The 72,089-nt window shown below is 32.0% G+C and overlaps 1 protein-coding gene across 1 annotated transcript; it reads left to right on the top strand.

The window, feature by feature from the left end:
* Nucleotides 1-42,853: 42,853 nt before the first annotated feature.
* Nucleotides 42,854-70,330, top strand: LOC126741670 (protein obstructor-E). Its single transcript, XM_050448210.1, has 5 exons — nucleotides 42,854-43,012; nucleotides 61,264-61,461; nucleotides 67,297-67,500; nucleotides 69,532-69,745; nucleotides 69,869-70,330. Exons 1-5 carry the CDS (start codon nucleotides 42,964-42,966, stop codon nucleotides 69,927-69,929), a joined length of 726 nt encoding a protein of 241 aa, XP_050304167.1. The 5' UTR covers nucleotides 42,854-42,963; the 3' UTR covers nucleotides 69,930-70,330.
* Nucleotides 70,331-72,089: the final 1,759 nt, after the last annotated feature.

Raw genomic sequence — 72,089 nt, 5'->3', positions numbered from 1 at the left:
TTTTAATTTGTTTCTCGCTTAACTAGCAGCGGTGCAAAATTCAAAAATAGTGCTGGAAAATGGTGCAAAATTCATAGAATAAAATGACATAGTAAAAAATACACCTATTTTGGCACGAATGTAAATAGTCAAGGGTATCACTCCTTGGAAATAAAACAACGTAAAGTCAAAGTCTGAGCAGCATTTATAAAAAGAAAGAAAGAAAGAAAATGTGCTATATTACGTAACACAACAAAATCTTGTGTACAAGCATCCTAAAAACTAAAAATTTGCAAAATCACTTTAAATTTCAAATTTCAAACAAACATAATATCTAAAACACTTTACCATAAAATTTACACACATTACCAAAATTAATCATAACAAAACAGATTGAGAAAAAAAAAGCATCTTTTTGATAAATTTCATTAAAAAATAAGTAAAGCTGTCAATAAAACAGAATTTAGAGGAAGTAAATTAAATTATTTAATAGGAAATAAAACTAAAACACTAAAATGATGTCAGAGCACAGGTTAAAAGGTATCATTAAAAAAATCGTCAAGGCTATAATATGCCCTGGATAATAAAAGTGATTTTAATTCCTTTTTAAATTTCTTAACTTCTAAAATTTGTCTGATACATAGAGGAACATGGTTGTAAATTTTTTTGCTAAGGTATATAAGTGAGTTCTTGGTGAGGGAGGATGTAGGGATTGGTAAGGGAAAGTCGTTAACCTGGCGAGTCATATGACCAGTGTTAGAGGGAGGTTTAGGACATTTATGAATAAGAGTAGCTGTTTCTAAGATAAAAAGAGAAAAAAGAGTTAGGATTTTTTGAGATATAAAGAGACATTTACAGAATCTTTTAACCCAGCGGAACATAGGTATCTATCTAACTGCCTTTTTTTGAATCACAAAAATTATGTTTAATAATCCCTTGTAGCTTAAACCCCAAAAAGGCACGCCATAACGAAGATGGGATTCAATAAGAAAAAAGTACACTAAAGGTGCAACTACCCCTCCCAGCTCATGCCCCGCCATTCTTACTGCAAAGCATCCAGAGGATAATTTTGATGCAAGATTTAGGATATGATCTTCGAAGCGAAGGCGACCATCAATGGTAATACCAAGGAACTTACAGCTCTCTTTGTTTTGCAAGGGGGAGTTTTCACTAAACATAAGGCCCTGAACGTCACACTTAAATCCCACAATAAAGGTTTTGCCCACATTAAATACAAGCCTGTTTGCACCACTCCGATGATAAAATCTTAAGATCCTTAAAAACCTGGGCTCTAACATTATCAGAATCTCTATGATTCCATAAAATGGTGGTATCATCAGCAAACTGAACTACTTTGCCCTGCAGTTTTAATGAACCTAAATAATTTACATAGAGCAAAAATAATAGTGGTCCTAACACTGAACCCTGAGGTACTCCAGTTTTAAGGGATCTGATGGCAAGGTTACATCAGTGAAGTTAATATTAAAGTCACCAGCCAACATAATTATGGAGTCTAGAGACAATTGGGATAATAGAGAATCAAGTTTGTCCAGGAACATACCAATATCTCCCGTGGGTGGTCTATAAACACAAAGAACATATAAATTAAATCGCTTACAAAAACAAAGGGAGAATTCAAAAACCTTCTCCAACAGAAAGCTATCATACTTATTAATTTTACAGCTTCAATTGTTTGTTCTAAAATTGCTGTTCCTCCATGTATGGAGTGTTGCCGACAAAAAATTGATAATGGAATATAATCAGATATTAAGAAACATTCGTTAGGCTTTAACCAGTGCTCAGTTAGTAATACAATATCAGAAAAATCACATGAATCAAGTAAAAGATGAAGCTCGTCCATTTTATTTCTTAGAGACTCTATATTTAAAATAAAACTACTGAAACTTTTCGCATGCTTATTTTCAATGTTATTTATAGAATGTGAGTGAGCTTCATCTTCTGTGTATTTATCTATAAAAAAAGAATCCCTATCACAGTCAGTATCTAGAAGTCCAGGTTGATTACTTGGTTTTATTGTAGACACATTTTTTGATGAAATGCTACTTTTGAAATGTTTTAAAATATGGGTATACAGTAATGATGCCAAATCTAATCCAAAGTTTCTGGCATGATTAGACTCTAAAATTCTATTTAGATTAATATTATTTGCGTGAAATATTCTATAGAGAGCCTTATTGCTATTATAAATTACATTATGGTTTGGATACATGTAAGGGCTTGTCATCACTAAACTATTGCTGTGTAAATGTATAATTTTTTTTTAAATATCGAATGATGAGCAAATACCATTTAACATTAAAATTTGACATTTTTCTGAGCATAAAATTTTGTAGCCTCCCATTTTTATGGCATCAGAATTTCTAGCCAAACAACTTGGGTGGAATATAGACATACAAAAGATGCAGCAATAATTTGAAAACTCCTTTTTTTGACAGCATTTGAAATTACGATTCATTTTAATAAATTAAGGAATATATAAATACGGTTAGACAGGAATTGCTAGCCAAACAGGAACTTGAGCCTGAGCGTCACCAGGAACACGCGTAAAACAAACACACTAGCACGTCCTAAGGTTGAAGTTCTATGGTTTCAAGTTAAGGTTTTCAAGCCAGTAAAACAAGTCTAGTTAGTTAAAACAGAAAATATTTATAAAACAAAAAATTATTGACCTGTTAATTAGGAACACTTGTACAGAAATATAGCACGTCGATGTGGTTGTAAAAAAAATCAAAACAAATCAAATAAAACTGAGTACCGGCGTAGCCTCCTACGAACTTAAACACGACCGTCACGTATGACTGCTGAGTAATAGTTTAACTGAAATGAGTACCAACCTCAAAAGCCGTGACCGGCAGCTGAATTGAACGAACTCCAATGGTATATTTTTTCAATTCTGCTATACTGAGGCTTGAACGCTCTCGGAAGCAGCTACGAAAAAACTGGAAGCGTTCGAGATGTTGTATTACAGACGGATCCTAAGAATTCCCTGGGTCGACCGAATCAGAAATAATGAAGACAGGCCATATTATGAGGAACGAACAATGATATGGCCTCCTCCAATTAATTTTATGAGCAAAAGTGTACAGTAAGAGGGGACCGGGACAAAGGCGATTCTCCTGGCTTCAAAACCTATGAAAATGGTTCAAAATTATCACGACTGGATTGTTACGCATAGCCTCCAGCAAAATAAAAATTGCCATGAATGAACATTGGAAACAAATAGGTAAAAAACAAACCGCAAGAAGAAGTGAACTGCATATAAGTATCTAAAATATAGTCGCAAACCACCCAGAAATCTTTTTCCCATGTAGAGTAGGAAGTAACTATAAGCCAACTGCGACAGCCGACTGTAAAAAAATAAAACATTTGTAGAGCCGCCATTAAATTAAATTATTAAGCTATTATGACCGTTAAGATTACCTCCAAAATAGTACTAGAGTGTCTAAAGGTCCCAAAGGAGTTGGTAAAGGAGGACTGCAGAGTACATCTTGTCTGAGTGCGTATGGTTGGAATGCGGAAAAAAAAAACGCAAGCTCTTCCAGCAGAATCACATTTCTGGGCTTTAGTTTAGAGGTATTTCCATCCGATTGGTCTTCGGTTCCAAATAGGATAGGTTTCAATCAGGCAACCTATGTGTACTAAAGCCTCTGCTACCCACTATCCATAAATTCAATTATAATTCATACTGCTTGTGACACGTAGACTTTCATAGGCGCGCAAAGAAGAAAAGTGATGAACATGGAGAAAGATCCACTCATCAGCTGATTTGGTAAGTTTGATAACATTTTTCTAACTTAAAAAAAACTATTTTTTTAATTAATAGGAGTATCTATAGAGAAGTCACCAATATATCAAGAGATCCTAATTCAATAATTTTGTAAATTGTAATTTATAGTTTTGAAAAACTTATATTTCTTTATGCATTTATAAATTAATTTCAAAGGGAAAAAGCAATCTTTACTAAATGGTTAATTAAGTAACTTGATCGTAATCAAGATTAGACTAAAGATTAACAAAATACTCTAAATTAATAAAAAATTTAAATTTACTCCACACAACGCATTAGCAGATTTGATAGACACATATCATTGATATAAATATAATTGAAAAACTAATTAACATGTTTGCCCTTCTCTTTCGAATATTATAGCTTAATAGCCTTAATTATTCATCCAAACATCAAAGGCGCTATTAAAAAGAAAAATGATATTTAATAAATAATGAGCTTTTAAAGAATTTGCGTTTGACAACTTTGAGAAGCATATTTTCTTAAAAAAGAATTTTTGTACAAAAAAGTAAATTAAGTTTTAATTTGATATTACACTTTTTAATTCTAATTAAGAAACTCCTTGTTAAAAAAATAAATTTGCAATAAATTCTAATAATGATTACGATTATCAAAAATTTAATCAATTAAAAAGAGAAATAAAGTTAAAGATAAAAATAAAAAGTTACAGATAAAAATGATTGAGTATATGGAGTATATCATAGCTCATAATTCGTCGAACTTCTGGCAACTTATCATCTCGAAAAGAAACAAAAATCTACCTGAGGCCGTGACTTGCTACGGTCATAAATCTAAAAATCAGATAGTCATTAATCGTATAAATATGTCACCAGCTCAGATTCCATATAAAGCAGAAAATATTGGGGGTGGGGTACGTTTTTTAATACCTTTCAATTTCCCTATATTTGGAAAATTTGGGAGAAGGGGATAAACCCAACATGAAAAGCTATCTTTGATAGTTCAGATAATGAAATTTTTTACATGACATGAAAAACTATCGTTCTCTTATTATAGTAAAAAATTTTTCTATATTTGGCGATAATATATGCTTATTTTTAAGATTCTCCTCATCATGCGTTTACACACTTTGTGGCGGATACTTAAGATCAATGATTTCAAATAGATGCAGCATCAAAGGATTTTTCTAAAGCGTTCGACCGTTTGAAGCATAGTATTTCACGTGTAAACCTTCATTCTTTTGGATTGTTAGACAAGCTGATCTTACTTCTAAAATCATATCTCGGCAGTAGATAGCAGCTTGTCAGGGTTAGTCATGTACACCTTTTGTCGCAATTTTGGAGGTCTCTCGAGGATCTATACGTGGCCCTTTGCTCTTTATTCTTGTATTAACAATCGTCTTATCGTCTTATACTTTAAAAATAATGGCCACCTACATTATAGTTTGGAATCTGTAAACTTGAATTTATATACTTAAACTTCTGCACATTGTTCTCTAATGAAATTAAGATTTCCTTTGACGATACAAGCCGGTAATAATAGAAACCGGGACGGATCTAAAGAATATTTTTGTGAAGAGTCCATTTAAATAATCCAAGATAAGTCCCTCACGAAACCATTTTGTATCACGAAGCAATAATACACGGTAAATAAAAGAGATGAGCAGTTCAAATACTCTATAGACTATAGAGTATTTCGATTCCTTATTTCTTACCTTAACTTTTTATATTTTCAGTAACATAGAGAAAAGTGGTATGTGTTGCCTATTTTAAAACTTTATGTGGAATCCTGGCTACTATTTAAGCCCAACAGTACTTATTTCGTTCCTCAAGCATTCAAAATGTTCTCTAAATCGTGTTATTCTGCGGCTACTCAAAAGTATAGGGATTTTTGTAACTAATTTTTTCTGTGTGCTGACGTGTCATTTTCTATCATTTTCTATCGACTATTGAATCAATCTAGTTTTATGCTATGTGCCTAGACCAAGATGAGGTAAAAAACGAGAATCAAAATACATCAGAGTCATAGTTTTGTACGATGCTCTATTTATTGCAATGCATAATTTTCAGTACAAATCAGTTCTTGTGATAAATGATTTATTGGCTTTATGACAGAAGAGTAAATATCCTAAGTGTACTTCAAAATCGAAGATAAAACCTACGGCAACTCAATAGCCCCAATACAATTCAACGATCACCTGGATGAACCTGTCATCCAGCAATGATTACTGAAAATGTATAGTTAATAAAAGCAGTTGAGAGTGGCATTTACAAAGTAATGTCTATGTTCTGTTTTTTCTTCGCAAGAATATCCAGTATTTGTTCACTAGTCACTGCAATATCACGCTAAATATTGAGTAACGCTAGCCCATTGGGTCATTCTTCTCCAGTCTTCTTATGCAGATACGTCTTCAATATTCAAATTAGGTTAAAATGACCGTTATTCATTAGAAACTACTGTGACTGCTAGATATATTTCCATAGATCGAGAAATGTTTTTGGTCGCTCCCTGGGAGGAGGTTTTATCTAACACGTTTCCACATTTTAAGTAATATTTCTTCAGTAGTTTTAGTAAATTCTTTTGGCCATACTTCTTTGAATACAGAGATGGTCTTGTCTAATTCAACTTCAGTAATTTCTGCACATTTTGCTGGAATAATATATTTTGTATTTTGGAAAGCAGATCTCATTAAATTTTTACAGAAATTTAATTCATGCTCTTCAGAGTACTTGTCTAAGAATAGATTGTAGATCGATCTATAGCCTATAGTACCCTTTAGGATTTCTAGCATAGTCGTCCCTACTTTTCTGACGTTCTGCTCTTCAAAGAACAGTCATCAGGGTATCAATCGATTCAGCAATGTATGTCGCTCCGAATTTGTCGGAATGTGTCGTCTGCTTTGGTACGTATGTCCTTTATGTCATCATGGACATCATTCGCATTGTAAATTAAGACTCAAACTATTAGTTAGTCCGAAAATTGGTTTGAGCACTGTCAATGAAATAATATTCATTCGTTTGAATTGCAAGCTCACCCTGAAAGACTGGGTTAAGAATTATTCGGGAGGTCGATATTTCGGGTGGAGAGACCCCCTGGATCCTCCCTTTAGATCTGTCCCTGAATACAAACGCTAAAGCAGAGAAATTATAATTATACAGGGTGGTCCGGTTTCGATGGCGGAAAATTAAATGGCCGACGGAGAACGAAAAAATAATAAGTTTGCTGTTATAAATAATATTCGAAAAATGATTCGTTAAGAAATTACAGGGTGTCAAAATTCTAATTAAAAAAATCAAGTTTTTTTATTTTTCTTAAACCACTTTAGATATTTTAATGAAATTTGGCACGTTTAGAGAGTTAATCAAGACGCACCTTTTTGTGTAAAAATTATTAATTTTATTCACCAGTGGCGTGTGTGCGGGCCGATCTTCATACAATCTTAATTAATTTTAATTAAAAAAATGACGCGCCACTGTTTTTTTTAATTTCTTTTTTTTTATGAAATCCTTGTTTAATTTAAAATAAAAAACATTTCTTTACTTTTTGTCGTATGACACACCGTTTGCGAGTAAAAATGCTGATTTATAAAAACACATAAGAAGATAACACATTTAATTCGTTTAAAAACAATAACAAAATAAAAACAATTAATAATTAAAGAAGTTGTTTAAAATGCAGCCCACCGACCTCAATACATATTCTACACAGAGTTATTAAAGAGTTTATTGCAGCCAGTACCACAAAATTTTGATTTTGCATGTCATTACATGCTTCCTGAATTCTTAAGATTAATTCCTCTCTGTTAAATACGGGATTAGCGTAAACTTTATCCTTAATGTTTCCCCAAACGTAAAAATCTAGTGGATTAAGATGCGGTGACTTGGGTGGCCAGGGTATTGGTCCAATACCATTTTGATCATTAATATCATTCCTTCCTAGCCGGCCAATCCACCTTATTCCAAAATGTGGGGGGGCTCCATCCAGTTGTATCCAACTTTCATGTCTCAAATTAATGGGTAAATCCTTAATGTAGTAAGGCAGACTATTAAAAAACTCCAGAAATAGTTGTGAGTTTAGCCTTGGAAGTAGGAAATGCGGACCACAAACATTATGACGAATAACGCCCAAACAAACATTAACGGAAAATTCATTTTGAAACGATCTTGGCCGAATTGCATAAGGATTCTGTTGTGCCCAAACATGAATGTTATGAAAATTTATCACTCCGCGTCTTGTAAAACAAGACTCATCCGTCCAAAGTATCTTGTGTAAAAAGTCGGGATTTTCCTCTGTTGAGTTTAAAAGCCACTGACAAAATCTTACTCTCTTTTCAGCATCACCCTGAACAGGCTGTAGGTGATATGCATGCCTGTGGTCAGCGTGTAAGGTTCGCAATATTTGAGATTTAGGAATTTGTAGTTGTTGAGCTACCTTGCGAGAGCTCAGCCTTGGATTATTATCAAAAGTGCGCAGTACACGATTTTCATTATTATTTCTCTGGTTTCGGTATTGTTCATTATTACCACGTAGACCAAAGTTCCTAAAATTTTGATGTGTTCTAATGAACACGCGAGCATCTGGAATTCTTCTATTTGGATACCGTCTTCGATATTCAAGAACTGCCGCTTCCGCATTTCCATCACAAAATCCATAACAAAAATGAATATCAGCGTATTCATTACTTGAAAAACGCATTTTTCACAATACTTCTAACAACAGTGTTAACAATAGCAAAATTAATTAGTTAACCAATGCAATAATTTGACTTACTTAAATTATTAACTGTCATAATAAAATACAAACAAAACGTCTTTTGTTTTATGCATGCATTGCCTTCTTGCCGGCATTATTATATTCATTATTTATTTGAATTTCGGAATCCAGATTCTTGCGTCTTTTTTAGAATCCAACAGAATAATTTAGTCTTTAATTAAATTTAGTATTTTCATATTTTTTGTTTAATAAAAAAAAAATCAGCATTTATAAAATTTTATTTTTTTACTCGCAAACAGTGTGTCGTACGACAAAAAGTAAAGAGATGTTTTTTATTTTAAATTAAACAGGGATTTCTTAAAAAAAAGGAATTAAAAAAAAAACAGCGGCGCGTCATTTTTTTAATTAAAATTAATTAAAATTGTATGAAGATCGGCCCGCACACACGCCACTGGTGAATAAAATTAATAATTTTTACACAAAAAGATGCGTCCTGATTAACTCTCTAAACGTGCTAAATTTCATTAAAATATCTAAAGTGGTTTAAGAAAAATAAAAAAAATTGATTTTTTTAATTAGAATTTTGACACCCTGTAATTTTTTAATGAATCATTTTTCGAATATTATTTATAACAGCAAACTTATTATTTTTTCGTTCTTCGTCGGCCATTTAATATTCCGCTATCGAAACCGGACCACCCTGTATAAGTTGTTTTCTAGTATCGTTCTACACAAGGCAAATTCTTAATTTGCAATTCCTACGACAAAATTATTAAGTTTCCTTCATTATTAAAGATTCTTTTCTGTTTAACTGACACCAAGCTTGCTAAAATTAGTCATCTGCAAAATAAAGTTTTTGGAAAGTTAAATATATATTTTCCTTTATTTTCTACCCCTTTAACACAACGCTAATGCAGCGGTGTGCATTTACAAAGATTTTGTTCTTGCCATATTTTATTATTTTCATAAGCTGATATTAGCTACTAAGGTGGTTAACTAAGACTGGATTCTGGTAGTGTAAGAGATTGTATAAGCCCATCAGCTTTGGAAAAAAAGCTGATAATAAATCTGTCAAATAGAAATTGCTGAAAATTATTTTCTTAATTCACCAATAGAGAGCTTACTTTCGTATCAATATGGAAAAGAGTACTTTTAAAACATGAAAAATGTCCCCATAAAAATGAACACGAAATATTATAATAATAATATCACCATATTCTTCAATCGACGACTATACGATTTCCTATTTGATATATTTCTGATAGAAAAACTTTCCAAACTATTTATCAGCTTCTTTCTAAAACAGAAAGAACCAAAAAGGCCAATAACATTAAGAATAGTAGAACTTCAGAGGACTAAAATATGTAATAAGATGGCAAATTCTTTGAATGTAGAAAATGAGACCATTTGGAACATTCTTAGGGACTATCTATTTTTGTAGTCACAGCACATACAGTGTGCAGTAGCGGCTACTTCATTAGGTCATTTGGTCAATGACCTCCCAATAAATATTTCTAGGAACGCAATAATGATATACATAAATAAACTATATGAAAAACAAAAGTTTTAGTGATAAGTCTCGCAAAAATATTCAACAAGGTGATATGTGTTTCAATGACTTACAAGGTATGCTCTGTATACTGTTTAACCTAAATAGGTTAAAAAATATAAAAACAAAAATCACCTATTTAACCCTTTAAGGCGCAGTACTTTTTTTCTTTTTAATTTCTTTTTTTTTGTAAAATTCGTATTTAATGCGCTAAAATAAAGGTATAATAAATCTTTTTTTTCTCAAAATTCTACAGTTATTAAAAGGGTGGTCGATTATTTAACCAGTGCACCTTATGGGCCTCAAACCCCATATATATCTTATAGGCAATTTTTCAACCACTTATTTTTAGTAATAAATAAAACAACTTTGCTCTGAATCTTAAAACATTTATTTCATAAAAATATAGGTTAACCTTAAGAAAATGTGATGAAAAAGCTAGTTTTGATGATAAGGAGCAAAACATTCCAAGCATAAGGCAACATCACACCGCATACATATTATCTGGGAACGTCTTGGTTTAGTTTTGGTGCTACAATAAGCGCAACGACGAGAACTGCCCTTGATAGGAAGATGAGAGCCAACATTTGTAACTCTGATTCTTCAACCGAGATTACTCTTGCCCCAATTTTTTTTAGCTTTCTATCACCAGACACTATGGGCCTCTTTCTCTTTCTGCTACAGTACTCTCCTATGAGTGAGTCCGCTAAAATACTCCTATATTTCAATTGAGACATATGTTTTTGCTGGGGCTTTAGTGAATCCTTATAGATAATATAAGAATTGATAACGACAGAGTCAATGAGGTAATAAAAAAGTTTTATCCACCATTTACGAGATTTGCATGCTATGGAATAGGCAGACATCAGCTGGTCAAACTTATCGACACCGCCCTTTTAACAACATGTAAATCTTGAGGATTATGTATAGATGTAACTACAATTACACATTTTTTCCTCTATCTCTCCATTTTACGACGGAAATGTCCTTTGATTGAGCAAAATCATGGTCTCCAATCCCCAATCCAACCCAATCCAATACCCTTATCTAATTTTAGTAGGGACTTGGGATAGTGTTTACGATTAATTCTGAATATGCCACATGCAAATGTTTCCTGTTGTAATAATTTATTTACAAGGTTAAATGTTGTAAAATAATTGTCGAAATATAGGCAATATCCCTTATGCCAGAAAAATTCGGAAAGATCCATTAAAACTCGTTCACCTAAAGTGTTTTCAGTCTGTGTTTCTTGTTTTCCCTGGTAGACTTGAAAGGAAATCATATTCCCAGTAGTAGAGCACGCGATTACCCAGACTTTAAAACCCCGCTTTATCGGTTTCATTGGCATATATATTGTTTCAGTGTTGTGCGCCCTTTGAAAGCAACCATACTTTCATCAATTGCAATTGCACAATGTCTTTTTGGAATGTAGGATCTTTTAAAATTGTCACACAAAATATCGAGTAAAGGTCTAATTTTATACAATTTATCGTAATTCGGTTCTCCTCTTCTTGGCATTTGGGTGTTCGTTCAAATGACAAAATCTTAATATTTGAAGAAATCTTTTTTGCGTCATCAAATCTATAATTCTATCAACTTTAAAATTTTTGTCAGTGGACCAATAAAGTTTCAAGCTAGGTAGGCTGTGAAAACCCAAAATTATAAAAATTCCCAAAAAGGCTTTTAGTTCTTCTACATTCAAGTCAAGCTTTTTACCGCACTGTGTTGCGTATAAATTTGATTGCTCTACAATCATTTCTAGGGTGTCACGCCCCAACAATTGCAAAAAAAAATTTAGAGAAGATTTCAGAGTAGCACTATTTAAAGTTGATCCAGTTTTCTCTCTAAAATCATATCTAAAAAACTTATCGGGATTAGTGGCTGTTTTCCCAAAGTCAAAATCATTATCTAACAAATTAGCCTCAGACTCACTCATGTCACTATCGCTATCACTAATAATTTCTCTTTGCGCTCGCGCTCTTACCTCTGTCTCCGGATCGACGTAGTCTGGATCCTTGACCGATCGTCAGAATCAAAATCTAAAAAAATAAATAAAAATTTATAAGATCACATAACCTATAGCAGCTAGGTTTACCAAAATTTGAGTCATGATCCAAGTTGGTAGGTTGATTAGTATCCGCAAGCTCAGTTGAATCAGTTTGAATTTGCACAGCATCTATTCTTCTGTCTTTAGATAGTTCTAAAAATAATTTATTTTTGAGAATATTTCGGTATTATTGTATATGCAGTAATGAAAGTACCAACTGATTGAGATTTTGGAGGAGAATTATGAGTAGAGTATCTGCTAGGTCTGCTGTTTCTGCTAATAGCAAAGATCATCTGCATCGCTATCACCTCCAATATCCGAATCCTTTGCTTGCTCCTCTGTTATATCATCCAGCCAATCGAAGAGTGTTTCAGGTTGCATATCGTCCAAATCGCTAATATTTATTTCGGACATGATGAACCTTCAAATATAAATCTTCAGTAAGTCAAAACTTCAGTATAAACAAAAAATTTAAATATTCCTTTCTTAGGATGGTTATGAATATACCTATGTATAGGTATTTGAAAATTATCTACATATGAAAGTTAAAAAAAGCATACTTGATCTAATAGCATTTCCCAGTGGTGATCATAAGCTAACAGAGATGAACATTTTTCTCTAAACTGTTATTTAGAACCAAAAAATTTGTTCAATATATTGCTATAAATTCAAGGTTCAAAATTACATTTGCCGAGTGTATTTTCTTAGCGCAAGGCCATACCCCAATAAATAGTATACAAAATGTTCGAAAAGTAATAAAATTTAAAAAAAAACTATATTTTTTTTAAATAAGTATAAATTGTTTTGTTATTTGTTAAATTTTATCAACTAATAAACCAAAATGCTTTGTGCGTTAACAGCAATATGTAAGCTATCCATAACTTACCTTTTCTCAGTTTATTTTTCTCTAAAACAAATGAAAAACACCAACACACGTGCACCATATCAACATTTGATGTCAAGTAAACATTTTAAGGATGCATTGTCTAAAATTCGACCACTTATGCGATGCTCCGCGCGCCACATGACTTTTGGTTGATATATTGACTGCACGCATTAAGGAACCTATAATAAATAACCTATTATAATAATATGGTCGTATGTGGTCGAATATCAGCCTCCGCGGCAAATTCAACGGTATAGAAATTTAAGTGGTTGATTTTTCAACCAGTACGCCTTAAAGGGTTAAAACATCTGAAACAGCCAATAAAACAACAAGATTGATTTTAAAATAAAAAAACGGAAGAAAAATTACCATTCCTGGATTTACTTTTGACCCGTAATAACGAGAAAATTGAATTTGAAGTTTATAGGAAAGACTCAGCAAAAGACCACATTATGCAATTTTCCTCCAACTCCCCTTTCTCACATAAATTTTTGACCTCCAACTAATTTTTCTTCAGGCTATTTAAATCACCCCTTACTAAAAGGTGTCTTTAAAGAGTTAAATACAATCAGGCAGATAGGCGTTAGCAACGGTTTTGCTGAATGCCTATCATTTTTTTCAGATATTTCACAAGGATTGGTCTAGTTTTTTAAGGATCTAAATATCTCAATTGTCTAAAAAAATGTCATGAAAATAAACGACAAATGTCGTATCCTTTCGAACTCAAGCTTATATGCATTGAATTATAACGAATGCCCGATTTACGTAGGCCAAAAAGCCTCCGAAAGGAGGGTTAAACTTGACCTCTTAGAAAAAATGGAAGTCACTAGAGCATATAAAAGCTCTGTTTTGATTTGCGTGAATGATATAATTCATTTTGAATCTATGATTCAGAAGTTCACCTAACATTGTTTATCTTTCATCAAACACACGCAATTAGTTCAGTGGTATTTGGGTTAAAACTGGCTTTTTTATTTAGATCGAAGAATTCCGTGTAAGACGGCGAAATACTTGTTTGGCGCAAGACTTATCACTAAAAGTTTTGTTTTTTTATTTAAATTAAGTCTCTTTCAGAATTATGGGTATCCAGCTGAGCTGGCACACAGTACAGTGGACAAAATTCAAAATTTACAGTACAGAGTTTTTAAAAGTTTTATAGCGTTACGTTAAGGAAAATACCTATTACCTATTTTTTTTTCATATATGTATGCCACAAGAAAAAAAATACGAAAAAACCAAAAATATGTTTGTTTATATTAAGGCTTTTAGTTTTGAATTATTTTTTTAATTATTATAAGTAATTGTTCTTTTAAGGTGATTTTTTTTAGTTATTAATAGAACTATAAACAACATTTTAAAATATAAATAAAAATTTAATTAGTGGTAGTATGGAAAAAAATATATAAAAACTGGCAATTTTTTTAATTCTTTTTAGCTAAACATTACAAAAAAACTATGAAAAACTGTTTTGTATTTTTTTTCTTATAAACTCTTCAAATGTTTACAATCAAAAGGTATATATCGAATTTTGCGGAAATTTGCGTTTTTTTGTATATTTCCAAAAACTTTATTAATTGCAAATAGAATTATTTAAATAAATGGTGTTATTATGGTAGCTAGCAAAAAAGTCTTGGCCTACTTCTACTTCTCTCAACCCAAAGAAAACAATAAAAGTTACTATGTTTTGAAGAATTTATGCCTTACATATATAAAAAAGCCACCCTCCCCCGTTTCTTAGTACCAAGTACCAAGACTACAATATTTATTTTAAAGGCTTTTTTACTTTAAGGCAGGCACCTATGTCGTAAGTATATACATTTAACAGCAGCCTTAAAAATTTGGTAAAATATTATTATTGCATGTAATTAAATTTAATACAGGGTGAATTAAGAAATATACATATACAGGGCCATTCACGATATACGACACGGAATATTAAGGCTAAACTACAGGGTAAAAAAAAATTAGGAATATAAGAGGCGTTCCAGAAGTATCTTTTAAAATAAGTTGCCTAATATACAGGGTGTTTCAAAGTGCAAAAACATATCAAATGTTTATGTTTTTTAAATGGAACACCCTGTATATTATTTGATTTTTAGATTCTATGCAAAAATTAAAAACGTTTGAGGTATCATACGTCATATTTTGTTTAACTGTTTTTTAAAACAAAAATAGTTGAAAATCGACTTTTTTTGAATTTAAGAGGCTGTAATTCTGAATCTATTAAACTTAGAAAAAAACGGTTTTCAGTTTCTATCTTATCTTTTTAAGACCTTTACGATAATGTATATTTCATTATTTTCAGCGCATTCTATTACGTAGTGTTCTATTAAATGGTATAATCGTTTTTGTAAATACCAGAAAATAGTAATATTACTTATTTCTATTCATATAGCTTTGCTACCGCAAAATTTGTACAAGACAAAAGTTTTTTAAAAACCGATTTTCTGAATTTGAGAATTTAATTTTTGTTATTAAGTTTTTTCGAAAAGTAAAATAACTAAATGAAATATTTGATTAAAAGTTAAAAATTTCAATAGCGTGCTAGATTTTTTTGAACATCCTTTATAAGAAATTATTTTTTTCGTTGGATTATTACAGATACCTACATACTTACATTGTTAATATTATAGTATTTTTACTGTTATAAATATTTTACATTATTTGCAAATATAAAAAGGCATAATTAAGTTATTTATATTTTGTATTTCACCCCATATAATGTTTACATATACATATAATTTTAACTTTTGTGTATTTGATTTATTTAAAAATATTTTACACCAGTTTCACAATATATAGCACATCATATTAAAATTAAATAATTACACTTTGAATTGCATCCTGTATAATGTTTACATATATATTTAATTATTAATTTTGCACTTTTGATAATTATAACACTATAATTATTTTTAAGTTACGATAAAAATCATTTTTAAATTAAAATAAATACAGTCTTAATGCAATGAATTTTATCCTCATTTCCCTATAAGACAAAACACAGTATGGCCACAGTCTAACACAGTCAAGTCACTCGACCCTTTTCGACTAACCATCCGCACCTGCCGACGCTGCGCCTCTCGCCTATCGGAGTTTATCGATCCCCCGCATGCGGGAGATTTATACCGGTTCGTCGACGAAATGTGGTTATAGGGTTGACTCGGTTCAGTTTATTTTCGACGTTTACCGAGTGTGTCAATATTTTTTGTTTTTGTGAATTTAATATTCTGTCAGTTAGTGCTAGTTTTACGGACTTTTACTTTAATATAATTTATATTAATAGTAGTTGTTTGGTAATGGCTTCTCACGGACAATACTGCTGTGTTGAATTTTGGATTAGAATAAGACCTAAAATTATACTCGTACATAGTTCCTCTAAATAAATATGTATTGTTTATAATTTAATATTTTTTACTGTGTAATAGAATAGTAAGTGTGCATTGTAATGCAATTACGATTATTAACAAATAAGAAATATATGCATATACCTACATATAAATCAAGTGTTTTTTTTAATTATTTTCCTTTTTGCAGTTTCCCACTTGTGTTTTGATCAGCCAACTGTGATTCAACAAATTAATATTCCATTTAATAATAAATGGTAGTAAACATCCAGGTAGAAATAAACGTCATTCTAATAAACGCCCAGGTAGAATAAACGTCCAGGCTTCTACATACCTACATAGTAGGTAAAGTTGATTTTGGGAAAATCCCCAAACAAGTAAAGGATTAAATAAAGGGTGTCTATATTAAGTGTCCGAACCAAATGATTCCTCTACCAGGTCAATCAAAAAAATAATGATAATCGGTACAACCCTACGTTTTTATTATTGAGAATAATAATGCTGGATTGAATAAAATAAGAAATAAAATAAGACTAAAATAAGAGTTCAATTTACACAAACCCCTATAAGGCATTTATACAGCAAAATAAAATAAGAAGTTGACCAAAATTCAATTAATATTCAACTTTTATTTGAAAACGAAAGTACGCACGGCGTTTTGGTCAGAAAACCCATTGAAAGACAAAAAAATAAAATTTAACTGGTATGTAATTGGTCAATTTCTTCAAATATACCTGGCATGTGATTGGTAATTCCTTATTTCTTATTTTATTTTATTTTGCTGTTTAAATGCATACATGTCAAATAAGGCCTTATTTTATTCTATTTGTCTGTATAAATTCAGCTTAACTAGTCGGCAATTAAGGTATACATTTAGGTTTACACCCTTTATATTAGGTACACCTTTATTAAGATTAAAGGGTTTTTAGGGGATTCTAGTTTTCTTATTAGTTAACAACATTCCTAAGGTTTTGACTCAAATTTAAGCGTTTTATTAGTATTATAAAAAGAAATAAAAGCAAAGAAAAAATATCGACTGGATGCATACATAAATATATTACCTATTACCTAGTTGCTGTTTATTTAATGTGTCACAATGAATAAGCGTCAAAACTCATCAAAATATTTTAAAATAAAAAAACCTTGATTTTACCCAATAATATTATTAAACTTAATACTTTCCTTATTGCCCCCCGTAAACGCATTTCTAATGTGAACTTTGTGGACGGACTTGTATCCTGTCATGCGAGGGGTGCCGGCGTAGTTTACAAGTGATTTACGACCGCTTATAAAAAAAGGCGGCATTTTGAGGCGATCAAAGAAGTGATTCTACTTGTTGAAATCTATATACTTTGGTATGGCAGCCAGAAATGACCATATGGCGTTAAACGGCGACGAATTTGCCCGGTGTCATTAGCATAAGACAATTTTACAGGCAGTAAGGATTAGGTTAATAGCCCTTCAGACTATATTTATAATTTTTTGCCGCCTTTTTGCTTCTTATCAGCTTTTTGTAAATCGGGTAAAACATAATATGAATGCCAATTTTTTTGGTTGATGTCTCGGTTTTTGTAGTGTAAAAACGGCATGAACAGTGGTTGATGTCCCGAATTGCAGTGTCTAAACTTTACCAGCAAACATGTTTTTAAGTAAAAAAATTAAAAACCATCTCCTGCAGGTTCTATACCAGTACACATGGAAATGAAAAGTTTTCTTGCAAAAGATCCGCACTACCTAAAAAAATATTACTGGAGATGAGATCAATCGTATAAATGATCCTCAAACAGAAACTCATAATTCGTAGTCAAAAACGGTTGATTTATTGATGAATTCCATCCATTGGAAGAGTGCAACAAAGCAAAAATAATTGAATATCCGAATGATTATTAAAATAATTTTACTGAAGCCAGCTGAATTATGAATAATTCCTGGATATCTTGTATATATTGGAATTTTCAGCTTTATTTAAACGGTTTAATCATTTGTAAGAAAAAGAAACTTAAAGGGAAAGCACTCTTAAGACCAAAATGTGAAAGATCTTACATAAGACTCTTGATGGATCACTACAATTTTACTGAAAGTTGCGAGAGTTTAGATGCTGTAAAGCATTAATAGATTCTGAGATATTGGCATAAGCCATAAGTTCACATAAGGATCCTGATAAATATCTGGAGCCTCGCCTAGAGTTATTAAAGGCCAAACACTTTGTGGAAATGGCAGTCATCATGGTTTTATGTATCGGATTAGGTCTAAAGAAATTGAGGTCATATCATCCTTCTCGGAATTAAATAAAGAATATTCTTATAGGATATTCAAACTTCTCGAAGAAAATTCTAACTGGAGCTGATAGTTGTGAGCATGGATCTTGGCAAATCAATTCATCAGTTATCGATTCCATCGATTGGAACTACTAACACGGCCAGAATTTGACTTAAAAATTTTGATCGATTTCTGGAACCTTACCAAGAGTTATCAGAAGCGAAAGAACTTGGAAATATCACCTTAGAAAATAAGTAACCTTAGTTTTAAGTTTGTAGAATTATCTCATCTTCCTCAACTTCTCAAGGGAAATTCTAACTGGAGCTGATATCCGTGACCATGGAAATCTTGAGAGGCAATCTGGAAAACTCAGAGTTCACTCTCGAAAGAGGCTGATTATTGAATGAATTCTGTGCATTGGAGATACTGACAAGGATCAGAGTTTTACATAAAGACATTGATGGATTTCTAGAGCCTCGCTCAGAATTCTCAGAGGCTAAACAAACTTGGAAATGGTCATCTTAGTTTTACGTCTTGCACTAAGGGTAATCGTGATCTGAGGAAAATAAAGAGTTTTCTTGCAGGACACACGTGGTTTTTACTTGAAAACCGTCCATCGTACGAACAAAGGGTAAGGAGTCAAATTTATTTCAAACTAAAAAAAAAATTTATAAATAATTTTTGTTTTTGAAAAAAGCGGTGGCGTATAATTTTTCTTCAAGAATATTAAATTAAAAGTCTGTACGGGACATTACTGATAATTTTTTTTCAAAATCTTATATAAATTCTATATTGGTAAAGCTCGAACAATCTTTGTTTTGATATAAAAGAAGATGTGTGTGACCAACCAATAGCATATCACAATACATTGAGAAGTTTTTCACTCTGAGATACACTTATGCCTACTCTACAGTATGTTAGATAGTGCTTATTCTTTTTTTTTTTGGGTTATAATCTGCTCAATGAGTGCTTCTTTTTTTTTTCTTTTAAATAAAATCAGTTAATATAAAGGCTTGATAAATTGACCTTCCTAAAAAATTTACTAGTAGCCGCCACTGATTCGGGATGGATCCTACTTTTAGATCGCTAGACTTAATTGAGCTGCCACGAGCATATTACAATGTCATGTACATTGGCGAGTTTTCCACTGTGAGTATTATACCAGCCTTACACTAGGTTAGATAGTGCCTTCTCTCTATCTTGGCTTCAAATTTTGTTAAATTTTTGAGTATTTCTTGTTTCTTTTAATTAAAATCAGTTAATACAAAGACTTGACAAATTGATCATTCCAAAAAATTGACCATGACCTGCCACTGACAACATGTGTTTAATCCAGTTTTTTATGGATCGTATTTATTATCAGATATCTAAATTAATCAAGGTGAATCCTACTTATGGATCGCTGAACTTAATTAAGCTCATTGGATAATTGTAGACCTGTAGTGCCTTGGGTAGCCGTAGGCTGTTATGCACATAGGTCTCCTAATTGACCAGTAGTGCCCCACCGAAGGTTACCAGAGGCTAATATCCTTAGAAAAACTAATGAGGCTCTATGGTTTGAAGAACTGAAAGTTGCTCGGTATAATACACTGTTGGTGTTACCCAAGTATTTAATCTAGTGCGCATGAGTGATGGGCATTCTCCGATAAAGTGGTCTGCAGTTACGTCCTCCTTCGGCATTCTGGGTTGTTCGCAATGTTGATGGCGTGGAGATGACGCCTTAAATGTCAGTGCTTAAAAGAGCCGTCACTAGCCGAATTAAGCGTCTTTTTAGAGCTCAGTAGATTTCTAATGAGACAAGCAGAGGCTTGTCTATGTGTGCCTTAGCCTATCTCATGCCAGGTGCTTCCCTCTTTATTGATGCAGAGATTTCATTTAGCTATACCGATTGTGGATTCAGGCACCACCGATCGTTAAGGAGATCCCAATATAACAAAGGCTCCTGCTTCCTCTTTCATAGCCTGAGTGGTCGGATACCACAAGGAGTTGAAGCTGCTGCTCACCGTTACTAGTTCGTTCAGGATCTTTATGCACTCCAATGCGAACTTGGAGGTCACCTTTTCGGTAGTAATAGCCTTCCCACTGGATGTTTTTTTACCCTTACTAGCTAAGGAAGTCTGCTACTCCCTTGCAAAATACGGAAAATTTAAGAATATTGATGTGTATACGGTTTAACACAATAAGAAACGATCATGGTGTTTTTAAAAGAGTTTTGCTTTAAACCTTGCCCACATTGCAGTTTTTAAACTAGGCTTTTGATACATATTTGTAGAAACTTGATTTCTTATTTGTGTATCCGTTACATCATAATAAGAACTGTGCCAATGATATTTTGTTAATTTGGAATGAAAACTAAATCAAAAATGATTATTTTTGATAAAGGTGAAATAACTATTAATTTGTATTTTTTAAATAATAACTATCTTCGTTAAATTTTCTTCAACTTTAATTTTTCTTTTATAATTAAAAAATGTATTTTAAAAATTTAGGATTTTTTAGTTTCATGTATATTTCATAAATTCAAACTACAGAAAAATTAATTAATAACATAATATGAAATTTATTTTTTTAATAATTAAATATTATCTATTTTTTGCTAAGGTCTTCAGTAAATTTTAATTTAAAGAAAAAATCTAAGAACTCAAAGTCAAAATTAAAATTTATATTAAAAAAATCGCAAAAAAATAGGCCTAATTATTAAATGTAAATATATTTTAAATAAACAATCCATTCCCATTAACAGCAATTATTAAGCTAAAAATAAATTACTTTTGTAAATAATTTTTGATTCACATATCCCAGTAATGTATATTGAAAAAAGAAATTAATAATGCACCGTAAACAGAAACATAATATATAAAATTTTCGGTAAATAAATAATTAGTGTATAAAATATTTTAACTTTTTGGCTAAGTGAATATAGATTTTCTATTTTATAGAGAGTATTATGTATTTCTATTAAAACATACAAGGAAACATATAAATTACAAGTTTTTGAAGTAGTGAGCCTTTATAGATCAAATACGAGTAGTTTTGTTATATTTTGACATATTGAAGTTTGACAGATTTTTTAAAAAGCTGTACACTACAGTAGGTTAATTTATTTTAGTAAAGTAGACGAAATATACGTCCGCCGCTATTTAGTAAGAGGGAAAATTTTAATTTCAATCTCTCTCCCTGATTTTGCATCTGGTCCCTACTTGACAAGTTTATCCCAATCTTGATAAATTACTAGTTGCCTTTCTAAGCCATATCACCTGGTATCGAGATAATAATGATCACCTTACTAGGATAAAGTAATCAGGTTTATCCAAAGTTTGTATTGAAATTGGGTCGGGAAAAAGGTCCAGATTCATATGCCCCTGTCTACGACATGCCCTAGTATCATCTTTTTTGCATACGTTTTAATGTATTTTATTCGTATCCATTTCAAGTACCCTGTTCTCTTCTCATTTTTCTCCAGAGTTCGTTAAAGCACTTCCCTAAGTGAGAGTCTTTGGTAATTCTATCGTAAGGTAAAAGTAGATGTTGGATGATTGTATATCCAATAGCTCTCCCTGTACACTTAATATATCCAAGTTATCCTGATTGGGTGTGGCAGTCCAAAGATTTCCCTTAAAGTCACAACCTGTATATGTTTCAAAACTTTTTTAAGGTTTCTGTCAAATATTTTCATCATATGAATGCTGCGTTGAGTGGGCCTTAGTTTCAGTATAGATTGATATCACCTTAAAGCATTTTGGGGTTCAAGCCCCCAACCTATAACAATTGCTGCTCTCCTGCATAAATTTATTTATCACCTTCCTGCTTCGTATCTTCAGATGCTCTTTTGAGTTCATTTGTTTTATTTAGTTACCCTTCTAGATATTTTACCTATTCTGTGTACGATATTTATAGTTTCTTTGCTTACAGAAGATAACATATATGTCAATCATCCCTTGTGAATTTGATCTCTGTTTATTTTAGTTAATTACCAGAAATTGTTCCTTTAATCCTTCTCCTTCCCAATTTATCCTTGTTTAAAATGTGGTACTATTTCTTCATACTGCACTTAAATGAAAAATATACCAAAGTCATTTCCATATTCTACTATATAGACTCCTGGTTTTCAAATTTGCATTCAACATAAACTATAAAATTCTAGATTGGAGCAAATAACATGAGATAGACTCAAGGAAAAGTAAAATGTTACAAACACTATTCAGACCATCTTCAAGGATATTTCTGCTTAAAAAAACAATTTGTATCTAATGATAAAATAAGAAAACATTCATAGGTACACACAGCAGTCGCCGCTGTATGTGTAGTGTGTACTTACCTAATATACATATAATAAATAAAACCCTATATCTAATATAATAAATACCGTGCCATGAATTCTCGCGGCGTTTTTGTTTTAAGATTTTTGCTATGAATAAGCAGCTTCATAATTTTTTCTAAAAAAATGCCGACAAGTCGGAATGTTCATATTTATATTCTTATTCATATTAAATATTCTTATTCATAAAAAATTTAATTGCCTATTCATAATAATAACTACAATAGTATTTATCAGGGTGTCCCATTTTGGGTACTTTTGCGGGATATCTCCGTTATTTTTAACGTTAGCGTGATGCGGTTTTCGCGACAGTGTGCTACTTTTTCGTGAAAATAACGATGCCGTTAACAAAAATTCCAAAGCCCTCTTAGTTTTTAAGATATAGGCCATTTTTGAAAATTCGACATTTTGGGACCCCCTTATATTTCGGTTATTCTTTAACTTATCGAATATGTAAAAAAACAGTTTTATAGATTTTTTTCCGTAGAATGCAGTGGCGTAGATTATTTTTTTAATATTTACTGTTCTTGAGTTTGAAGCCAAACTTATGTTTTTTTAATGGAACACTTTGTATATTTATGCACTAATAAATTTGTCTTCTTTTTACCTTTTCAAAAAGATATAATGGTATGCACTTTTTTAAGAAACATAAAAATAAATGACAATTTTCTAAAATTAAGGACATAAATTTATTAGTAGGCCATGTTGGGCTCTCTCTTGTTGATAACAAAACAAAAGTCAACTAAATGTCAAATATTTATATTTTACGGTTTCTTAAGTCAAATATTTGTTTTTTTCTTTATTTAATAAATTCTTTGAAAAATGGCAGCGTATGAAAATTACGAAAAATATGATATGTTGGTATGTTTTATACAAAGTAACGAAAATTCTGAAGAATCTTCGGCGTTATATTTTCAAAGGTAAGTAAGCGATAATGGGTACTAAAATTTAAATTACGATTATAAGTTTGTGTTTGTTAGATATCCAGAGAGGCGACGACCCTTTATTGAGATATTTGCTCGCTTAAAAGCAAATTTAGTTGAACACGGAACCTTTGTTCGCCCGCGTCCGAAAACCTATAACAAGGAGAATAGGGAAAAAAAGAAATAGATGTTTTGGGATATATTAAAGCAACACCTTCGTCCTCATGCAGAAAAATTGAAAAAGATATTGGTGTGTCAAAAACTAATGCTCAAAGGATCCTAAAAAAATACAAGTATCATCCGTATAAATTTAGTATTGTGCAATAGTTGCATCCTGGCGATGCTGAGCGCCGAGCACTGTTTTGCCAGTGGTATGTACAGGGTGGCCAAATAAGAATGCGAGGTACTGTATCTGGGAAACTATTCATCGTAGAAGCTTGCGAAAAGAAAATGTATTACTAAAATGGCCAAGAGAATGACCTGGAAAATATTTTCAAGTTTCTAAAATGGCCGCTAGGGGTCGCAACTGCAATCTTGAATCTAGAAAACTGATGTTTCTGTAAATTTTGCTGAATTAACCTAACAAAAAAATAGCTGATTATTAAAGTAAAGACTAATCCGAACCTTTTTTTATTTGAATAGTTTTGCTGTATCTCTAAAAATAAAGTGGTGGGGGTGTTCAAAAGTTGGCTTAAAACACACCCTGTATAGTAAAAACGCCTTAGCCGATTTTATCAAACTTGGGCTAGTTGAAAAGAGCTATTATTAAGCTACGAATATTATTATATTTTATGTTTTTTTAGTTTTACATCTCGCCGCTAGAGAGCTTTTTTCGGCTTTCTGACACAAATTACTAATTTTCTCAAAAACTTAAATGCAATGGTATAAATTTTTTTATACAAAAAAATAGCTTAATGACCCCTAAATATGCTTGCGAAAACCGCATCTTAATATCTTCATCCTAACCTAAAATTTAGGCCAAAGAAAATTTTATATGGAAATCCCTTAATATTTATAAAAACTACAAAATAATTTATTTCGAATTTCTTTTATAATGTAAGTTGTAGCCCTATAAAGGACCGAGTTTAAAAAGAAAGTGTTTTAATGCCCCCGTAAATGCTCGAAATGCTGACCATCACGCTCTATGCATTGCTGAAGCCTCTCATGGGTAGATAGAACTGCAGCTTCAATTTCGGCTCTCGGTATGGTATGTATTGCATTACGAATGCGGTTTTTCATATCTTCTCTAGTCTTAGACTGAGTCTGAAATACAATGTCCTTTAACCGCCCCCCATAAATAGAAATCAAGACAGGTTAAGTCTGGGGATCGCGGAGGCCATGGAAACAGGCTTCCTCTTCCAATCCACCGCTGTTGAAAAATGTTATTAATATGCTCTCGCACATTCCTAGCAAAATGTGCGGGACAACCATCCAACTGCAAAAACAAATTTTGCCGGACTTCCAGTGGCACATCTTCCAGTAACAACGGTAATTGATTTACCAAAAAGTCGAAAAAAACATTGCCATTTAGAGATTGCTCAAAAAAATATGGTCCAATAATGTTGCCTCCAAGTATACCACACCACACATTTAAACTCCAGCGCCCTTGGTGCTGAACTTCACGCAACCAATGCGGATTTTCTGCAGACCAATAATGCATGTTATGCAGGTTGACTCTACCGTCACTATTAAATGTGGCTTCATCGGTCCAAAGAATTTTAAATAAAAAATCTCTATCCTCGCGTATCATGCCTAATATCCAATGGCAATAGTCCAACCTACGGTCAAAGTCTGCTTCTTCCAATGCCTGATGTAAATTAACATAATATGGGTGCATTCTATAAATATATTAAAAAAAAAGCTGAACTTAAATAAATCCATATATGGCGATGGCTATTAGAATTTACCTATTGTCCTTCAAAATATTTTGAATCGTTGTTCTTGATATGCCTAATTTAAGGGATAATGCTCTTGTGCTAACATGAGGATTTTCTTCAATATATCCCAGTACGCTGTTAATATTGTCCACATTTCTTCTAATTCTTGGCCGTTGAAACCTAGGCCGAAAACTACCATTGGCTCGTAAGTTCGCCACTAATCGGGGAAAAAATCTAACATCGCAAGGACTTCGATTTGGATATCGAGCAGTATAAACTCTTTTTGCTACTGCAGCATTTTGAAGACATTCAAAATAAACCGCAAGCATATCAACAGCTTCATCGTTCGTAAAACGCATTTTGCAAAAACAAAAAATGCTCAAGTAACGTAAAACTTTTGACAACTTACTATTGACAATTTGAGAAATGTTTATAATTTGAGTAGACATTTGTTTTGTTGCATTCCATGGCCTGCTTTCTAATAATTATTTTTTTCGTATTATATCCATAGTGAATATATAACATAAAATAGGTCTGATTTTTGATATAAGCATTATTAATACTTACCTTTTAGTGATATTAGGTAATATTTTCAAAAATGGTAAATTTTGTTTTCAAAAGTAGTGAATTTTAAAAAATTCCAAAATAATTAGTATAAAAAAATTAAAATTTAAGGGTATAAAATATTCTTTTGCGTATATTTTAGGTTAGGAACAAGATATCGAGTCGCGGTTTTCGCAAGATTATTTAGACATCATTTAGCTATTTTTCTATGAAAAAAAAATTATATCAACGCATTTAAGTTTTTTGATAAAATTAGGCGTTTTTAGTATACAGGGTGTATTTTAAGCCAACTTTTGAACACCCCCCACCACTTTATTTTTAGAGATACAGCAAAACTATTCAAATAAAAGAGGTTCGGATTAGTCTCTACTTTAATAATTAGCTATTTTTTTGTTAGGTTAATTCAGCAAAATTTACAGAAACATCAGTTTTCTAGATTCAAGATTGCAGTTGCGCCCCCTAGCGGCCATTTTAGAAACTTGAAAATATTTTCCAGGTCATTCTCTTGGCCATTTTAGTAATAAATTTTTTTTATCGCAAGCTTCTACGATGAATATTTTCCCAGAGACAGTACCTCGCATTCTTATTTGGCCACCCTGTACAACAAATCAAAGCTAATGATTTGTTCGGCAGACTTGTTATTTGGTCAGATGAATGTTTTTTTTCAAGTGCGGGCATTTTGAACCGTCACAATACCAGGAATTGGAAAACAGAAAATCAGTATTTATTGTTCGAAAGGGCACAACAGGGACGTTTTGGAGTTGGGGTGTCTTGTTTTATTTTGGGCAGAAAAATAGTTTATCGGATTTTTGAAGGAGGTCTTACAGCACGTAGATACCTAGAAATCCTTGAGGAAGTTATTCCTGAACTGCTAGAAAATATTCCGCTAGCACAATAAAACGCAGTTTACTTACAACAAAATGGTGGTCCTAGTCATAATTCAAGGCTAGTAAAGGAATTTCTTGAGAATAATTTTCCGCAAAGATGGATAGGTACCAACGGACCTGTAAGATGGCCCCCACGATCTCCAGATCTTTCAATTTTGGATTTTTTTTATGGGGGTATCTACAAAATGAAGTGTATAAAACACGTTATGATGGAATTGCCAAACTTCGAGAGGCAATTAATTTAGCCTTTCAAAATCTGCGAAGGAGACCAATGGTTCTACTTAATGCCATTGAAAGAATCACAAAAATGTGCCAATTTTGCATTCATCAGCAGAGAATGGTCATCACTTTGAACATTACCTTTAATTTTTTGTTTCTTTTTGTTAAATACAGTTGAGTTTCTTGTTTTGTATGTTTTGTTGCTTTATGCTACAAAACAAGCTTATGTTGTAAAAATTGGAGCTATACTGTTGTAGTGTATTTTTTTTAATAATATGCTTTTGTCTCAATAGGTATATTTTGATTGCATCCAATGTATTTGTAATGAATCCAATTCTTTGTTAGTGATTTGTGTAAGTTTTATCTTTGTTATTGTTATTCATGGCCTACTAATAAATTTATGTCCTTAATTTTAGAAAATTGTCATTTATTTGTATGTTTCTTAAAAAAAAGTGCATACCATTATATATTTTTGAAAAGATAAAAAGAAAAAAATTTATTAGTGCATATATATACAGGGTGTTCCATTAAAAAAAACATAAGTTTGGCTTATAACTCAAAAACAGTAAATATTAAAAAAAAAAATCTACGCCACTGCATTCTACGGAAAAAAATCTATAAAACGTTTTTTTACATATTCGATAAGTTAAAGAATAACCGAAATACAAGGGGGGTCCCAAAATGTCGAATTTCCAAAAATGGCCTATATCTTAAAAACTAAGAGGGCTTTGGAATTTTTGTTAACGACATCGTTATTTTCACGAAAAAGTAACACACTGTCGCAAAAACCGCATCACGCTAACGTTAAAAATAACGGAGATACCCCGCAAAAGTACCCAAAATGGGACACCCTGTACATATATCAAAAATTTATTACAAAAATCAGTTAAACCTTAGAAACATGTCTGCTATAATGAAAAACAGAAAATGTCAAAGTTACACATATTACACTGTTACACTTTAAAATAAGTACACTTGCTACCCACACACATACACCCTAGGCACTGAACAATTAATATAAAATATAAAAGTTTAAAACATATTTTGGGTACAACATATTTCAAAATATTCCTAATTTGAATAACATACATTATTTTTTTAAAAGCGTTTTATTTTTTTCTTAAACCTATTTCCTTCTAAAAAGAAACAGAAACCTGGACCATTCTTCACACACGCCCCTTTTCACACGCCAGAAAACCAGCATCAAGTTATTTTTATTTCTGGCTGGTGATTATGTAATTCACCATGAGAGGCAAATTTATTTAAGTTGTTTCTAACATACAGCAGGCATTCCAAGATATAGAGGTATGGGAACGTTTCCCAATCTTTGGAATGCAGCTCTACAATCTTCTCCGAACCGCAGTCCACTCAAGATCCTTTCTCTGGAGACAAAAAGACGTTTTGCACAGGGAGCATGACTCCAAATTAACACAGCATATGATATTTGCGCATGAAAACTTGCAAAATAGGCATTTTTTCTGCCAGACGACGAAGGAGATAAAGATTTTTGTTAAGTTTACAGACTACTCACTCAATGTGCAGATCACATTGTACTTTTGAATCCATAATAACACCAAGGAATTTAATCTGAGATACATAATCATTAAGGCGATCAACGCTCCTCGGAGAAAAAACCATTCTCTCAGTCTTTCTCACGTTCAACATCAGCCTATTAGAAATGAACCACTTTTCTGCCACCTCCTGAGCTTCCAGGGAACCCAATAGAGACGCCTCGAATATTCCTCCAGTAATCGAGATTATACTGTCTGGCTATTCTTTCTGCGGCTAAGGGGCATCGGTAAGGGGAACGCCGCCGAAAATAAAACATGGCTGATTTCATTCATCAAATGCCCAGTGGCGTGCGAAATTTTATAAAGTATTGAAAGTTAAAAAAATAATTCCGTAAAATGTTAATATTTTTGTTGTATTTGATGTATGTATTTTACAATACATATAGGTATTTTGAGATCATAATATACAGGGTGATCCAATGCGAAATAGCCACCCCCGTTTTTTTCGCTAATGTTGTCTATGGAGCAAATTAATTTGATATTATGAACCCCTCAACTTCATTTTTCTTTCGTTTCAATGAGTTGAAACGAAAAAAAAACTAAGAAAAAATACACTGTTTATGATTCAATTTTATTAATTCTCAAAATCATCTTCCTCTTCACTTATATCATCGTCACTGTCGTCGGTATCGTCATCACTAGCGGACAAAGTAATTATAATGGGTTCAATTTCCTCCATAATCTCATCTGTTTCCCAAAATTTATCTTCAACACCTCTAACATGTTGGGAAAATGTTTGCCAATCTTCCCTGGAAATTAATAAAATTGCTTAGTAATTTGTTTTAAGGTTGTTAAGGAAAAATTTCCCGTGATATTTCTGCTTCTTATGATATATTTAACCTTTGCCCATGCCAATTCTATAGGATTTAGTTCACACATATAAGGTGGTGTCCTAAGTGGGGTATGTCCATGTGACTTGATAATCCTATCAATCACATATTTTTTTTGATCAGTGGGGGGTCTATGGAGGACAACAAGATCAAAGAGATCGACTTTCCTGGCTTTTGGGTCATGATTTATGCCTGTAAGAAATATTTATATCGTTAAGTTGTTACATAAAATGTCTAAAATATAGTATTTTTTTCTTAGGACCCATACCTCAATATTTAAATTAAAGTTAGACTTATTTGACTACAAATTAAGACTTATTTTATTATATTTTGTACAAAACATGCTGCATATACCAAAATATCAATTTAATTAATAACCTTTCTTTGTAAGCCAATTCACTATATCTTGTTTTAGAGCTGATTTGGTTGGAGTCTTATCTTCCTGAACAGAATGATAGGGAGCATTATCCAAGACAATAACCGAGTTGGCAGGAATGTTAGGAAGAAGTTTTTCAGTAAGCCATCGAGTAAAATTTTCCCTATTCATCTATCCATGATAATCACCCGTAGCAAGTCCAGCTTTGAATATTAAACAGGCATTTTTAATAAAGCCATTTTCAGAACCTGCATGTACAACTATGAGTCGACCTAAAATTTTGTTTCAAATTCAGTGATATAAAACATCATTATAAATATTACAAATTATATTCCACGACCACATAATATAGCAAAATATTTACTTTAATTAATTAGATTATTCCTTACCTGTAGATGATATATTACTAATGACTCCGGAAACGGTATTACTCTGCCAACATTTCTTAAAAGTCAGGTCATTGTCTATCCATGTTTCGTCCAAATAAATAATATTTCGTCCTTCTTGCCGATGTTTTCGAATTTCCCGAAGGTACTTATATCTCAGAGTTAAGATATTAGGCCGCTCCATCAAAATTTTTCTTTTTTTTTTTGGCATTTACGCCAATAAAATCCATTAGATTTTAGTAATCTCCTTATTGTCTCTTGGCAATAAGGAAAGTTGCCATCTTCCCGCAATTTTTGAAGTAATTTTCTTGTGCTTGGCACAACCTTAAACTCTAAATAAAACCTATTAATAAGATGTCTTATTATTTGGAAGTCGAAATTTTCGTCCTTTTCCACTAAGGTCTGGCTGGATCTTTTTTTTCCTGGAGTCGAAAGCATTTTATTGGGGTCCGTTTCCATCCTTTCTACATCTTCTTTGTGAATTTTTTTAACACTGGAAATGCCGACACCAGTGTATAGCGACACTCTTTCCAATTTTTGCTTTACTGCCAATTTATAACAGTTATTTGTTGCTTCTTCATCGCAAATCCTATAAACACAAAAAAGGGTGGGCTGTTTAAAAAAACTAATTATTATTATTATTATTATTTTTAAGTAGAATTAATTTTTAAAAAATCTTTCGCGACCTATAAAAGTATTTTTATTTTTTCGCGACTGGAATGATGGTTGAATGCATATTTTATTAAAATGAAACAGATACATAGTTTAAATGAAAATTTCTTACCTATAAACATTTGCCACAACCTCTCTTGCTTGACTATTTAGTGTCTTTCCACGTGTAAATTTGTTCATTTTAACAAAAATCTCAATGTCAACGATAAAATAAGCACAAAACTATTAACAAAAGTACCATACAACAAATATTAAGATAACAAAACAACGAATAATACAACTTGAACGAAACGTAAATAAACACACTGCTAAGCTATCACTAAAGGCAAGAAAGGAAAAAAGCTCCGCCACTGAATAAATCCATAAAAATCGAGACAGACAAAAAAGCACGTGGCAGCACGCGACTCTTTGCTCAATCGCAACCGGAACGTCTCCATAGCAACGAAACGTTAACCAATTGCAACGTGCCATACTGCATTCCTTTCGTAGCCGCAGAAAGAATAGCCAGACTGTAGTGTCATTGGCAAGGAGTCTGTATTTTACATTTGGATCCACTAGTAGCAAATCATTAATATAAACTAAAAATAAAACTGGACCTAAATTTGAGCCCTGTGGGACACCAATTTTTATTTTCTGCTTTGTGAACAGTACACCTCTGTACCGGACTTTTTGGTACCTGCCTGTCAAGTATGATCCTAAAAATTTAATACTATATTGTTATTAAAGTTATACGACCGAAGTTTCCCTAAAAGTTTTCGATGGTCGACACAGTCGAAGGCCTTGCTGAGATCACATAAGAAGAATGTATCAAAGCATTGCTCATTAAAAGCACAGTAACAGCAACCATCATATTTAGTATACCCAGTGTTGTGCTTTAGTCCTTCCTGAACCCATATTGACTCTCATTATTTTCCTCAAAATACTGTATCACCTGATCTAACCGGCATTTTTCAAAAACTTTGGACATGATCGGAAGAAGAGCAATGGTTCTGTAATTTCCAGCATCATCTGAATTTCTCTTCTCAAACAGGGGAACCACGAGCGCCTCTTTTATGCAATCTCGAAAACAGTTTTTATTAATATAGGCATTTATTTTTGAAAGGAATGGCAATTAAATCTTTAACAGATTTAAATATTTATAAATTAAAGCCATATATGCCCCTACTGTTTTTATTTTTAAGCTGACTTATGACATTCCTAACTGTGTTAAAACTAACTTCCTTAAACCTAAAATTTTCTAAAATGTTTAGAATACTAAGAGGCATGCTTTGGACAACAGTATCCGCAGCATTCTTCAATTAAATTCATCTGAAGTAAGGTTATATGCTTCAATACGTTTATTTTTAGAATTTCCTATGTTTTTATTTATGATTTGCCACATGCTTCTCATGATTACCAGAGGAAGCTATAATAGCATTATTTGCAGCAATTTTTAATTGACTCATGGCTTTTTTATAATGTTTTCTATATTGGAGATAGTGATTTTGTTTGCAACTGTATTGTATTGTTTACTAATACTACCCAACAACCTTAAGAGCTCCCTCATGGAGCGAACTTCTGGATCAAACCAGTCTGTGTTATTTTCAGATCTCATAATGTACTGTTTTACAGAAAAACATTCAACATAACATTTATTTAAGACACTCACAAACCTCTCACATATTTCATTTGCTGTAACCGCAAAAAATCCCATGTTACTTCAGAAACAGCATCATAAAACTCATGCACTCTCTTTTGGTAATTGGTTGAAATATCCTCCTTATCGGTGAACCTGACTTAGACAAGAGTGAAACCCCAAGAATTTGTGCTAGATGATCTGACATATCAGAGCATTTTAGTCAACATCTGAAATGTCAATTTTCATATTTGACCCTACAAACATATTATCCGAGCATGCCTCGTCTCTCCGTACCATTATTGTCCTGTACATGCCATAACCACTCATGATGTCAAGCATATTGAGTGGAGTGTGCTCTTTTGTGTCAAAGTGCACATTGCACACAAACCTGCTAAGATCCAACTCCTACCGGCCTCAAGATGATCAAGCATTGAATCCAAGTTTTCTTAAAAGGTGTCAAAATGACCTGAAGGAGACCTATATGTTGCTTAAATATACAGATGTACGTTACTTATAAAAACACATGAAAACTCTATCCATTTTTCTACAATATCTATATTACAATTCTTTGCAGAAGCTATCAAACCATTTCTAACAAGTATTGCAGTTCCACCTCCTATTGTTTCTTTTCTGGCTGAGACATTTACAATATTATAGCCACTTACGCAAAGTTTACTAGCTTCAAACTCTGTTAACCAATGTTCTGTCACACAGATGACATCCAAGTCCTTATCAATGATACATGATTCTAGTTGTACAATTTTGCCCCTGAGTCACCGAACATTGACATTGAAAATTCTTAAATACCTTTTATTATTTGATGAGCGATGCAGTCCATCTAAATGTTGTTGCCCTCCAGGCGCTTCCTTTGATTTTCTTAAGGTTTAAAAATGTATTTACTAGTACTCCTTTTGGCCAGAAATCTGCATCAAGGATATAAGTTTCTGCATCTGCTGAGACCCTCAGCTTGAATGACCCATAGCGGAGATTTTTCTTGCTTTTAAGCTTCTTACAGTCATAGTCAAGGATCCCATTTTCAGATAGATAAGTTTTTATATTATCTGAGTTTGTTTCCATCGATAGTCGAGACAGGAACAACCAGGAATAAGTTTTAAACATAACAACTTTTTTAAACAAAAGTTCCCAAAGTTTTCTCTTTTGCCTTCAATGGCCCCACGCCTAGTTTTAGGGTCCATTTTTGCGACCCTCTTTCGGTACGTCACAGTTTTCCATCCTTGAGTGCCTTGCCCATCGGCATCTCTTCTTGATTTTGGCACCGCTTTTGCGTTTTTGTGGCCAGATAATTGCGGGTGGTCGCAGTCTACGAAAACTGGCTGTATGATTGGTCGGGAACGCGGGGTCAGCTGACAATGGTACATTTGTTTGAACATCGCTGTCACTCCAGGTTTCGGTTCCTGTCGTCATAGAAATATGATAAAGGTAGAATGTGCATAGACTACTACGCATCCAATTTTAGGCGAATACATAGGGCGCCCCCATTTGTATGGTCTCCTTCTGTTATAGCTGATCAGCTGTTTTTGGCAATTCATTTTGTTTTGAATTAGAGCACGTTATTTATTTTGGTTTTTCTGTTTACAAATCGAAATTTCAATATTTGTTTGGTATTTAGTGCATGTTTTTTTATATTTATATGGTACAGAATTGATACTCCAAGTGAAGTTTCATATATATTGTCATATAAATTATTATGGGTTTAATTGTTAAAACTAGAATGGATTTAATAAGTAACAGTTACTATTTTAAGTTTTAAATGAACAACTGTAGGTGTCTTCATTTCATCTACGAGCCCCATCCCATTTCAGTCAGCACAATAGACATTTTTTTTAATAATTGCAGTAATTACCAAAAACAGACAAATTATGTAGCTTTTGTGTGTGTAATTTTTATAATTTTTGAGTAGATTAATTATGATTAATCGAACTTTCCCATCAATAACTTTAAATCTACTCATTTTTACAGATTACACTAACGTCAAGGTTCCAAACATGCATCTGTCATTAAAAAAAATTCTGCTTTACTATATGCCGCTATCGCATGATTTTCCAGGGGCAGGGCCTACTTGGATTTGAATCCTTGGCCTAACCAATTAAACCAATTGGCTTAATTGCCTTTTTGTTATGCTCAAGAAAAGCCTATGACTGCGACCTGGGTCTGTTATTTCATTTATTGTAGGGAAACAAATCTGATCCCAATCTAGGATCAAATTGACATATTAGAGCTAAATTGCAAGAGAGTAGTGTCACACAAAAAGTTTCAAGATCTCACCTGCAGCACCCACTATTATTGGAATGATTTTAACCGACTTTGCATTCCACGTATTTTTTATATCCTCGGTTCGGCAAGCAGTAAGCACTATTTGATCTTTTCCTGTTTTTTTTTCTTTTCTGTGTTAAGAGGAGAGGGAACTGCAATATTTACTAGGGTCATAGTTTGTTCGTCTTTGTTGTGTATCAAATTATCTGGCTTATTATATTGTACTTCTCTATCTGTTTATATTTGACTGTCCCAGTAGATTCTACAGTGTGCATCTTCTAGGATAGTCTACGGCATTAGTTAGAGTGCCGTAATAATAATAATAATAAGCTTTATTTCCAACAGGTTACATATACCCAGTTACAGGAAATTCAACTAAATATACAAATGTACAAGTACGAATGCTTGAAATGTATTAGATTCATGCAACTAAACTATAAAAAAATTGCTATATAATAAAAGAGTAGTGAGTTTAAGAAAATAATTAATAAAAAATGAACACTAAATTAGGATAAGAATCAAGAATTAATTTAAATCAAAAGAGCAGAAAAAAAAGAGTAAATAAATGTATTCAAACTAATCCTAGGCGTGGTATATGAAAGCAAATCCTTTGCAAAAGGGATGGGCAGTCAATTTTATGGTTAAGTAAATTAAACAAGAATTTCACCGAATGCATTTCTCTCCTCTTCGCAAGTGACCGTTCAGTATATCTAAAGAGCAGCAGGTTATGGTCAAAACCCCTTGGAGGATAGACTCCATCATCCTTAAATGCCAAACATTTAAGGAATCGCCGTTGGACTGATTCAAATAGGTGAATATGCTGGTTGTAAATGGGAGACCAAATAAGGGAGCTGTAGTTCAGCCTGGATCTAACAAATGCATAGTAGAGAGTTTTGGCAGTGGCAGTGTTCGAAAAAAGTTTGCAATTTCTAATAATAAAGCTCAGCATGCGAGTACCTCTAGAAACAGTATCTTCGATGTGAGGGATAAAAGAAAATTTTTGGTCAAAGGTGACTCCAAGATCTTTAAAACAGGTAGACCTTGCCAGAGACTCTCCATTAACTGAGTAATTAAAGACAACTGGACTTTTGATTCGAAAGTAGCTGGCCACATTACACTTGGAAACATTAAGGTTAAGCCGGTTCAATGGTGTACAGTATTGATGTTCTCTTGCAGTTGACCACAATCTGCTATAGAGTCAATTCTATGGAAAAGTTTTAGGTCATCCGCATATGCTAACTGAGAGCAATTGAGGGTGGAAATCAAGTCATTAGCGAAAACGTTAAAGAAAAGGGGGCCCAAGTTAGAGCCCTGAGGTACTCCAGATGGGTAAAAAACAAGCAGATCTAAAGCCTTCGACCACTACAAACTGAGAGCGGTCAACTAAATAGGAGTTAAGGAACTTTATCAAACGATCGGAGAATCCAAACTGGCGTTCAAGCTTATTTAATAGGATGAAGTGGTCAATCTGGTCAAAAGCCTTTTGAAAGTCTGTGTAGATAACATCGATTTGACCTCTATCATTAAGTGCTTCGCACACAAACTGAGAGAAGAATGCTAGGTTTGTAGTACATGAGCGGCCAGAAACAAAGCCATGTTGATCGTTGGCCAGCATGGACTTAACTTAGTGAATGGCCATCACGAGCTTAACCTTGGTAAAAATTAATTTATAAAGAGCCAACTCGAACGTCATCTGCCATCCATTTTTTCTTGTCCTATTTCTTTTTAACGTGTTTATAATGACTTACTACTTGTCATGCAGCCTTAGCTCTGTTTTGTGGATATTTTCAGAACCCTAAAATTTTTATAAAGTCATTTAAAAAATCAAGTATTTCCTTCATATTCATCATGTTGAAATTCCACTCTACGGTATTTTTGAACAAGATTTTGACTATTTTAATGGAAAACTAATATTAAAAAGGGTGTTACAGAATAAGATTTGATCCTTAATCCTTAGGTGACTTTAAGAAGAAAAGTTTAAATGAAGCTATGTCCTAAACCCCTTAACTTTTGAGCTATAGGGTGTTAAAATCTTAAGAAAAAAATAGTTTCTTCATTATACCAGTATTACCAGTAAGAACTTCCTAGATATGTTTATAAAATTTAGCAGACACACGCTGGGTATCAACAGCTGTTTTTTAATGTAGGACATTTTTTTAAGATTTAACCAGTGGCGTCCGTACAGGAACGTAGACTAAATATTTTTGAAAAATATTATATACGCCTCTTTTTTTCCGTAAAATATAAATTCTTTCTATAATCCCCATTCAATTTAGGGCAAATTTGGTTTTTTGTTTCTTTTTCGTTCGACATGCGGTAACCGCGGAAAAAATAAAAAACATTTGTATGCATATGTACAGCCTTCCATACCATACAATAGTACTGTCCATACGTAATATTTTGTAATTTTTTTTCTGGTTTCTCTAAGTTTAAGAGGCGATAAGCTTCTATCTAAGCGAACGACTTTTTTATGAAATTCACTGGCATAAAGGGGCAAATTCATAGTACTCAAATATAGTGCCAGTGCTACGAAGGTGCTTGTGTATATTTTTTAAGTTCCGTAAGTTGTTATGTTCGGAAAAGGCGTGCTTGAGAGATTTCACAGACTCGCACTTCTCCATAAAAAGGACTTCCGATATAGCGACGTTCTAGACATCTGCAGATATACTTGATATTCAGGAGTCTCATCTGCCTGTCGAGTACATCTTGCCTGTATACCTCTGGGTGGAATGATATGGGCCAGTTCGAAAGAACATGTAATGTGATGGTATTGATAAAACAGAGTCAGGTTCACCACATTCTCCCTTTGCACCAAACTGTCCAAGGTTCTAGTTATCTCTGGACTTCCTATAGGACGGCCCTCTTTTGGAAGGAATCTATGAGCAATATTTAAGAAATCACTGAATCTGAGCCTTGTAAAGTGTTAAAACTTGTTGCTGTGTATACAGGGTGTCCCAGATAAAATGATATATATGAGGATTTTGTAAAAGGTAAGAGATATGGTTTTGATTGAATGGGGAAATAGTTGTGCTGTTCCAAGCCTGATCAGATACGATATTAAGATCCACGATATCTACAGGGGTTTTCAAAAGAAAGAAAGAAAGAAAGAAAGAAAAAAGGAAAGAAAGAAAGAAAGAAAGAAAGAAAATGTGCTATATTACGTAAGAATAATCTTGTGTACAAGCATCCTACAAGCTAAAAAAAACAAAACAAAAATACAATTTCAAAAATTGACAAAATATTGAACAAAATTAAACACAAGAAGACAAAACTTTTTGAACATACTTAAATTAAAGATAACTAAATAAAACAATCAATTACTAAATAAAGGTAAACTTGTTGACAAAACTAGAGAAGAAAAAAGGAAAAAAAAACTTTCCAACATGTCCAAGGTTAAAATCTATCATTAAAAAAGTCATCTAGGTTATAATATGCCTTAGCCAATAAAAGCGTCTTTAATTCTCTTTTAAATTTCTTAACATCCGATATATGTCTAACACATAGAGGAACATGATTGTAAATTTTTTTACTTATGTAAATTAATGAGTTTTTGGTAAGGGAAGACGTAGGAATAGGTAGGGGAACATCATTTACACGACGAGTCAAATGGCCAATGTCAGAGGGTAGTTTGGGAATTTTGCGAATAAGAGCAGCTGTTTCTAAGATAAAGAGTGAAAAAAGAGTTAGGATTTTTTCAGAAATGAAGAAGGGTTTGCAAGAATTTCAACTTAGCAGAACACAGATATCTAACTGCTTTTTTTTAATAACAAAGACAATGTTAAGTAGCCCCTTATTGGTTAAACCCCAAAAAGGCAAGCCATACCGAATATGAGATTCAATAAGTGAAAAGTACACTGAACGTGCAACCACCCCTCCCAGCTCTTGTTTTGCCATTCTTACTGCAAAACATCCAGAAGATAATTTCCCAGCTAAAAATAAAATATGATCTTCAAACTGAATGCGACCATCAATGGTAATTCCTAAGAACTTGCAGGACTCTTTATTCTGCAAGAGGGAATTTTCGTCAAACATCAGACCCTGAACATCGCACTTAAACACCATAATAGACGTCTTTCTTACATTAAATACGAGCCTGTTGGAAGCACACCACCCTGATAAAATCTGAAGGTCTTCAAGGATACAAGTCTTAATATAATCAGAATTTTTATGGCTCCATAGTATGGTGGTATCATCAGCAAACTGAACCACCTTGCCCTGCAGTTTTAATGAACTCAAGTCATCCACATACAGTAAAAATAACAGTGGTCCCAACACTGAACCCTGGGGAACGCCGCATTTTAGGGATCTAGAAGCAGACAAACGCCCACACACTGTAACCTTCTGAGTACGATTTGATAGATAGGACTCAAGCCATCACAACGCTACGCCCCTAAAACCATATTTATCGAGCTTAGATAACAGTATTCCATGATCCACACAGTTAAATGCTTTGGATAGATCACAAAAAACTGCCGCCGATGACTCTCCAGAATTCAAGGACACATAGACGCTCTCCAAAAAGCTAAAAACAGCATCATAAGTCCCTTTACCGGCTTGAAATCCAAACTGATTTGCAGACAAAATGCCATTATGATGTAAAAAGGACAAAATTCTGCTTTTTGCAAGTTTTTCAACTATCTTAGAGGGGGTAGACAAAATAGAAATGGGACGGAAATTACAAGGCTGATCCAAATATCCACCCTTATGAAGAAGGATAACCACTGCCTCTTTTAAACATGAAGGAAAAATGTCAATATGTAAAGAATTGTTTATGGCAGAAACTAAAGCATTTAAGGCTGAATCAGGCAAGAAAAGTAACAACCTCGAAGATATCCCATCAGCTCCAGATGATTTATGTTTTTTTAGGCGTTTGATTTCATTTTTTACTTCGGTAAGATCGACAGGATGAAAGAAAAATGAATGCTCAACCGACACTTGTTGAAGATAGTCTAAGGGATCAATGTTACTACGAAAACAAAAGTAAGGACACAAAGTCACGGTCTCATCCAATCTATATAATTTCTTAAATAAACTTAAAAGCTACACGTGTTTCGCTCCTGTCGGAGCATCGGATGAGCATGTCGGAGCATGATGCTCCGACAGGAGCGAAACACGTGTAGCTTTTAAGTTTATTTAAGAAATTATATAGATTGGATGAGACCGTGACTTTGTGTCCTTACTTTTGTTTTTGTTTTCGTTTGGTCTCTTAGAGAAAAATGGATGATACGTTTCTAATTAAATGTTACTACGAATGCCCTTGAGCAAGATATTAGGTATATCACAATAATAGTCATTTAAAATGTCAGGTCTTAACTCCGGTTCAGATAATTTTCTATGGCAATGTCTAAAATCATTAATAATCGACCAACACTCTCTTTGCCTATTTGATAACATATTTAAGCGATCCCTATAATAATTAGATTTTGCTGCTTTAATTGTCTTTCTGTACAGACTACAGTATTTTTGATGATATACAAGGATATTTTCATTTGTGGTATATTTGCACAATTTAGTCAAAAAACGGAGGTTTTTAGCTGAAATTCTAAGGCTACAAGAGGCCTTAGAATTTTAGTGGTTTTCGTTTCTTAGTTTTAAGCCTCATTTTAGGAAAGCACTGATTGATCTTATCACACAGTACTTGAAAAAATAAAGTAAGTGGGTCAGAAACCGTTTCAAGTGCAATCCAATTTACCGAAACTGTAGCAGCAGAAAAAGCATTGAAATTTCTCCTGCTGAACATTCTTCCCATATAATGAGATGAAGATAATGCAGTATTATATGGCATTTTAGCAAAAATAGCTTCATGGTCGGAAATACCAGATGGGAGTACTGTGCATAAAACGTCATCAAAATTTGTACAGAAATAGTCAATTGTAGTTGCAGATGAAGAAGTTATTCGTGTGGAAGAAAGAACGTGCATTTTCAGGTCGTAAGAATTTAAAATACTTAAAAGAGAAGTACGTGGCAAGGTTTCATCAGTGTAGTTGATATTAAAGTCACCAGCCAATATAACCTTAGAGTGTAGGTACAACTGGGATAAAAGAGAATCAAGTTTGTCCAAAAATATAGCAATATCTCCTGTAGGTGGCCTATAAACACAAAGAATATATAAATTAAAACGCTTACAAAAAGAAAGAGAGAATTCAAAAACATTCTCTAACAGAAGATGATCATACTTATCAATATTACAAAAAATCGTTTCAATTGTTTGCCCAGCCAAGATCATGGTTCCTCCATGTATAGATTGTTGACGACAAAAATTTGATATAGGAAGATAATCAGATATTAAAAAACATTCACTAGGCCTCAACCAGTGCTCAGTCAGAAGTACAATATCAGAAAAATTACATATCGGGCTAAATCTAAAAATTAGGTTTTTAGAAAACCTGCGATATCGTTGCTATCTTGAATCCAATTTTAATAAAATTTGGTAGTTTTGGGTTATCTACTGGCTTACCTATGACTCATCAATTGACGTTAACGATATTTTTCTAGCCGTTCTAGATTTTTTGCAATCATAGTCAATTTTGTTATTTCTTGTGAACGCCTTATTGGATTTATACGTCATTGAATAGCACGTAAAAGGACCTTTTTAACCATGTATAACAACTTTATTTTGATATGGCGGAAAACATAAATTTATTCCAAAAAAACATTTTTTCACTTAGTTGGCTGTGAAAACAAATGTCGGCATTGTTGTCATGACTATGCCATCGCTCTGTCAACTTTTTAAAATAATTGTTATAGTTTAAAAGTTATTGATCATTATAATAGGTTTGACATTTTGAATAATTGTTTTTTGGTTTATTTTATTAAGATTTATGTTAATAAAGTATTTTAAAATACGTAAACAATTTGTTTTTGTGATAAGCTCTCTTTATTCAACAATAAGTTTAAGATGTAGAGATTTATAAATAGAGAAAAGGTAAATTTACATGACTGCTTCATATTATGCCGCATAAATGCTGAACGAGCAAGGGAAATGTACAATGAGCGCTTTTTAGAAGTAGAAATTCATGCAAATTACTAAAACAAGAGTATTTTGCAAAGTCATATATTCGTTTCATCTGCCTCGGTTCTTATATTTTCTTCTTTTTTTAAACATTATTAGTATTTTGTTTGTAATCTATTTTTTCGTTTTCTGTTTCTACTACTTGTCATGCAGCCTTAGCTCTGTTATCAGAATTTTGTGCATATTTTTAGAATTTATAAGAATTTTAACCAATATATTTTTTTCATTTTTCTGCCTTTTAGAGTAAGCGTCACTCATAGGTGCCGAAAGGTGGGTTTTGGGCAAACAAAATTGTAAATGAATCATCTAAGAAAGCTCTTTTGCATTCTTATTATTGGATGGAAAATTATTATATTTCCAAAATATTACTTTTTTATTAACTTATACTTTACTATACTTCTTTTGTATGCTTGATTTTAAAAAATCTTTAGTAAACAAGATCTAAACTGAATTAATTAACTCAGGTTAATTTTAAATTTCTAAGATCTTCATTTCACTAAAATCCAATTATTTCTGGAACTAGTTAATTTCCAATTAGGAGAACTAAGGACACGTTTTAAATGCAAATATTTCTAACGTGATTAATCCACATTCTAGACGGATTATGCATTTATGCAAGGCACTATTTGTCCCCTAATTGTCTAGAAGCATTAATGCATTATCAATCGACCCTTTATTACTACAAATTAATTTTCAATAATCCTTTATGGAAATTATGAGCAGATATTAATCAAGAGTGTTGTCGTGCTGTGATTGGCTACCACGTGGGGCAAGGTAAACGTTAAATAAAGAAAAGTTCTCGGTTCTTTCATAGTACCAAGAGCTCCTTCTTAGCAGACGGAACTCTTCGATTTTACTTTCACTTACAATTTATATAATATACTTTAAGAATGAAAATATTTGTGTTGGCTGTGATTGCCGCTGTTGCAGTGGGAGCAAGTAAGTAAAATATTTTTTTTAATTATTAAATAATTTAATATTTGAAATTTGTTATGCTAGTTTTTATAACAAAAAAAAACAAATTATTTAGACTCACGTTCTTGAAATACCCGCAAAAATGTACTTTTCTTATATAATATCTAGTACATTATGTGCCCAATCACTAGTTATTTAAACGTTAGTGAAAAATACCATATGGGTTAAACTTATTTTAACCCCAAATAAATTTTAAATGTTTAACAAGTTGAATTGTCCTAAACCAAAATTTAATGGCATACATAATGTTGAGAGTTTGGTAAGATGGACAAAAGAATCCTGTTTTATTCTATGTTTAAGAATTTTGGCTCTATAACCTTTAAAAAAAAACAATTTTGAACTTTATATCTCGGAAATGTCTGCTTCCGGTATACCCCGAGTTGCGACTAATCTTAACATGATTCTGACGGATGATTTCTAGAGGCCTTAATTAGTGACCAAATATTTAATATTTTTTAATACTCGTTTAACGAAGTTAGTAGAGCTCCACTATATCTTTGATTTTTGATATTTTTTTCTAAGTGAAACTAAACTTTTTGAATAATACTAATTGAAAAAACTAATTGAATAATAAAAATAATAAATATAGTAAATTAAATCTACTAGCCTCGATGGCGAAACTCTAGGTTTCGTGATCGAGAAATTTATTTGCTTGAATACCTTTAAAGAATATGGTCTTCGAGCAAAGAAGCAAAAAGAAAAAATCCATTTTATGCCAAGCTCACATGACTGGAGGCTATATTTTTATATCAAAATTTTTATCCTTTAGAATACCTATCCTCAAGTTGTGATATGAACTAGTTATATTATAGGTTCAACATTTCATGGTGGTAGCTTACGTAGATCAAAAGTTATCAGATGAAAACTCCAAACTTTATCCATCAAAGGTTTTCTGAAGTTAGGTTGTCTCAAGCAAAATAGACTGTTAATCGATTAACAAAATTATAATTAAACATTGAAGATAATCCCTTGGTATTCAGCTTTCCTTGTGATACTCTTCTATGTAGGTCAACTGCCAAAAAAATAAATGTGTAATTGTGAATTTTTTTTATTAAATTAGATATTGAGAAAGTTTTTTCAAATTTTTGAGCAGGTCATTTTAATTTGATAATATTTGTAAAAATTGACAAGAAATTTTTAGCTTTAAGCAAGGATTTGACATCGTAAAGCAAAATTCAACAGCACATCTTCAACACTCAACTTGCTCTTGGTTCTAATATTTCTTCTTACATGGCTTTTACTTTTACGATGTTATTTGTCTTTTAAATTTAAAACTTTAAAGTATCTAGTCACTTCACTCATTGCTCTTTGATACATATCTGCTTGGAGTGATTTGACCAAAATAATTTTCTTTTAGTTTTTTATCTTTCTTCCACTTAATAGGAACTACTGACAGTATTTTGAAATCTTGAGGTTTCCCAAATCTCACTGGTCAACCACAAGTCAACATCGTATATTAAGAACCTTAAGCACGGTCATAAATTGGCATTATTATAATAATGGATCACTGGTTGCAGTTGTTTTTTTTTCTATGAAATTGCTTTATCTAGTTTAGTTATTATCTCGACACAGGCGAGATCCCTGTAGCACTAAGTAGACTACTTTTGAGAAAGATATGAAGTTGGTGATCTGAACAATTTTAGTTCTATCATGGATGTAGCTCATCAATCAGTTTAACAGTAAAGTGATAATTACAGTGTTAAAAGAATGAATTTCTTTGCTCCTGTCAAAGGCACCAATACGTACATAAGTTCAGTTATGTTGATAAATTTTTCCTTAGTATTTAATCCCATTCGAGTTAGCCTAAAGTTATAATGAGACAATGAGTGGTTCAATTTCTTACTATTACTTCAGAAATCTACTTCTATTTTTACCCGGTACATATTCTCGTTTGATTCAGGTAATCTTTTTTTGCTATCTACTCTCTCTATCTTACCTCAATATCTTCTACTTTTCATGTATGGCATCCTGATTGCCATGCCTCTTTTCATATTCGCATAGAATCCGCCGCTAGTTCTTTCTCTTTTAAATTTTTTGCCAAATCAATCTTATTCATGAGGTATCCCAAAACAAATTGGTTTCAAATGGTCTTTAGACTTATATTGCATTAAGACGTTTATTTCTTAAAATTTTGAACCTAAAATAAAATCTTTCAAATTTGCCTTCAAAAACTACTTTATTTCCAATACTCGTTACTTTCATTGCTAACCCTCTTAAGCAAAAATCAAACAAGTGCAATCGTGAATCTGAACCTACATCTCATCTTAACTGTTTCATTCTTTTGGGATTAGGTTACTTATCAAATTTTGTTTTGTTCTCTATTAAAAAATAAACATTCATTTGGAGTAGTTATCATAGGCGCACATAGCGGTTTTTTTGTGGGTCTACGTGCGCAGACGATCAATATCTATGTACCGTTTTTTTAATAATATATGATGTCTGCATTATAATTAATTACTGTTATTGAGTACCCGATATAACATCGTAGGCATCATAATTAAGTACCAAGTTATATAAGTGTTACGCAAGATATTGTAAAGATGAACCCAAATATTCTCTCATGAATACATACTGTTAAATAATCAGTGCATTTCTTTATTTCGAAAGTTGCTTGCCTTTTTGGGTGTAATTAAAATAAAATTATACTTAAATTTCAAACCGGTTATTGCAAACTTATGGATTAGCTATAAGTAACCAAATTCCAAGGAAATGTATTTAAAATTCGCTGGCATTTAACAAAGTAATTAACATTCCGCATTAAGCAATACTAGATAAACAACAATGTTTAATAATTTAGTATCGTTTTATAATATGCCACGACAGATATTTCTATATAAATATACAGTATGTGAAATACTTTCTATTGATTTACTAATTCGTTATAAGATCTTATGGTAATAAAACTGATTAAAATTAAATAAAAGGTTGGGGAGTTTTACGTAACCAGTGGAAAATTAATTTAGGACAGTTATTAGTGCTGCTATACCACCGACTATGTATTACATATACACAGTCACATTTAAAGAGAAAGATATTTTATTTATTTCTTAGCAGCATTATAATATAAATAAAAACATAAAAGTAGTAATATTATACAATAAAATAAAGATTAAACCAATATTTCCTAATACAGGATGGGTCATTTGAGATTTGAAATTTAAACCGGTTGTAAAAAAAAATCTTGTAAATATTTTTTTTAAATTCCGGTTTTATTGGAACAATAGGAATTTTTTATTTAGGGCTGAAAAATGATATCGTTCATCTGGCTGCCACAACAAATATTACAAGCCCATTCGATTAACCCACTTTCCAGTACTTTTTCGATTGTTTCGACTTGAATCTCATCACTAGCAATTCTGATTTCGCGTTTCAAGTCTTCAAGTACCTCGGGACGGTTGGCCGTAACATTCAGAGACATAATCAGGCTCAAATTCAGGCGGCGAAACTACTTTGGAATTGCGGCTAATTATTTAATTTTCAAAGAGGGAGCGCAATAGTTCAACTGTTACGTTGGCTATGTTGCAAGTTGCGCCATCCTGTTGATACCAAACATCGTCCATGTCATCTTCAATTTTTAAAAACGATAATTTATTGAATAACACTCGCCATTGATGGTAACGGCATTTTCGAAGAAAATGAGCCGATGATGATGCCAGACCAAAAACCACGCCAAACAGTGACTCATTGTGAACGCATTGGCTTTCAGTGGTCACGTCTGGATTTTGTAATTACTGATGAGTATCGATTGCATCCGCAGACTACTACAACGTCGCCATATTAAATCTCCTTTTCATGGAGAAGTGCAGCAAGTAAGTCAAATCAATTCCCAAAGCACGTCTTTTCCGAACACACCTCCAAGCATTGGCGTGATACTCGAATATTCTTTATGCCAGTGTATTCCACAAAAAAAAATTTTAAGGCTTAACAAAAAGTTAAGAATTAAAGATGTTAGAAGCCATTGAAAGCGTTTTGCCAATGGAGTACAAAAAAGTATTTACTTGAATATAATTTGACTACATCTTTTATTACTTCAGACAAAACGAAATAAGTTTTTATTTTTGATGAAGGCGAATATCGTAATAGTGGCATAAATCAAAGTCTCTGAGCCGAAAATGTTAAGATCATTTCCACTAAAGTTTTGCTTTAATGAACAATCGTACAATGCTGCATCATAATCATAGTTTAGTTAATTTTTGTATTGGTTTGATGTTAAATTGAATTATTTCCGACGTAAATTTAACTAAAAATATACCAAAAAAGGCACATATTTCAAAAACTTGTAGCCCTTATTTAACTGAAGATGCTACGGGGTTTTAAGAATTAATACCACTTAAAATTGAGTTCGATCGTTCGTAAGGTGTATTAAAATGCATAATTTTCTGTTTTTAGAGTGACTATATCTTTTGACTGCTATAGACTCATACCCATTTCAAGACATTCTTGCACTCTCGTTAAAGTCAGTTGACTGAAATTAGTAGGACTACATCTTCTCATTTTCTATTAGATATAGAGTCAACCACGAACAATGTCACTATTTATAATATTTATTACAGCCTAAAACAACCCAAAAGTATTAGGAACTTGCATTTCTATTAAACCCAGTAGCAGGAGCATACCTTACTAGACAACCACGACATAGTTAATGACATTATTTGCTAAATGAATAAATCCAACCTCCTTTTGTTGATTTTCTTCATTCCTTTATAAATCTATTCTTTAACATGTTTCTTGTACTAAGTACCCTAACAATAAAATGCTCGTAAAACATTTTATCCAAATTTATATGGTAACTGGCTTGTCTTTCCTCTATTTGTGGGACATGGTAATTGATTTAAATCGACTTAGTAAATTTCGTGTGCATTAATTTAAGGGTTTTTCTTCAAGTTAGTGTCCGATTTCATAAACAAATAATATAATAAATATATGTAGAAATAAATAAATAATATATGTAGAACTTTTGACTATATTTTTGATGTACACTTCTGATATTTGAATGGCCATATTTAAAATAACAGCTTGTTTAAATTCGAAACGCTAGATGGCCCACCCGTTTAATACTTTAATGAACAAACAAAAAAAATATTACTAATATTCCAATTATTTCAGACATAACTATAAAATAATTTTTCTATTTTATACTGTTTGCCAGATTGTTAAATATTTTTGGATCTAGGCAATAAATATGATTTCTACATGGAAGATTTTTTAATTCTTTATTTCTTCATCCTATTTAAAACATGTGTTACATCTTCACTTAGTATTTAATTATAAGGATAATCTTATTACTGATTTAATAAGTAATAAAATTTAAGAACAGAATAAAAACTACGTCAAAACTGCACTCAACAGAACTTACCTCTATCAATAAGTTTCCGTACACTGTATGACTCAGTCTTTATTAACGTTTTTTTTAAATGTTTTTTCATTTAGATTTATTTTCTATATACTCTACAGCATTTGACACTTTATTGTAAAACTTAAAACATACATAATAATATAAATTTTTGTCTGTAATGGCTAATCTATGTCTAAGATACAATAAGTCTCCTCATCTTGTATTGACATTACGGTTTCAATTATTTCTCTATTCTTAAACAAAAACATATACAGTCAGTATATTCAGTTTTTTTAAATACCCGTCTACACGAATACAAATATGCATTTTATTTATTGTTCTTATAATGCGTCTTTGTACAATGAATATTCTCTGTAGATCACTGCTGCTTTCCCAAAACACCATACCATATTTTAAAGCTGACTGAAAATTCGCATAGTCAAGAATTTTTAAGGTACTTTGATAAAAATTCTTCTATTTTGGTGCCTAGAAATTTGGTACCTTTATCTAAAGTATTATTTCGAAAAATTGTCTCACGTGTTTGGATCTTACCTTATTGTGTTCCAAATAAAAGTATTTTGGTCTTTTTATCAACAAAGCAGTCACTAGCTAAGTTGAGTCACAAATATAGTAGTATATAAGTCAAGTAGTATCTTGAAATTTTAAGCCTCTCAAGAAGAGAGTAAGAGAACTTATATCATCGGCATAATTTGTAATTATTGAACTTTGATGTACGATATTACTAAGATCATTCAAAATTATAACAAACAATAATGGACTCCAAATACTTTCCTGAGATATACAAATTTCACATTTCTTTTATCTTAGATTGTATTTCGTTTGTTTAATTTTAAACTATCGCCCTCGTAACATAATCAAGTACATTGTCTCTAACTCCATATTTATTTAGTTTATACAATAACAAATTTCTGTCTATAAGATCATATGCTTTGCTTAAATGTACACAAATCCCCAAAGTGTTTACTCTGTAGCTGTCCCAAGATGGCTAAAATATCGCAGTTGTTGATTTGGCTTTTAGATAATTATGCTGAAATTGTGACAATAAATAACATTAACTAAAAAAATCAAATAGTCTAGAGAACATTACTAGTTCAAAAATCTTGGAAGCAGACTTATAGGTATCAAGGTCTTTCTGGCACACACTTCTGGTTACTTTCCCCAAAAAGTAGATCTTTAGAATATATTCTATTTTTGAAAAGCATTATCTCTACGAAAATGACTAATACAAGCAGTATCTCAGATTGATATACCCAAAATCAAAATTTAAGATATTCGTAAGCTAAAATTATTTTCCTTATTTTAGTCGTGACATAATTTACTTGCTCTGGCTAATGTTCTTATCAATAATTACTCCTTTAAAGTTACTTTAAAGAAAGTTTTCTAGCAATGAATTTGTTACAATATCAATGCATCTAAAATCAAACCAAAAATGTAATGAAGACATTGTCCGACTTTCAACAGTTAAATAATATATGTGTGGAAAGAGAGAAGGAGAAAGGGTTATAAACTCAGTTCTTTTGAACGTTTAAATTTCTCTATGCTTACTCCGCCCCTTTTTTTAACTTAATTCTAACTATCCCGACCTAAGATAATTGCAGGATCATCAGCAAAGCTATATAGAGCATCATCTTTATCCAATAGTTTCATTATCTCATTTATTTGTGTATTAAACAAAATAGCTAACAGAACCGTTTTCTACGGCCAAAGTCGACGCTAAGGCTATCAGATTTTTTATCTAAATTATTAGTACTTGGTTTTCTACTATTTAAATAAAATCCAATTAAATTAAACTCAATTATTATAAGTGTGTAACAATTGAGTTTAACAACATCATATCATATGTTATGAGTCATACCTATAATATCCAAAAGAAACTACTGCGAGATAATAACGAAATTATTGTTTAGATTTAAGAAGATTCCTAAATGGAAGCAATCTTATGATTCTCAATCACTTATATTTTATAATTATTAAATATAAGTAATTTTCAAATTAAAGGTTTCTTAAAAAATTAAATATTTATATTTCACACTTGCCTTTGCAATTTAAACTAATAGTTCGTCCTCTTTGCTTCCTTCGTCCAATGTCCTATACAAATATTAAATTTTCACTTTGATCAAAGAAATAAGAAATATCTGCATATTTTATTTGATGTATTTATGGTCACAGTACTAACTGCTGCAAGTATGTTTACGATCAAATATATTGTATGCATTACAGGCGGATAGAATATTCTTTAAATAAGTAAGGCTCTAAAAAATGGTAAACTCAGAATACCAAGATGCAACTTCTATGCAGTCGAAATATTAGATAGATATGAGTAGAGTGATTCCAGTCAACCAGAAATAGTCATAAAATGCAGTCATAGGGGATTCATAGAATAAACAAGTAAAGCTACTATTAAGCAAAATACCCAGAAGTGTCGTACACCCATCCTGTGGAATATATGCTTGAACCATTTTTATTTCAAAATGTAAGTTTTAGTGCTATTAAGGCCTAGGATTGGATGTGAACTATACTTAAAAATCTTATTTCTAAGCTCTTCGAAGTTCTTTGACAGTAACTGGTTCCTATTCCTGCATATTGATGCTATTTCAGTAAGTTAGATCTAGTACAGTTGCAATTCCTTCCGTATTATAAAAAACATAATGTGCTCTCTTACTCAAATATGATCTCACGAAGCAAATAAAACTTGAACAAAAAGCCATAATAGATTTCCCTTGCTAATAGATTAGTTACATTATTCTAAATAATAATAAACTGTCTTTGTCACTAGTTTTGTTAGTCATCTATTTTTAACTTTTGCTATAACATCGCTAACAATATCACCGCGTAATGTAATTTATGTCCTAATTACGTCAGACAATATTTCTAATATCTCGCTCTACAGCATTACGTACAACAAATACCGCCTGTCGTTAATACCCATAGGAATAATTCGGCCAACACGATATGAGTGACAGCACTCTCACAAAATATATGCGATAGTGGTACAGGTAGCAGTGCTTTTTGCAAGTTACTTCAGAAAACAGTGGCCTACCAATAAGACATATAAAAATACTTATTTTAACTAAATATCTGATAGGTGTTCTTTGTCCTTTATTTTTCTCCAAATCAAAAGACGAAAGAAATAGATAAATAAAAGAACTCTCACCTAACCACGTTTAAATAGAATATATTGCTTCGACCATAACCTAAGAAAATTCAGGAACATACCAATCAAGAGAGAGAAAAAGAAATGTCATACTCAGCTAGCAACGTGATATCCTAATACTGAAGTCATTCCTTAACAACATCATCTTAAGCTCTCAATTGATCGGGTTCAGAGACTCTTTATGAAAAATTACTTAAATCAATTATCAAATGTCAATTGTCAGATGTTGTATCAGTGTTGTCTGATCTATGTTAAAAAAAAGGTATTCCATAGTATCTTTTTCTGCGAATTTTTTAAATTGATGAATATCAAGTTTGTTAAACTAACGTTATGCTGATAATTTGATTAAAATTAAAGTGCACATAAGATTTTTAATTCTAGATCTCGTTTTTTTAACAATAATAACGAGATGAGATTTAAGCTTGCAAGTATGGCAACAGTGCTGACAGCAATCTCATTTAGATTAAATCGCCATTAAAGGCTTAAATTCCAATGAAATGCCTAATATCTATAATTGCATTCAGAGATAACATCTGCAACATGGAGCTCTGTAGATACACAGCAATAAAAATGCTTATCAAGAATAGGTATACTTCTCTACCATATACTTAAATGCCAAAGGAAAAAAATGATGAATAGATAACCAAGCGATTTAAAGATTTAAATGGTGTCTACCTCTATATAAATGTATTTAACTGCGAGATGTTCCTTTCGTACTAACGGTGATGTTGTCTGACCATATGATGTACCAACTAGAAATTGTTTCTTTGCATACACACGTTTTTTTTATTTTATTTGATTATTATTCGTTACCGGATATTACCGGCAATAACATTGCAATTTACAGACCGTGACGTTGATTTATCTATTGAAAACGTGGAAGAGATAGGAGAGAATAGTGAAAAATCGTCCATCGATTTAGCTGGTTTGATTGGTCCTTTGCCTTATAAAAATATTACCTCTCCAAAGCTTCTATACTATCAACCACCTGCAAGAAATACAATAATTACTATTATTTTCCTTAAACTGTGTCCTAAGACTGCAAAAACTTTATTATCAAATTCCAGAACAGACTTGCAAGAACTTTTAAATAGAGTACTCTTAGAGAACTCTTAGATAGAGTAAGAGTTAACACAAAAATGTTAACTTACGTCAATTTTTTATATGCAAAAACTCAGTAAAGCAATACTTTGTCGTTAAACGTAAATGTTACAAAATAAATCTCTAAACATACATTTTATAGAGTTCCGTAATGTTCAGCTATAAAAGGGATGAAGGCACTAATGGAACTTTTAACTGCTGGGCGTTTTTTCTTATATTACTTTAAAATGCAATCTTGCTAAAACAATCGTTTAGTAAATGAATTACTCATACCTGTCTTTACGATTTAATTACTTTAGAAATATATAATGGCTGAGTAATAATAAATGCCTTCATAAGAAGTTTATTTATAGCAATTCATAATAATAATAATAATAAATAGTTTTTTATTTACTAGCATACAATAAAAAACATATACATATATCACAATAATCCTAAAACAATATATGGTAAATAAAGGAGTGTTGGTAGGCAACTAAGTGCCAATTCTTCCCCAATATCCTATCAAAAGTAGCACGCCAAAATAATACATATATATAGGTTTAAAACGTTGTTATCTAAAGACAAAAACAAAATAAATTTATATAGCTCGAGAAGAGAACAAAACAAAGATAAAAACAGAAATAATTAAAATAGTTTCATTCGCGACCATTTCTCAAAATGAAATAAAATAAAACCAAAAATCAACAAAGAAACAAAAATTGTACTTAATGAACTTAAAATGTTAATACCATGTAGATCATACTCGCTGAGTCTCACTTGAAAATAATATATTCCACGTGCTTTTCCTATACCAATCAAGGGAAAACAAATAGTCGACAACATTATCCATAGCCACAGCCACATTGTAAGTAAAAGACCTTTTAAATAATTCTTTCCTATGTCTATTATAACAAGTATATTTAATTCTTTTAAGCCTTTTTCAGTCTTTTCAAACATTTGTAATCCAAAATGACGTTGTTAGATTGGTCGTTCCCTAGTACTTTGATTAGAGTCTATATAATAATATACTCTAAGCATGAAACAAAAGGTCATAGTGGCAATGCAGGAAACAAAATGGCAAAAGCGCTGGCCAAAAGGCACATTTATTGAAGAACCAATCTTGTCAGTAACCATGAAGACTATAGCAAAATTAATAAGTACGGATGTAGTAAATAAATGGAAACCAGTATGGATAGCCTTAATAGGAAGGCACATCAAAGTATCCCTAAATAAAATAGGAGAGTTCTTAATATATTCTTTAAATATTAAGGAAAATATTTAAATTCTAACAGCAATACTAATGGGACATTGCAGATAAAATTCTACATGTAGAGATTGCCTTAGCTAAATATGAAACTTGCAAATGCCCAACACTTGTAATATGAAGATTAACTCACTTAAGAAAATAAAACCTCAAGACACATGGCAAGCCTCAAAGAAAGCAAACTCAGTAGGATTCTTGGCTTGATCAAGGAGATAGTACCCCTGCATTGTTATTGGTTTGATGTGGGGGTACAATGGTTCAAGTAACCTAAGTGCGCAAGTGGTTGGTATAGCCAGCACCATCCCTATTTTTATCTATCTCCAAATCCTAATCGCTCCTTATGAATTTATCCACTCTCTTAGCATAATAGTTTCTTTTATCTTAGAAACTACATCCTCTCCTCATCCTCTTTATAAATTTAATATATTACACTATTGCGCTATGAAGCTCGCAAAACCATTTCACTGAATTATTAGTGAGACTGCCCTTTCCTCTTTATCCTATCTTTACCGTTGCATCAAACGAGATTTTTAGATTAACAATTTTACACTTAGATTTCCACTTATTTTTCTTTCCTTACTTCAAGTAACTTGTAATGTGGTAGTTATTTTAATACTTTCTGTTATCAGGCCTGCTAAAGGCAGTTCCCCATGTGACAGTAACAATAAACAAACCAACTATAGTCATTATTTAAATTAAGCTCTACATCAACTATGAAATAATAAAAGGTTGTATTTCACCAAATTTCTATACATCTCTGCATATCATCGATCATTTATAATGTTTACAGACACTAAGTTATTGTTGAGAATCCAACCCAAACGTTGACGCTGAAACATTACTGTACTCGTCTTGTATGGTCTAATTACAAGAGGGTTTTGCAATACCCACACATGTTTATTGTGATGATCATTGATGCCGTCTTAAGACAAACACGCTTTACCACACAACATGACGACCGAAATTGATTAACCAGCGACAAAATTTTATTTGCACTAGGATATTGCCAGTATGTGAGATTTTTACTTTGTACTTTTACATTGTTGTAATATTTCACTATTAAAGATACACTCTACATAATTTAATAAAAAATTAAGGATTATCACTAATTGAGGCGTTGTCAAGGATATCATACATTTACCTCATCTTATACATTCACTTCAGTAGCACGAATGACCTTTTTTGGAGCGGGGTTACCTATTCTCGAAGTCTAAGAACTGATGCACTAAACATAACAAACGGTTTGAATATCTGTGTTTCCGAGATACTTGTCTGGTGTTACTATTGGAATATTTATAGATGTACATGATCAAGTAATAATAATATGTATATCCTTAAGCAGTTCCAACCGGTGCATCAGAATTGCAGATCATATAGTATGTAAGCTATTAAATTTAAACTAAAAATTTTAAAAACCAGCACGATGTTTCAGCTGAAAAAGCATGTGCTTGTTAAAATTGTTTCGTTGTTCATAATTTTGTTGTTTACTATCTCAATGCAAAGAGTTTGCCTCATGGTAAGAATTGGTTCTATTACTATTCTTTCCAACCAATAAATCTAGCAAGACCAATCGGTTTCATGATTATAAAATGGCAGTAACATCTTTATGCTTATAAATGTCAAAAATAATGGATTCAAAACAAATAAAACGAATTTACAGAAATAATTTTGACTTCGGGTCAGTTAAATTTAAGACCACTACCTTCTAGGGACAGTTTTTCTTAACATATCTGTTACCAGTAGAGTGTTGTTAATCAAAAAAGAACTCAATTACCCAAAGATTTAGTTTTTTTTTATTTCTACAACAGATTTTTATAAAACGTCATCAACATAAAACTCTTGATATTTGATTACCGAACCCTCTATGGACTGATGTAATATTGATAGTGAAGAGAAATTAAAAAATTAATGCAATTCTTAGTAACTAAATGTAAAATTCTAACTAAAACTATAAATTAAGATATTAATGAATTTAGACTGTAAGCACGTTTTTTAGAGTAAAAATGCTCTTTGTCGACTTCAGGTCGGCAAATTGGCATTTGCCCGTTTCCTTTAAGGAATCTTCTTTACTAACTACCTAAAAGCAGTGAAAATTTCATTAGAGTAAACAGCTAAGTATTTAAGATGCTAATACTTTCATGCAATCTGTATTTGGCAACTAATGAATGCACTCCACTAACAAAATTTACTTGAATTTTCTTCCCACATTAAGGCGGGGCCACATTTTTCTTAATGAACGAATTGTATTTCATATGTTAATTAACGCAGGTCATTATAAAAAACATGCTAAAAACAGCGAAAATTTTATTAGAATAAACAGCTAAATATTTAAAATGCTAATACTTTCATGCAATATGTTTTTGACAACTAATGCACTCCCCTAACAAAATTTCAATTTTATTCGCACATTAAGGCGAGGTCACATTTCTCCTAATTAAAGAATTGTATATTTCATATGCTAATCAACGCAGGTCATTGTAAAAAAAAACATGTAAATTTTAAATATTTATATCAGTTTAACATGAGGTTCCAAGAAAGGCGTTGACTGTCTGGCAGTTTAAAATACTCACTTTAAGGTTGGTTTAAGGTGAAAACGTTGAATATATCGATACAGAAATGCTGTGACACTTGCGTTTTTACAAGGTTCGGTTATTGTTGATGGCCTAGAAAATCGATTTTTAGTACACGGTTTGGGCGTGGTGCCTAGCCTTATCCTCAGAAAGGTCAGTGAAGGGGGATGAATATTCTCTTCAAAAACTGTTTCTTTAATTAATTAAGACAATGTGTCTAAATTCGGTTCAGATATATACACCCATAAAGGTCAATAGAATTTGAATGCATGACAATATAAATTCCTTTGTGTATTACATTGCCCACCGGTAAAAGATCTTGTAATAACTTTCTCTCTCATTAGACCACACACTTAAAACCAGTTTTATACTACGTTGGCTTATGCCTGATTGCGTAATTTGGTAAGAAATGCATTTTTAGTGATAAAAATACAGATTTATTAATAGTTTTTATCTATTTTAGGATAATTAGAACAACAATACTTACATTATTCGTATAATGTTTAGGAAGTTAATAATATTAAGAAGCAATTGTAATAGTCAAATCCAATATCGAATGGAAGATACATAAGTATACAAACTTAAATAAAAATTATTTTTTGTATTTATAAATTTAATAGTGAATATTATCTTTACGACATGCAAGACTTAAATTACCAAATTTAAAGATATGAAAGGTTAAAACGCAATGCACTATTATTTCATATAAAAGAGTAATAAAATTATGGCAATTTTTTTTTGTCTCCATTAATCTGGAATTTAAAAGACTTAATTAATTTTTTATTACCATTAAGTTTGCATACAATTCTGAATATAGAAATGTCTTATTCAAATTTTAAATTTTTCTTGCACAAAGTTGGCTACCAAGTGTCTTTCTTGGCATAGTAACTTAATTTAGTTTTAATTCTACTCTCTCTACCTATGCCCATTGTATCCAGCGACCTGATACATACATATTATACAAACACGTACAAACACGCGATTTATACATACACGTAATATCAAAATATAATTCGAAATTATCTTAGACGACATTAAGTCAATCTTTTATCATTTTCATTTTGTACAAAAAAGATATACGAATCTACTCATATCAATTTAGTCAGAACGTCCTTCAAATTTAACCATCAAGTTCTTCGACTGAGCTTACACTAAAATCTCTATACTTGAACACATGAAGTTAATTAAGGAGTTGTGTGACTGCTGAAGCAAATACTATAATAAATATACTAGGATGGCAAATGCGTGGTAATCGGTGGTAGTTAGGTTTCAAATGGATAACTTTAGAACTCGAGCTCTTTGCTTATTTGACCGTTGTTGCTAATGCAGGGCTGCATAATTGCTTATCTGATAATAATTACATTTGATAAATAATTGCATTTGCTTGGATTATATATGGCATTAACAATGAAAAATTTAGATTTACTATTTTTTTTTAGTTTATGTTCAATTTAAAGGACTTTATCGCTTCCTACAGATTAGTATGGTTCACATATAAAGTTCCATTAAACAATCTCTCTTAGCTGAGCCACTCATTTTTATAGATGAAATTGGAGCCGTGAGTTGTATTTTGTAATCCCGATCGACGTGAGAAGTTGCTCGCGAACTATTCCCATTCTTTATTATCTCTTATAAGTTAAGAGTCTCGCTCTCTTTCTCCAAACTCTTAAAGACCAATTGCAGTTCCAAGAGTTTGTAGTACACAGTGGTCGAGTTTAGTTGCTGTGACAGTTGAGTTAAGTTGTTTTCGAAGAAATGTAATGTGAGGCAAGCCACGAAGTGAAAAGTTATTCACGAAGTTTTATTTATTACCACTAATACCCAAGGCAGGTTTTTCTCTCTCTTTCCACCTTTAGTGACCAAGTTCAAGTCCATAATACCCCAAGACTGAAAAAAACATATCATCCATTCTTTCTCTAAGAGACCAGACAAAAAACAAAACAAAACTAAAACTTTTATAAATATTGTGTGTCTATTATAAGTATTTTTAAATTGAGTGTCTGTAGATTTTAATTATATATAAATTTTAGAATCTTACTCTATATGTACGTATATAATTTTTATTTATTAATTTTAGTTAATACTTAAGTTTTAAATCATGAAATTGCATTTTATATTACCGTTTATATTGACTTGTAAAAACACTATGTGTAATATTACGAATAATAAAATTAAAATTAAAAATTTAAAAATTAAAAACTTCAAGTCACGGTTTCATTCAACATAAATATAATTTTTATAATCTGGTCTCTCTCACCAGACTCTTGTTGACCAATTGGGGGTCCATGAGTTGCAATACACAGTTAAGTTTTACTCGGCCAAACGAGAAGTTGCTCACAAATTATCTCTACTTTCCCACTTTACACTCTTAGTGACCTTAGTGACCCTATTATGACCATAGTGACCTTCTATATTGATAAAACTTTTTTAATAATTCTCTCATCTCTATACGAGCTGGACTTATTTTTAAATAAAGAATTTCCCTAATTACCTACCGGACATGCAAGCCAGATCCCTACTGATATGATCACTGTGCTGGGTTGATCTGTGAGTAGTCAGTCAGAAAAATATATCTACATAACCCACTTTTTCTCTATCTGTTTATGATGAGTTTATGTCCTATTGTGCACATCGATAGATATATCTAGAATCCCTTGTGTGGATTAACATAACTGTATCTTTATAACTGTATCTCTAGTCTCTATTATATCTGTACTAGAACCTATTGGGGACGTTCTTCTTTTTACTTTGCAAGCTCAACACCATACCGTAAATTAGAGTAAGGGTTGTTCTATTATTTTATTGTTATCAACACTGCTCCATTAGTTTACTAGTATCGGCGTAAATAGATTCAGCTCACCTACCTAGGTAGGACTCGGAAGGTGTCTAGAAAAATATTTTCAGAAGGACATAAACATCTACGTGAGGTCCTTAAATAACCCAGTATTTAAGTTTAAAATAATTGTTTTATCCTGATGATTTATATGATCTCCATAACCACTAAATTAAATTAAATAAAAAATAATCAGTAATCGGTTCTCTAAAATTACAGACATTAATTCTATTTACTAGTTAGTTACAACGTAATAAAAATCGACCTACTTCATTACTTCTAAAGAAAACCTTTATCCTCCTCATTTTACCCCTTAAGCCTCCATTAATACTAGATGATTGATTGCTTTAGGTCTTTAAAGGAATAACGATTTTCATATCGAGAATCGCCCAGACCATTATTGTCTTTGTTAATGACTAATTCCTATCTCAGAACAAATTACATTTCAATTTCCATGAAGGAATGTGGTTTCCGTTAAGTTCCTATATTGCTAATAGACGCCATTAAAAAAAACAAGGTTAATTGAAATAGGCAATAAAGTAAAGTTATAGATTTTGTTTTTGCAAATTAAGCAATGTTTATTTTTTATAAGTAAGAAGAAACAAATAAAATTTTATACAGATATTTTAAAAAAAGGCTTTAAAATTAATTTATGTAGAGTTAATTCAGGCGTCTAGGATTGTATGATAAGCTTGAGGGATGCTGCATTCTTTTGAAGAAACCAGGTGTTTCATAAGTTTTATCCTTTAACCATTTTGTTTGACTATTTTTTGAATGAGTTAAAGGATGTTTTTCATATAGCTGTCTGTTGAACTTTCACGATGATTTGACGTGCAATAAAAATTAATAACATTTTGTCACACAACATCGTTCCAAGCTCTCGAAGTTACTTCTGTACGTCATTGTCATTGTCGTCACATTCATTGTCTCATGGAGCCTAAAAAATAAACTCTTGTGAAAATAACATGTACAGATGTATCGTTTGGCTTTGTGCATCTGTAAATCATATAGAAATAGAAATCTTAACGAAACTATGAGACTATTCGAGATTTTTTTTCAAACTCTATGAATTTTGCGGCAATTTCTTAAAAGAAAGTTCAATCCCACAATCTAAAAAGTCGTTATTAGGAGATAAATTGTGGTGTCATGACTAAATTGTCAACTTGCTTTCCAAGATTTTTCTCGGCTAATGGCACTTATTACACACTCTTATATTTCTTCATTTTCAATGAATATGGAATACTCATATACTTAACCTTAGTACATTGCACCTGCCATTCTTGTTCTTCTTTTATACTTCTCTTCCTTCCCAATTTGTTCTTTCACTTAGCTTCTATATGCTGCTTCATTGTACTTCTACTGATAAATGAATCTTTTCCACTGTTAAGTACTGGGTAAGGTTCACCTTGATGTCGATCCCCCTTCAGAATAACTCCACAAAAGAAATTTTCCAATTTTTAAAACACCTTTTAAAACTAAATATAATTATATTCTAATATCATCATTACCATAATAATCTTACTGCTGTTAAAAGAATATTATTCACCTCTGATAAAAAAATATTTATATAAAAATATGCAGTTGGTCTCGCCAATAATTATTCTTCTCTTATAACGAAGTTGGCATATTTATGTAATAATTGTAATGCAGACCGTAAAAGTGAAAGGATATTTTGAAATGTTAAAACCGGTGTCTACAGCGACTCATCGAATTATAAAACAGTAATCTTTACGCTAAGGTCATTGGCGTACGAGTCTTATACTTCTTGTCTTATTTAAATAATCATAATATGATAAAAATATGAACTTTTATCGTTATATGCATAAATTATTACTTTATAAGAAAGTCCCTGTAGAAACAGAACACTTATATATGTAATAGAAGAGTGAGTGACGCATCCACTCTTTCAGGTGACAAAACTGACGTAAATCTTAATAATTTTATTTGTTTTCCAGATGCTCAATCATTCAAGTGTCCACCAAAAGATGGTCAGTATGAAGATTCGAGACAATGTGATAAGTACTACGAATGCGTCGATGGAGAAGCCATTGCGAAATTATGTCCGGACGGTCTTGTCTTTGACCCATTGATCAGAAAGAGGAATAAGTGTGACCAACCCTTCAATGTTGAGTGTGGCGATAGAACTGAATTACGTAAGTATCAAATCAATCAAGATTCAAATGAGAAAAGCTTGGAAATTATTATTTTTTTCTCTGAGGATATAGGTTAGTTTAGTTTTAGCTAGGATAGCCAAATGCGAGTGGGCGGTTAGACAGCCCTTCCCGACAACTTATTAATCTATCTGACTCACTCCTACGTACATCTTCATTCTTCTCACTCTAATTTTTTCCAATACTGGACTATCGTAAATAATGTATGTCAACGCTTCTTTTTTGTCCGTGCATATTTGCAAGGCCAATATCATACAACCAGTTTCTTGTTTAATCCCCTTTATACATGGTTAAGACCCGCTAATATGTCTAAAACTGATCTGGAATATTTGAAAAAAGTATAAGCCCAATGTTCTGAACCAGTGCGAACTTCCATAGGCGCCAAGATTTCCCTTGTTTTTAGTTTGGTATTTGTGAATCTCTTATTGAATCAAATTAAATGTCGAATATATTTTTATGATGTAAAGATTTTCCCACATATACAGTGAGGCAACTGTCAATATCTTAAAATGTCTTAATGCCCTCTTACAATCTTTTCTAGATCGAGTTTGATATAGGAAATCGATCAGCTGAACAGCTCTATACTCTAAGGCGAATAAAGATGACATGAGTGGGTCTATAATACAGCAACGGAGGTAGTCATTAGAGCAATGATTAACATGCTTTCTTTTATTACGATACAAAAACCTATTTTTTGTTAATTTGCAAGCAACAGTATTTGATTGTGCCTTTCACTGGAGTTGAGAGTCAATGTTTTCTTGTAGGAATTTGATAAGTAATATTAGATTTTAAGTCATCCAGTTCTTTAGTTGAAAAACCCATCTGTTTTGTTTAGCCTTTATTTGGCAGAAGACGACATGATTTAAACCAGACTAAGGGCCGGTATTATAAGACTATTTTGACAGGTTACTTAAAGTTAACTTGTGGAATAACGTCACATATTACAGTTAACTTTAAAATGTAAAAGTGAACTTTATCGGGTGGATGGAGTATCAGTTAATGTTTACTTTATAAAAAAATCCTGGGTTTTGACATATATTCTGTCAATATATTTGTATATAACCCAACACTGAAAAAGCTTCTATTCCTCGACATATAGATGGCGGTAAAAAACCAAAATTATTTCCTCGACTCTATATCTATTAGGCCCATGTGCTACCGTCAAAAAATGAATTTTTTGTGTTTTTATTTTGGCTTCGCCATAGATATACTTCTAAAAAGAAAGCCTCTACAAGCTAAAGTACTATAAAAAATGGCGATATTATAGATGACATAACAGATGCTTGACAGTCCGGTAGTCTCGAGGAGATAATTTCGTTTTTTTACCGCGTCGAGGAATAGAAGCTTTTTTAGTGTTAGGTTATATTCAAAATTATTGATACCCCATCCACCCGATAAAGTTACCTTCTACGTTTGGAAGTTAATTGTGACATGTGACGTTATTCTACAAGTTAACTTTAAGTTATCTTTAAAAATAGTTTTATAATACCGGCCCTTACACCCTTTCTTCCACTCTCAATCACTTGGTAACCTTATTATGCGGCTGTTAATGTTAATATATTTTAAATTTGCATTAGAAAGTCATTTGAGAAATACCTCGACTGTTGAAAAATATTTTATCAATTTTACAGTCTCCATCTTTTGGAAACTGGAGTTCATAACGGTACCACATTGGCACACATGCGTAATCGTTCAGTGCACAACCTGGTTAAGCCTTGTATTACCCTAGTGGCACAATAAATCCAAACCAAAGAAGAGATATTTTAAAGATTTTCCTATTCATCATTGACGTCTTGACGCCGTTTAATACAAAAAATAAGTAGTCTTTCAAAGGCCCAAGTATTTTTAACATAACGCTCTAAGTTTTTTTTAATTCTGTCCTTTTTATTCTAATTAAAAAAACATTATATAGGGAAAAGTTAAATTAAAATTACTTCCGACCTGATATTTGTAGCTTAGTAGCCAGATTACTGACCGCTTTTCATAACCAGCTTCATTATCACCGGACCAAACCAACTCATAAAGTTAAACCGCAGACTCATAGTTTTGGCTGTAAATATTTATGTACAGCCAACGTTAAATAAGACGGAACTTTTCACCAAATTTTCCAACATATTTTCATAATACTCCAATTTCCCGTACTTTTTTACGGAAATTGCAAATGCTGAAACTTTCGTTAAGGCGAATCGATAGATCTTATTTAGACATCAAAGAAAGTCTTGCGGAGAGTTGTTAAGTTCTTCCGTCCTCACCGGTATTTATTAAATGTTTTTTTTAATGTAAGAATTTTAAAGACAACGTAAAAACATGATTTTTTAAATATTGTAAAATGCAAAAATGTATAATATCAACTGATTTTCATAAATTTGTAATTTATGAACTTCGTTTAGAGTCCTAACGATCAAATAAGTCACAAAAAATGTGTAAACATTCCATCCAAGTTCCAGAAACCTTCCTTGAGAGAAACGCAAATTACCATTGTATTTCCTCTAAAGGAAGGAGACATTTTCATTCTCCATTTTTACACAATCTTGAAAAATGTTAACGCTATAGGTGCATATAGGCTATGGACATGACCATCAAATTATCTAAACACTTTCCACCAATACCAAATGAAGTTTAATTTTGAAATGCTTTATATCTCGGGTGGGATATTTCAAGATACTTAAAATTAATTTTTTATAGTTTCATTCTCTTAGTTGTTAAATGTTCGTTCATTATTTCACAAAACTGACGTAATTGCTGCTATACTTTCCACTCTCCTTATACTTACCCTACTATGGATAGTCGATCTCATGAATCGATGTCATTCTCATTACAGCACTTTAATAAGCCAATTGCATATCCCCTATTATACAATGTAGACAGTCTACCTCACGAACCGACTTGTTACCTTCGTTCTCACATCAAAATTAGACGATGGATGATTGAATTTAAATATTTTTTCATTATTTCAAAACAAAAGTTTTATATACAAAACTTTTCTTAGTTCTTTTAAACTTTTCTAGTTTCAATTACTTCGAGGCACAAATGCCATAAATTCTTAAATTTTTTATGTCAGTCACATATTGAAACAAGATCAAATTTACCTTTCTATCGCTAAAATAATATAAAAGGATGTACTCGCATACGAGATATTACGGTTTTCAGCCTTTCCCCTTCACATTTAAAATATTTGATATATTCGGGAACAGGCATTTTTCAATAAGGGTGACCCTTATCTATCGTCGTGCATTCTTCATCGTCAAGTGTTGTCATATTAGCCTGAAATGTTAAATTAATATTTAATATTTATTTTTGTATTCAGAACACTTTGGATTATTTATCTAAAATTTGGGAAAAGCGAAATGCCTCAACTCGTTTCCATTTTTGAAAAAAGAAATAGAATCAGTCTTTTATATTAAGTCCTACGGAGTACCATCCTATATTGATTATTGCTAAATCTGTTCAAGAAGTCTCATGGTTCCGATATGGTGGTTGTCTTATCTTTCTTGAATAAACCCTTAATTATAGCGTGTTTAGAGGCAGGTTAAAACCATCCGAGTATCGTATATTTAAAAGAGGCCGTGCATAATGACCAGCGACCCAGAATCATATTCTACGCATATTCCGTTAACTTCACGCGGTCAACAACGTGAAATTTGACTTGACTTTGACACTGAAAATAAATTGAATCTTTTATATTCTTCTTTCTTTCTTTTCATTATTCGTGATACTATACTCACATAGGAATAGAGCTTATTAGAATTTACAGTTTGATGAGAGGCTCCGGATTAAAAGCAATAATCTCAATATTCGATTTGTCATGTCATCTCAAACCAGGAATTGTATCTTCTGAGTATTACCTTAAGTTAGTTACTTACTCTTAGAGATAGTTATTTACTTTTAGAGAATAAACGCGTGCGCAGTCTGCGAGTGAGGATATAAGTGCCCATAACCTTTAACCATAACCCTACAGGCACCCAGCAGCCCAGCCAGAGCAATAATTTGGTATTTCCTCTCTCTCTCTCTCTCCCAGGTTCTTCAGACACTGAGTTTTATGTGTAAATATCTTAATTGGATACGTCCAGTAAACAGACTTAACAGCCTTAAAACAAAAGGATCTTGATATTCGTAATATCTTTGGCTTAATTTTTACCGCCTAGCAACTCATTGGATCATCTATAATTCTGTGAATTTTTTTCAGATTATCCATTGTGTCCTATATAGGATTTTGCTTATAACGCTGCAATCTTGTTGGTGTGGCATTCCAACCTTCCTCACTGCATTTGATTGCTCTTGCCTTGCTTCGAAATTTATCAATCTTCTTGTTATCTTTATAACCTATATAGCTTCCAATCCAGATGATATTAAAGGTATCCTTCACTGAGACTGTTGTGATAATCGAGTTTCTAAGGCTTTTATTGATGCCTGACTTTCGGTGCAGATCCACAGAATTTTATTTACAGATTCCGTACCCTTTACTTTTATCCAATTTGGATCCATCGGTATTTATTCTTATTTGGTATTTTCGTTTTATTTTATTTCGAATGCTTCCCGAATTGAAGGATTATTGTAACCCTATCTTATGAGTTACATTACGTAACTCTCTTGAGAGTAGATCTTGGATGATTGTATGCCCAATCCCATTCCCTATCCACTCATTATCGCAAATTAGTCTATATTTCGTCTTGAAGGCACATGATATGAAGGTCTCGTTTCGTCCCAATCGAACCTCGATCGCTTCGAACCCAATCGAACGTCCTGACTCCACCTATAGATAGGCCTTGTTCAGATTCCAAACTCTCCATTTATGTTGCATTTTATATAATAATAACATAAACAAATAATAGTCAAACGATAACGAGTGCTTAGTTTCTCTGGAGAAATAGAAAATAAATAACAAAATAGATAAGATTAAAACTAATTGTTATTCTTATCTCACCAATTATTTGTCGTACAAAATTTGTTGCTGATGGCAATACTATGTTCGTTGCTGCCTCTCTAGAGTTTCCATAATTTTAATACAAGACAAACCCGGTTTTCCAATACACCTTATACTTAATATCAGTTCGATAACGTCCTCAAAGGCAACAGCACCCTCGAGACAACGTTTTACTGTCAGAAATGTAACTTTAATTACGGATGAATTTCGTAAAGGCAACTACAATTTCGTTAGGTCGATACTGTTATCAATATCCTTGATGTTATCATTAACACGTTTTCATAAAATATTATATAATACTTCTGAAGAACAAATAAAATTCATTTGTTTTTTTTTTATTCAGGATGACACTTTACATTAAGGATACTTTAAATACAAATTGGCCTTAATGTATTAAAACGTGTTTTATATACGATGTTTGTATAAGTTTTCATTACGTCTATCGAAAATTTGGGTTTTGTTACCTCTTAAATATTGCACTATTTTACTCAGTCCAGTAGAATTAAGTAGCAGGGATGAAAGTTAAATTTTTTCCGTAAGATCAAACGAATAAATATGGGATTGCCATTTTTGTTATTTTTTCCATCAAATACTTCGTAGAGGCTGACGCTACTACGATGCTCAGTTGCTTGTGGAAGTTTTCTATCAAAAAAATGATCATGTCAAAGAGTTTATATATTTAAATATCGAGGTTCACATTCTTGTTTAATCAGATGTTGAATCAGACATTATATGATTTTGTATGACGATGATTGCGTATTCTTACAATAGTTGTACGGAAACATATAAATACTCTCCGATTTTAGTATAACTATAAAACTTCCATAAAATGTTACAAAAATCATTATGTATCTTATTTCAAATAAAAACTTACCTGGCTATCGTCTTTATAGAAACTCCTCAGCCAAAAGGACCCTGCCCAAGAAGAAATGGATTCTTCGCCCACGAAGATCCCTCAGTTTGCAATAAATTCTACAACTGTATCGAAGGTGATTATACTGAAATCACCTGCACCAATGGACTTCATTTCGATGAATATTCCGGCACTTGCGTATGGCCCGACTCCGCTGGTAGACAAGGATGCAAAGCTACTGAAAGTAAGTTATAAAGAACCAAACTTTCCTTTTGTGTTTTCGTAAATGTCAAGTTGGTTGCAGAAGTTTGTTTAAGGTGTATGTTTTAAGTTAAGGTGTATATTATGGTTTCACACTATAAATTAAACATAACCAATTTTTTAAATCGATATCAAAAATATCTCATATTTATTTACAGTGACAGAAAGGTTAATTCTTATCGTTTAACTTTATTTTTATTACATCACGCTTTTTTTCAAGTAGTTTATATCTTCTCCTATACTCAGTTTTTCATTCTTATCCTGAAGATGCTAAGGTCATTCACGAAACACGTGCCAATTGATAAATAATATTTTGTTGAGGAGGTAAAACCTGACTTGTTTTTTGTCCGAATTTTGATAGTCCAGGATGTTTGGTTTTTGGTTGCTTGGTTAGGGCAATTTTTCATTTTCTTAAAAGACAATTATAAACAAAATATTTTATTATTTGGCTAAGGTTTTATAAACATGTTCAAAATCTCATATTTCATTAAAACGTTTGCATTTTTAGTTCAAAAGATTAAAATCAAACTTTATACACTTATTTAATGCGCTTTCTACTTTTAATACATCTAAACAATACAAAGCATTTCGTTTAACAAAATGAACCAACTTCAATTTCTTAACAACGTTATTTCGAGAAGTTCTGAATGTTTCCTACTGTTTTTAGAATTTTATATCGATTTTACAGACTCTTGTATTTATACGTTCTTAAACCGAAAAATAGTCTTTTGTTCCACTAGGTGACAACACAATTAAAATACTATTAGCTACATCTAGTAACATTAAAAATCTTATTCGAGAAACCATGGCAATAGATTATTATTTTGCTAAAAAAAGTGTGTCTTTTAACTTGTACAAGTATGGAAAAATATGGGATAAAGTTTTCATCAAAGAAACGCTCATTAGCATGCAAAATGCCTCGAATTAATACCAAATTATTCCTATTTCGACATGAAAGAGCACTGCCTGATCCCGATAAATCTTCAAAATAAAACCATGATCTCTTCATGGTGTCAAAGGCACAGATTGATAGTATCGAGGAACATTTTGTCTGGTAGGACTGTTAGGTTGAGAGTTGGATACCAAACTACACTTATTACACCGATGTTCAAGCTGGAGTCTTGACCCATTTTCTTCCTGATCTGAGATCATAATGATTATATGATCAATTTTTTGATGACTGATCTTTTTGCAGAGACATCAGCTACAGCAGCAGGACTAGACAATGAAACTCTAATCCAAAAACTCTAATTCAGGTAGTCCACGACTTCTGAGAGAAGGTTCTTGTGCCTTGACCAGATGCAAAGATCCCACAGCTGCAGAATGGTAAAAATGTCTAAAGCAATTTTACCATTCTTCAGCTGGGAGATTGCGTTAACTCTTTTAACTGGTCTGTCGATCCTACGGTTCTTACCTATCTACCTCCGGAAGAATATTGGCCCCCTACTATTCCACATTGATTATACCAAACCTAAGTACGTTTGGTGATTCAGTGGAATCAGGTTTTGGTTTCTGTATCGCAGAATTATTCACATTTCAGGCCAAGTTTTGGATGATATGATGTATTGATTAGAAAATAGAACTACCGCTTCGTCATTAAGTATTCATGTGGATCGAACTTGTTTTTGAAACATATTTTATGCCATATTAGAAAGAAAGTGAGGCCTGTGAATTTTCTGTTGGTACTATTTCAAATTGCATTATAACGTAAACCGTGGTTTCCTTTTTAATAAAATTTCCTTTCCTTCATCTATTTCTTTTTGTTAAAAGAAGGTAGGAATAGGATCTTATCTCCATGCCGCTTAAATTTACCTATAATCATTAGCCTATAACGCATATTTTAAGGTATATATAAAAAAGTGAAATTCTGTTTACAGTCAGTCGATTTGTCCCGTAAAATGTCGGTTTTAAATACTATATTTTTAATGGGTCAGAAGAGGAAATCATATGTATAACAAAAGTAATATATAAAAATTATGACGGATTTACTCATGTATGTATTCATTTTTCTTAGATACCCTTAAGGATGGTTTCACATGCCCTAAAGAATCTCAAAGAGATGCCAACGGTAACTTGGCTGTTCATCCCAAATATGCTCACCCAACTGATTGCCAAAGATTCTACGTATGCTTGAATGGAGTAGAACCACGTGATTTGGGTTGTCAAGTTGGCGAAGTATACAACGAAGAAAGCCAAAGGTGTGATGCTCCTGAAAACGTACCTGGATGGTAAGTGATTAATTAAAAATTTTTTGTTTTTATTTTTTTTACTATACAAAAAAGCATTACATTTGCAGATAAAAAAATATAATGAAAGACTAAATGTACTAATAATATGTATTTGTATTCTAGTGAGGACTGGTACAAAGATGACCCAGCTGTTCCATTAGGCAAACAAAGCAAAAAGCAATAAGTTCATCCGTTAGTGATATTAGTATCTATTTTAAATATAAATAATCATTAAGAAATTCAAATTTAAAACCTAATAATTTATTTTTTTAATTGTCAAATTGTTTGTAATCATAGGAACTATTTTAATAACGTATCAATCCAGTTATTTACCATAGGCCGTATTATCAAGTATCGTTCTTAAAAAATATGAAAATAAAATCGTTGAGGAATTCTGCCCTAAGTATACATAGTTTAGTAATAATATAAATGAGCAACACAAATTCAGATCCATTTTTACCATCAATTTATTACTTGACATGTTGACTCTTTCCTTTAGTAATAAACAAATTTGTTTAAAGAACTGATATCAAGTAACTGTAAATAATAATTTCTTGCGTAAAAAATAAAGGAAAATAAATAAGATATTGATGTTTTATTAAATTACATATATTGGAAATGGCACTTTCGTTCCACTGCACAAAACAGAAATGCCACTTTCCCCTATAACAGAGCAGAGAAATATATGTTAATTTTGGGAACAAGAATGCTTAGACTGAAAATTTGCTTTTCGGTCGCTCTTAAGCAAAGTGACATCAGTAGATTTTTTCTCATTTAAATAAGAATTTTGAAAAATCTTTTTTTTTTGTTTCAAAGACTCATGAGGATCATCCATAAACTAGGTAAGTAAGTGGGTCTAACAAAACATAATTTATTCTTAAGACAAATGTCACGTGTCGCACAAATCGTATAGAAAATCTTCGGTAAAAAAAAGCACTCAACTTTAGAAAATTTTATTTCTATTCCTTCTTTCTCAATGACGTGTCTTTCAACACGCCTGAGATTGGCTCCAATGCCTCCCATAGTGACTTCTGACTTAAATTTTGGAGGGAAGGCTTAATATTTGAAATACGCTCTATGGTTATAAAGGCTATGTGTGTACAGAAATAAGCCAACACAAAAGGAATAGCATGCAAATGAGCTCAAGCATATACGTACGTGATTTACTATGCACCAGAATTGTGTCATACTTAATTAAATGTTCTATGATTTTTTGAGTTGCTTCGGAATTTGGGGCACTGAGTATATTGTAGTGTTTTTACCGTTCGTTACGTGTGAATTAAAGCAATCGATGCACGAAAATAATCAAACGTATTTATTTACACATTTACGCTACTAAACACGACCACATATTACTACAAAAAAAAATTTTTTATTAAAATTTTACTTTCACCGTATTTATTTACTACTATTTATGTTCGATTTTGAATATCACGCCAATATTTCGAGCTACTGGCGGCTCATGAGTGAGAGATCTGAGACTTCGCTATCATACAGCATAAAATAATTCATATTTTATTATTTGAAATAATTTTTTTTAAATATGCCCACATAAATATTTCCATGCATATTAACTCGATGGTCCAAAACCAGACTATTTCGAGGCAACTCTAAGCAATACTTCTCGATGGATGGATGTAGTACCCAATATAACACAAAGCAAATAACCATGGATTAATACTTCTTAGAAAGGGAACTCCCATAAGAGCCATTAGAACACTGAACGCCGATTGACTGTTGCGCCCTCTGAATGTCGAGGAGTAGTACTAACTATAAGTGAAAATGGATTCGTGACGATTAATAGTGGGTAATTTAAAATTTGATTATAGCGCCAAATTTGAATTTCGCTTTACTATACCGTGCGCTTAAAATTAGTCGGAAATGTGTGGTTCTTTCGGAAATTATAGTATGCAAATTGAAAAAATGATAAATTGGGACTTTTTTTGTCCCCATAATAAATAAAATCCGCGATTTGTCACTTTTTCTATTTGCGTACTATAATTTCTTAAATACCCATACATTTCTAAGTCTCAGAAATTAAACAAGAAATATTAACAAAATGTATTACTATATTATAAGAAGAAATTATAGCAAAAAATTCACAAGTTATACAATAAAAATTAACAGTTATACACGCTTGTTAAAATATAAAAATACAAAAATTCTTCCAAATTCCATAATGTATAAACTTATAACTTAATTTAATTAAGAACTTTTTTGTATGAAGAACAAACTTTGTAGGATATTCAGGGTGTTACAAAATATTATAGTAAATGTATAAAGGCCAATAAAAATGGAATAAAATCACCAAGAAATTATTGCCTTCTCAATTCACCAGTAACGT

The sequence above is a fragment of the Anthonomus grandis genome, chromosome 10, assembly GCF_022605725.1.
Source record: "Anthonomus grandis grandis chromosome 10, icAntGran1.3, whole genome shotgun sequence".
NCBI lineage: Eukaryota > Metazoa > Arthropoda > Insecta > Coleoptera > Curculionidae > Anthonomus > Anthonomus grandis.
This window is presented reverse-complemented; position numbering and strand designations above follow the sequence as displayed.

Bases quoted from the DNA above. Each gene is read 5' to 3' on its own strand.
- LOC126741670 (XM_050448210.1), top strand. From the start codon at position 42,964: ATGAAAATATTTGTGTTGGCTGTGATTGCCGCTGTTGCAGTGGGAGCA. The intron at 43,013-61,263 runs GTAAGTAAAATA...TTTGTTTTCCAG, and splicing joins CGCTGTTGCAGTGGGAGCAA to ATGCTCAATCATTCAAGTGT. The intron at 61,462-67,296 runs GTAAGTATCAAA...TCGTCTTTATAG, and splicing joins TGGCGATAGAACTGAATTAC to AAACTCCTCAGCCAAAAGGA.